Below are 72,089 nucleotides of genomic sequence, written 5' to 3'. Positions count from 1 at the left end.
TTTTGGTGTAAACTAGTGCTATTAATTTTTGAATTTCACTTTTTCCACATTTACTGTAGAATTATAAAGCAACACTCGGCTGAGTATTGGACTAAACCAATTTTTTTAAGGATTGAGTCATAAGTAAAAAAGTAATTTTTCCGATTTTCGAAGTTAGCCTCCGAAATCGAAATATGGGCCTTCGAAGTTCCAAAAAGGGGCTTTAGTAAAAAAAATTTTAAATTATTGTGTACAAATAAATTAAAAAAAGAAAAATATCGTCATGAGCCGCTTGTTCCATCTACTTAAATAGCATATAATTTTCTCATAAAATTTCATTACAGGTGCTATTAGGTGCCAAAGATCAGATCTTCGAAAATTTCAAAACCTTATATTTTAATAAATTGTGAGAGAATTCTTTCATGAATTGGAAGATCTCAGTACTGTTGAAATCAGGGATTTTCTAAAATTTTTAAAAACTATTCACTGGTTTTAAGATAGATAAGGACAAGCTCCCCACGAGGCATTACAATGGGATATGAACCTGAATGTGTCCCGCAGAACAACCGCTTCAACCTAACCTAACGCAATTATTAATTTTTATTTTTTGTATTGTTATTGTGTGAGCTCAAGGCATAAAATAAACTAAAAAAATATGACATCTAAATGCTTGGCGGCTATGGAAACAGTTTAAATCATTTATTTTTGTTATAATATGTAATTAACAATAATAATTAACTTTTCAAATAAAAATGTGAAAAATAAAAATTATCTTGATTTCTTTTTTTCTTGTCCGGAAAAAAACTTAAGAGAAGCAGAAAACCGTGAACAAGTTAGGCTAGGTTAGGTTGAGTGGCAGTCATCCGACACACTTAGGCCTGAATAGTCCCATTGTGTTACCACCGGAGCTCGTCTCTCACACTGCTGAGTCTTCTCTGAACCAGCCTGTGGTTAATTTGTTATTTTGCATAATAATTTTGTTAATTTCGGTAACCCTATTTGTGAGACTTCTTCAATGCTACCAAGAAAGGTGAACCCGAGCGTTTAAAGTATTTTTCTGTATAGAGCAATGCATGTACACAGGAGGTGTTCCACGGTTTCCTCTTCTTTAATATTGACAGCTTCGACAGAAGTCATTAAGTGGTACCCCCAGTCTATTTGAACGCTTTCCAATTAGCCAATGCCCTGTTAGTACCCATGTTGTGTTTCTCATATCCTGTCTCCTAAGATTCAGTAGCGATTTTGTGCGGCCGTGGTTCCATTCTAGCCAAGCTTATTTGGCAAAAGGTGATTGCCTCCAATGGGCATTAGCAACACTGATATTAATAATTTGCGCGTAGCTAAGGGAATTCGGTAATAGTAAATTATCTGGGTGAATATATATTGTTGTATCATTCCTTGCAATTACATTCTTTATTTCTATGTCCTGGCACTCAAATCAGGTTTATTTGAAAATATTGCGATACTTCGCATAATAATTTGAGGCATTCAACTACTGTTTTTGACGAGTGTTTTACTGACTCTGGCGATTTTACACTACTACACCTGGCCTGGCGTTGTCGTGGAGGAATATGGTTTGACCATGTTGATCAGGTATTTTCAGTCGAATAGCTTCACTCACGCGGTGTAGCTGGGCAATGTAAAGCTCCTTGTTGATTGTGGCATTCCTTTCGAGCAATTCCCAGCACACCATGCCCTCCCACCAAACACATATCATGACTTTCTTTGGATGAAGATCCGGCTTGGCTCTCGGCTTTAGCGTATCTCCTGGAGCCACCTACTCCTTTCTTTACTTCATTGACATGTGTAGGCACCATTCTCATCTCCCTTGACGATTCGGTACAAAAATCGCTGTTTATGACCGCGTGTTCTCGATGGCGGGCTAGATGCTGAGAACCAATTTGAAAGCGACTTTCTTTGTTTTTTTGCATTGAGCTCGTGAGACAACCACGCTCCCAATTTTTCGGTAAATCACATTGAATGAAGGTGATTGAGAACCGTTTTATGAACGCAGTTAATTTTTTCCGGCAATTCACGACTAGTTTGGCGACCGTTCGCCTTCAAAAGTGATTTGAGACGTTCTTGATCAAAGCCAAAGTCGCCAAATTTAAGTCAAAGTCGGCATTTTTGAACTTTGCCAACCATTTTCGTGCTGCAGAATCGCCTATGGCACCTTCTCCGTACACGCCGCAAATGTCCCGGGCTGTTTCGGTAGCTTTTTGACCTCGATGAAAAGCAAAGAAAAGCAGGTGTTGAAAATGTTGATTTTTTCCTCTCGGGTACTCCATTTCTAAGCCTCAAAAGTAGTAAAAATTTAAATAACTAAAAAATGCAACTAACATAGGTTTGCAGAGCAGAAAGAGTTCTATCGAATGAATACTTACTCTTTGCCAAACAACAAAGAACTCGTTGTAAAATAAAAGAAAATATAAAAACGCTATGAACTTATTCCCCATCCTAATATATTTTCACTGATTCTCACTTGAGAAATAATAGAAAATGTGAGTTCAGGTGCAAACATTTTTATACCGCCACTGTAAGCGAATAAAACTCTTAAGGGGTTACATGGGTTTCGTCGGGTAAAAATAGGCCTATTTTCAATATTTTTTTTTTCTATGTAAAAAATTACTTTTTTAATTCAAACTTTTTTCTGTCTTATAGGTACATACATATTTAAAGAAAAATTTTTGAAATTTTCAAAAAAAAAAAATTAAAACTCCTCCATTGTGACGTCATTTTCGGTGACCCCTCGAAAAAAAGGTGCGTCCGCGTTATCAGCATAACTCCTGACAGGCTCATCAAAAATGAAATAACAAAAATAAGTGTTTTAGGTAAGACCATAAACTCGTGCTTGAACGAAGGAAAGAAAAAAAAGTAAAGATTGGAATTTTGGCAGACATTTTTCCAAAAAAATGAAAATTTCGGTCAAATTTGCTTGACATTTTGTTGTTTTTAAATAATATAGTTGTAATTGAAAAAAAAAAAACCTGTGCAAAATTTCATCAAGATCGGTTTAGTAGTTTTCGAGAACATTTGACAACCGACTTTGAAAACACGGTTCCGAGAAAAACGTGTTTAAAGTTTTGAGTAACAATAAAAGTGGCTTGGAGCGCACACATTCCAAAGGCTGTATCTCCGAATTTATTATTCGGATCGACTTGAAAATTTAGGATAATATTCCTGAGATGTTGTAGAAATTAATAGCAAAAAAAAAATAAATCGATTTTTTGAACCAACGAAACCCATGTAACCCCTTAAGCTGTTGTTGGTACGTCGATTTTACAGTAAATGCTCATCGAAGGAATTAGAATTTCCAAGCAGAAAAAAATACAAAATTTCGTCAATTTTTCTATAATATTTTCTTTTATTTATTGTATTTTAATGATTTCAATGGTTTGAGTTTTTCCTTGTTTTTAAATTTGATTTATCAGTATGTAGAATGTGTTTTGAAGAACTTACGAGCTAGTAAATGTTATATTTTATTATTTAATATTAACATATATATGTACCTATTTTTCATGTTATTTACTTTTTCAAAATTTAACGTAAGTAGTGTGAAGAATGAGCGTCGACACTGCTATGAGCATTTTTCGTATTAACCAAAAAGAAAGAGATGCCACTATTGCATACATTTTTTTGTTTTTGTTTTTGTTTTTCATTTGCTAATTTAACATTCCTGTAAAAAGTATTTAAAGTAATAAGTGTTTGCTTCCTTTTTATTTGAAATATTTTCTATTTTTTCATCTTATTTCATTTAATTATTGTTTTTTGTTTTTGAAAGTAGACGTTTTTCGGTTTTTATAAATTTGTATTCCTATACCTTTATATATATGTATGTGTATATGTGCGCAATGCACTCTTAAAATGCAATGCCATCAAGTTCTAGGATGGAAAATATTTGATGTTGAAATTATTCTAAACCAGAATTCATGGAAAATATGAAGTTAAAAAAAAAAAAAAAATAACATGACTTATAAAATCAATTAAAGTCAGTTTTTAAATTTTTATGAATTTGAGCGCACAATTTCATTGTTTTTCGTTTATTTATTTATTTTTTTCATGTTCCCATATTTTTTTCTTTTGATGCATAATTTTACAAATATAGGGCAATGTTTTTTTGTAAAGTAAGTACATTTTTTACTGGCACATGCATCAATGTGTTATTTGACATCAGAAAATAAAGGGAATTCACTTGACAAATGAAACTATCTCAAATTTTTTAATTAAACATTTTTGTTTCAAAATTTTTTAACTTTACACTTGGCTAATTTACTAATTACGACTAATTTAGAGAATTTCGCGAAGACGAATCATTGAAAAACTGTGGTGGAATAATTCATAATTGATTTCAGTTGTAAGCCATGGAGAGCTATGAGCAACGAGTTCGTGGGGTTCATCCTTTAAATCTGCGCCTTGAAACCTTGGCTCAGCGAAGTTTGATTGTGTCACAACAAATATAATATACATATGTATATGTACATGTAATATAGTACAACAATACATACAATATAAAAAATAAGAAGCTGGAGTCGGGAATAGGAAGTTCCTTCCATCACATAAAAAATTAATTGGTTCTAAAATAAATTTAGGTTAAATTTAATCAGTTTCACGTAGGTTTCGTTCAAGGATGTTAGATTTCAAAGTTTGCTCTTTAACTATGGTGGAAAAGAAAATTGTGAGGGACTGTCACGTCACTTGGGAATGCGGCAACTTAATTCTGCACGATCATTTCACATGTGTTCACACACTCTTTCAATCAGTCGTTGCTCACATGGCAACGCAGTGTCATTGGATGATTTTGTTTTCGTATATCACCAACACAATCTCAGTTTTTTTGTTAACACACCCCAAGTGACGTCAAATTCGCTCAGAACTGAATAACGGTCTGTTAAAGAGCTCACCTTTTTGAGAGCTCACCTTCACCATGGGCTCTGTTTTCGAGTACTAGTTTAACTGTGGTGAATTTGTGAACTTAATTTACCCTGCAAAAGTTAGAGTTTGAACATAATTTAGCTGAGTCCTTAGCATTTTGCATAACCAAGTTTTGTTAGAGCATAACCAAGTTTTGTTAGAGGAAAGAACTGGAATTACTTTTCCTTGCATTTACACGTATGTACTCGGCTGGAAAGTAGAATAAACTTTGTATTGAAAGTCTCATCTATGTTTGGGTACGAATACATATTGAATTCATATATGATTGGAGTGCAAACATTTTGTTAGGTTTCTGACCGAGCGTTTTCTACAATTTGTGGGGTGCGGGATTTGATGTTGTTGCACAAATGGAGGACCTAACATAATGTTCAATCTAACGAAGAATATCTCTTACCAACAAGTGCTACACTTTGGACTAAGTAGGTAGTCCTCTCCTCTCTCTGCGAACAAAACTAACGCTCTACAAGGCTCACATCATGCCCGTCCTAACGCGATGAGCCGTCGCTTGGAGTGCTTCAAAGAAAGATTCTGCGGAAGACTTTTGAACCTTTGCACTTTAGTGACGGTGAGTATCGTAGGCGATGGAACAATGAGCTGTATGAGCTAGACAAAGCGCAGCGAATAAAGATCCAACAGCTTCATTGGCTAGGTCATGTGGTCTAAATGGAAACAAACGCTCTAAAAGTATTCGATGGGGTACCAGCTGGTGGTACCAGAGGAAGAGGAAGGCTTCCTCTGTGCTAGAAAGATCAGATGGAGAAAGACTTGGCCTAACTTGGTGTGACCAACTGCCACCGGTAAGAAATTACTGGGGCACCAAAATCGCATAAACGTTTATAGCGCCAATCAAGAAGAAGAAGAAGGTAATGTCTGACTTCTAGCTATGAATTTCGGCATTTACTGATTGTGAGCTTGAAATTTTGTAACCACAGCCAAGGGAAAAAACTTTGACAAATTCGGAGTAGGATTTTTTTGTCGATATTCTATTATTGTTTAATGTTAGCATGCAAATTCTAATTTGGTACAACAACCCTCAAATAACAACTCTATTTTTCTAAGCATTGTAAAATTAAATGCTGTGTGTACTCTCTCCTAACGGACACCACTCCTAAGTGGGCACCTCCCATGAGCGGATACTTTTTTCAGTACATACCGCAAACCCTTACGATTTTTTAAAAGTTTTTTCTCTAGAGCGGACAACCCTCCCATAACATATTTTTAACTTTTTTTACACTTTTTTCATAAGCGGGCATATTCTTAAGGCGCTTAGGTGTCCGTTTAAGAGAGAGTACACTGTACTACCTTTTTGATGGATTACTTTGAGGTTTTCCAACGATTAACGATTGTATTGGATGGTATTGATCTGGACAACGTTTATTTTCGACAAGACGGCGCTACGTGCCACACAAGCAACGAAACCATTGATCTTTTACGGGGAAAGTTCCCGGATCGTGTTATCCCTCGAAGAGGTGATCACAACTGGCCACAGAGATCTTGTGATTTAACACCTTGTGACTTTTTTCTTTGGGGCCACGTGAAAGAGAAGGCCTACGCCAAAAGCCCCGGTCGATTGAAGACCTGAAATATGGAATTCATGAGGCTATCGAAGACATAGGGCAGCCACTTTGCAATTCGGTTATGGAAAATTTCATGAAAAGAATATTGTCCTGTAAGCGTGGTCGTGGTGGTCATTTGCCAGATATTATTTTCCTCTATTAACGGCATACCTTCCTCTTTATAATGAAATAAAAATCCGACCATTTATATTAAAAAATAGCATTTTTCTTTGAATATCAAAATAACACCTCTTATTGGAAAACCTAAAGGGCTCTGCTGACATAAAGTACTAATTTTTATATTCATTTTTTTTTAAATGTATCTTTCTTAAATCTCCATTAATTCTCCATTACTGATAATCAAAGCCAAGCAGCTAATAGCTTAAAGCCAACCCGGCCAGATTAACCACAATTAAACTTGCACTGAAAAACTGGCTTTTGTTCGTCACATTTCCCCACAGCCTCAACCACATAACGGCTCTGAACTTAGCTATGGTGAATTTAAGAGTTCTATCAATTGATTTCATTTTATTTCAGCATTCCACTTTACGTGAAATCCACGTGCCACGCATTTTTATGTGGGTTTTCATATTTTAAATTAAGCCACAGTTTGAACAGTTCAACGCTGCATATGCGAAGGTTCTAGTCGTTTTAAAAAATATCTCAAAAAGGTATAATACTTTGACAGCATATTCTGATACATTTAGAGTGCGCAATATTATTTTTATTTAAAGTTTTAAAGGCCTTATTACATAATTGGTAAAAAATTTCGAGTATTCTATTTATTGACTTGTTTTTTTTTTTGTATAAAGTAATCAATGTTTTCAAAGAGATTCCTCAATTAAATTGGCTAAATTTTCATCCGCGAAAATTCTTGAATACATAAATATTACACGCCTGAAAATTCTTCACAATTATTGTATGTAATTATAATTAAGATTTTATAGATCTGTGAAAAGACTTGTTCAATTTTCATTCCCTCTTTTATGAGTGCATTTTCATTTCGTGCTTTGGACGATGTAAAAATGGCGAAGCGCATTTCTGGATGCTACATCAATTCATTCCTTTTCACAAAATCTTATTTTAAACAAATCACCGTCCTTCATTAGAGTTTAGTTCAAAGATCGATTTATGGATTTCGTACACAATGCATTTTTCCCAAAACAACACCATTTCTATATTTGGAATTCTATTTGCTGTTTTTTATATTTTTAGTCATCGACTGTAATTATTCTTTTAACTACTGGACTTATTTTCTGCTGGTGCAATTCCTTATCACAAACCAAAACGGAAATAGTTGAGCAAGTTTGGGATAGTTTTTGGCGTAAAATTGGTTCAATTTACACAAAGAAAATTTAATATATATTTTTTGCTGATAACCATCGCCTTTAAAAGTGATTTTTATATTTAATAAAAAAAAACTCCATTTTCTATTTCTAAATGCGCGTCATTGGAGTCAATTTAGCAGCAATTGGTTTTTGTGGGGCAAAATGTGCAATGCGAATTTTGTTAGACGGGAACGGCGTCTGCTTATTTTTATACGTTCCTTGACTTTCGTATCAAATAGACCTGTATGGTGAACTCGACAGAAATTATCTCAATAAATAGTGAAGACGCCTTAGATGTGCGAATTACAATGCCATCTCAGGAAGGTCAGCCACAAATTCGGATAAGGAATAACGTTGTTGTTTTTGAATTTGTTCAGTATTTCTACTGAAATAGCTCTTATTAGCAACGAGCGCCATTTTATTACCACTGTTCTCGTGTGATCTCCTCTTTTTTTATAGATTTCTTTTTTTTGAGTCAGATACATTTCTTGAGATCCAGGTTTAGCAGCAAACTTTTTATCTCTATGTCTGAGATTTCACTAATTTGCTGTGGGAAAGGTTTACTGAAAGAGGGAAGTCTTGCTCTAGCTAGACCTGGACATTCGCATAAATGTGGAAAAGACTTTCTTTCACCCCTCCGCCTGACAGCTTCTGCAGATGGGATTGAAAGGAAGGTTAAGTCTGGCTGCATTATCCCCTATCTTCCAATGACCTGTAAGGGGTGCAGTGATACGTGAGATGTTTGGGCGAAAGCCTCCTAACAGGTAATTCGTCCTCTGGTTGTTGTACGATGGCCATGTTTTTCTTGTTGTAGTACGTGTAGTGAATTGTTTCTAACTTCTTTAGGTTAAATCATGGTAGTGTGAAGCACTGGATGTTTTTATTGTGTTCAATGGGTTAGCAACTGCCACTACCACTGTTGTATGTCTAGTGGCGAATTTTTTTTTGCCAGCTCATCTGCTATTTCATTACAATCTATATACATACCTATGCCCGGGAAATTAGTTTTAATGAAATGGAGTCTACCAGGAGTCTTGAATTGCCTCGCATGCGCGTAGAATGACAGGATATATGAGTACTTAACTATGAATGTATGTGTTTCACAAAAAGTACTAGTCATAAGGGAATACTTGATTTTGGGCGTCAGCTTGGATAGCTTGTTTTTCTTTCGGGATCCTCAAGTCACCAACATCAAACAAATGAGCGGTCAAGTCATAGTAAATTACGCAAACCCATCACCAGAGTCTAATGCTGAGCAATGTAGTAAAGTAAACATGCACTTACAGTCTGTCTAATAAAAACGTGTTCTCCATAACTTGGAAACTATTTGAACAAATCGATTTTAATAAATTGCATTGTATGGGCTTATAAGATTTATAATACGCAATATATGTATTCAATAGTAGCTATAGCCACCACCATTAGCTATAATGACTGCACATCTTCGAGTCATACTTTGCGTTAATTTCTGCGCACATTGTGCAGGTAATCGGCTCCAAATCAGCCTAATTTGCCTTGACAACTGTTTGAGCGTCCTTATTTGCTTTCCCTCGAGTTTTTGCTTATCTCTTACCCAAATATTTTCAATAGGGTTGGCATCAGGCAACTGTGAAGGCCAATCCAACATTTCAATCCCATTTTGCTGTTTCCACTTTACACACCTTCGGCCTTGACGCTTGGAATCGTTGTGCTTTTGTAAAATGCAAGCTTGGCTAGTTGTTCCAAATATCTTCGCAGCTGATGGCAATGATGTTATTTATCAAAACGGCATTCAAATTGGCGGTGAATACAAATAAACGGCCAAATCATTTTTCAGAGAAGCAGCGCCAAAAATAAGCCTTAACTGGATACTTAACAGTTCGTTGAAGTTGTCGGTTATCATCAGAACATTGGGACCGACTTATGCAACTATTCGCCCAAAAATAAAGATTCAACCGTTTGCTCAATTCCGTTCTGAACCTCCCTTAGCTCACGTAAGTGCTTTTTCAATGTCTAATAATGAGAGCAGTGGTTTTTTCAATGTGCTCTGGAATTTGAGGTCTTCTGCACGTAAACGTCTTAGAATTGTGTCCTTGGCGACGTTAACACCACTTTTCGATAAAACTGCTTCAGCTTCACTCAACGATGAGTCCGGTTTTGTTACAAACCAATCAATGATCTTCTGACCTTGCTTTGGAGAGGTATTTTGGAGGTTCAGGGAGGTCGGCAACGTTTTTAACTTCGATATACCGTTGAATCCATTTATTTATGAACGTTTTCGACTTCTTCAAATATTTTGCTGCATATTCACCTGCCATGTTTTGACCTTTAGGGTATGTACATAGGAGCACTACTTCAAATCGTTTCTCATATGCGGAACTCATTTTGTAAAAACCTCGTACGCTTTTCAAATTTCTCACAAAATTAACAAATTGTGCACAACGCGTATTGCGGAAAAGATGCATCTATTAACACGTTGAGTGCCACCATACAACAAAAAAGATGGGGTTCGTCCGGCCACGATTTTTTTTTTACATAATACAATAGAATATTGTTCAACAAAATGTAGGCCATATGATGCCACATTGGTCTCATACCCATAGGCCAAGCAGCATAAACAATGCAATGGCTCTAGTATGGCGTGAATACACTACTACTAATAGCCTCTATGAAGCAGCTGCATCAGCACAAACCGAAATCTCACACATTATACCGTGAGACCAAGTGTCACCACGAGGCCTGAAAGTCTCTTCGCACTGTGAGACCAACCTGGACTCACATGGCACTCAACGTGTTAAGTAACATTTAAATTTTTTTATAACGGAACCCTAAGTTTTAATTTTGTCGGTCAGGTTTTTGTTAGGCAGGCCGTACACCCTAAAGCAGCCCTAGGGATTTTTCTAATGTAAGTAGATATAAGGACCACACCCGCAAGCAGATTCTCCTTTTCAGAGAATACATTGCCGAACAGAGAGTTTTTGTTAGGTAAATACCTCGAAGGCCAGTCAAATGGACACTTTTTGGTGTGCTAAAAGATGTCAGTGGAGATTTTTCTAGTAGATTTGAAATTATATGAGATAATCACTGAATAAATTCTCGTTTAGGTAGAACTTCAGTGACAACTAATGGACTAATATTTGCTTGCCGTACTTGGAGAATGATGAGATTATCAGGTTATGTTCGGCCAAGTGCTTTCACTTTAGCAGTATTTGCATAGCTGATGAAAACTTCTTACTTCTCTAGAGAAACTCGCGTTATTCTCACGTAACTCTGTGCAGGCTGGCGCATTGGTTTCAACGCCTACTTATCCAGAGTTGATCCTGTCATATTGAATGTACGAGTACGTGCGAGGTGTGCAAAGTACACGTTAGCCCTCACCCACTTCGCATGTTAAGTGGCATATCACAGAGGATACCACAACCATATCGAAACAATTCATTTTCTAGGCTTGTAGAAAAATGATTGTGGAGGAGATAACTTCCTTAAAGGTCAACTATAATCTCACTTCAATGCATGGAAAAGTAGTTGCCGATATCATGTATTCAATTAATGGAGTCGCAGGAGATGGCGAATTGGCTAGTGATGTGTAAATAAGAAGATATCTGAACAGGTAAATCTGGACGATATTCATTAATCGTAAAATTTTTGATTTTCCACTAATATTTCTCATAAGAAATTTATAATCAAATTATAGCACTTGCAGAATATACTAAGTCGGTGAGAATAGCTTTTTTTAAATAATTTATACAATTGTTTTTTTCCAAATCCATAATTTTTTTACCGTTTTTTTTTACCACACTATTGCTACTTTCCAAAACTGGTTGGTTGAGTTAGTGCATCTAGCTCACTTATAATTTTATTAGACCATTTTTTTTAATAGTTCTTCTTTTAGTATTTTAGTTTTGTATGTTTTTAATCTCTTTTTGTTTTTTTTTGTTTTGTTGTTTAAATATTGTGTATATTTTAGTTAATGTAAAATTAATTTAAACATTGCTCATCCGTTCATATTAAATAGGGATTTCTTATATCCTTAAACTGACTGGCGCAAGTTCTCTTACTGAAGGCAGAGTGCAGTGACATTCCAATATTCTATGGCATAAATAAATTTGAATGCATAGATGTGGGATATGTAAGAAATTTAATGGCATGCGAGTGTTTTTGGTTTGCTAAAGGAAGGTGGAAAAAATGAAATTTTTTTATTGGTGATTTTTGAAGTTTTTAAAGCATTCCGGCGCTTTTACATGAACATTAGGCCGGGTCAATTTGTGGGGAGGCAAAAAAATCGCCCATTGCTCTGTGAAAATCATATTGTAGGGATCAAAATAAGAAAATTTGCCGAAGGAACCATACCTCTAAAACGAATTCTGATGTTCCCCAATTTGGGTCGAACTTTTTAGTTTCTTTTCTCATGTAAAGGCCAAAAATGGTGATATTTTGAAATGATTGTATGGGGAACCCCCCAAGGGAGTTCCGGGGGGTGTGCCACTGGCATGGGTGGATCGGCCGTCCAAAGTTAGTGGGGGTCGGTCATACATTTGGACTCGATTGGAGCACTCTAAATGGGTCAAAGTGGGATTTTTCGTTCGACCCAAATTGGGGGACATCAGAATTCGTTTTAGAGGTATGGTTCCTTCGGCATAGTTTCTTATTTTGATCCCAAGAATACGATTTTCACAGAGCAATGAGCGATTTTTAATTCGACCCGCCCTAATGAACATAGCTGTGTACTTTTGAGTGCAAGACAATAAATCTTAATTTTTCACTGCAAATTTTCAAATGCATTCAAAATTTAGTGCAATCGATTCTTAAGCTCTGGTTTGTTTGACTATTTGGTTTTTTATTATTTTTCTGTTTTTTTTCTTGAATCAAACCTGCACTCCGCCAATGTAAAATATTGCATTTCATTGACTAATCACATTCTTAAGTTTATTTTTACACTACCAAACACTTTTACTTACGATTCTACAATTATTTTCTCATTATTTTGCTCTCAAAGTGTATATGTAGTAAAATTTTTGCTAACAACTCTTCTTTTCATAACTAAATTCACTTCCAGAATTTTCTGTTTTCTGTTTTCTGTTTTCGGTTTTATATTTATTATTTACTATTTTTTACTTTGCTATTTTTCTCCTTTTTTCGCTATGATGGCAACTTCAAAACGAGTGCGGGTTTCAGTACTTACTAACACTTTAGATTTATTTTTAATTTTTTTTTATTTTTTTTTATTTTTTGGGAAATTCCCCTATTATTCTGTATTTTGGTTTTGTTTGAGACATTTTTGTATATTTGATTTAAAATTTAAAAGGTGTACACTTTCAAGTAACAAAAACAGGGCTTTAATAATAATAAGTTTATTTTCAAAATATTATATAATTTATTTAATCAATAATAACAACAATCATTTTATGTCATTTTGCTTAAATAACTTCTTTGTGTGGATTTCTTGTGCTACAATTACTTTTGTAATTAATATTAATATAGTTACAATATAAAAAATATTTTATCGTAGACATTAAACTTAATTAAAAATGCTTACAATTTATACATATTTTTTAACATTATGTTGTATGTATGAATGTTTGTGAGTTGATGCGCGTTCGTTCGTTAGTTGAGTTAATACATGAAAATTTCGAAAAAAAAAATTTATTTTTATTTTACAAAATTAATACAAAAATTTATTAATAAAATAAAAAAAATTAAATAAAAGTTAATTTAAACCTAGGTTAGGTTAGGTCATACTGGCTGGCCGAAGCCACGCAGAGGCGATTTTGGTCCATAGCGATACCAGATCAGACCAAATTTAAATGTACGCATGTATAAAAAAATTCAAAACAAATTTAAAAATTAATTACAATAATTTGTGAGGTGAGAATAGGTACTTAAAATTTGCAAATTTAATAAAAAATAAAATAAAAGGAAACTGCAATTAAATTAAGTACAACTCAATTCAATTAAAACTATTAATTTATAAATTAAATTTTAAAATAATAATATAAAAGCATCAAACATAATTCCATTAAAGCAAAAAAAAAAACTAATAATAATAAAATAAAATACCAGTTAAAACTAACAAATCTAACATTTTCTTAAAACAAAAAAAAAAAAAAAAATTAAACAAAACAGTAAAAAATAAAATAAAAGGATTGATTACATTTCCGTGCAAATAAAATGAAACTAAAAAGTGAAATTAAATAAGGTAAAACTCAATTCAATTGAAATTAGTAACTTATAAATAAAAAAAAAATAATAATAATACAAAAGCATAAAATATAATTTAATTTAAGTAAAGAGAAAAAAATTAGGAAAATAAAATAATAGCAAAAAACAACAAATCTAAAATTCTCTTAAAAACAATAAAAAATGTCTTTAATTGTAATTTAAAAAAGGTTAAATATTTATTCTAAAAAATTAAGAAAAAAATAAAATAAAATAAATGAATAAAAATGAAATCAAAAAAAATAAATGAAATAAAATTGCATATAATAAATGAAGAAAATAGATAAATATAAAATGCATAAATTATTAATAATTTATTGTAACAAAATTATAATAATTTGTGAGGCGTGAATAGGTACTTAAAATTTGCATGTTTAATAAAAAATAAAATAAAATAAAATAAAATAAAATAAAATAAATAATAAAAATACCTGGCCCGGAAAGCTCACAATATACAACCGAAATAAAAATTCGAAATGGCATCTTTCAAGGTGACTCGTTGAGTCCGCTCTGGTTTGTTCTCAGCATGAACCCCTTAAGTCACATCCTGAATGAGACGGGACATGGGTTTGTATTAAAACACGGACAGTCTGGAAGATTCCGACTGAGCCATCTTTTTTACGTAGATGATTTGAAACTCTACGCCAGCAATTCCAAACATCTAGATAAGCTTTTGAGATGTGTCGAAACCTTCTCCAATGACATTAAAATGCCTATTGGACTTGATAAATGCCGAAAGATCACAATAGTTAAAGGTAAAGTGGTTTCTCGACATGTAACTGCGGAAAGTAGCGGACTCGACATAACAGAAATGGAGCCAGGGGAGGTATACAAGTATCTTGGAGTTATGCAAAGCAGCAGCATAAATACGATGCAAATGAGGAAAAATCTGATAGCAGAATTTAAAAGGCGCCTTCACGCTGTCTGTAAAACACAACTTAATGGGAAAAACCAAATTCACGCTATTAATTCATTTGTCGTCCCGGTGGTATCGTATAGCTTCGGAATTGTAAAATGGTCATCTACTGAAATAGAAAATCTACAACGAATAATACGTACAATTATGACTAAATACAAGTCACGTCACCCAAAAAGCTCTGTCGTTTGAATGATGCTACCTAGAAAAGCGGGAGGCAGAGGACAGATTGATGTTGGAGCACTGCATGACAAACTTATCTTGAACATAAGAGCATACTTCCAACATTAGTGCTCCCATTCCGAGCTGCACAAGGCTGCAAGTGCTGCGGATGATAATTACACCCCACTTCGGATGAATCAACCCTACGAAATCAGGAACGCAACCACAATAGATGAAAAAATCCAAAGATGGTCTGAAATGGCTGTCCACGGCGTATATCGAAAAGACTTGCTGAGCCCACATGTCGACCAAAAATTGTCGCACTTATGGCTTACCAACAGGTCGATATTTGCCGAAACGGAGGGTACCATTTTCGCCATACAAGATGGTGTGAATCCAACGAGAAATTACATTAAATACGTAATGCGAGATCCAAATGCCGCTGCAGACAGATGTCGAAGATGCAATAGTCGAAGTGAGACATTAGACCACGTGCTAGCGGGATGCACCACACTGGCAAACTCTATGTACCTGAAGCGACATAATGACATCGCGAAAATATATTAATCCATCTAAAACTGACGCAGATGTACAACTTCAATCCAAGCAAAATACCGTACTTCAGATACACCCCAGAACCTGTTCAAGAAGACTCCAACTACCTTCTGTATTACGACCGAACAATTTTAACAAATGCCACAAGAGACCACAATAGACCAGATATTTTCCTTATTGATAAATCTCAAGCGACTGGTTATATAGTTGATATTGCTGTTCCTCTAAACAGAAACATGCAAAAAACATATGCAGAAAAAATATCCAAATATTCTGACTTAGGCATTGATGTCAAACGCCAGTGGAAGCTAAGGAAGGTGCACATACTACCAATTATCATCTCAGCCCACGGACTAGTGCATAAAAACTTAGCAGACAACGTCAAAACTCTTCAACTCCCAGAATATTTAATTTTCGACATGCAGAAAGCAGCTTTACTCAATTCTTGTCATATAGTCCGAAACTTTTTACAGGAAACGTTTTTCTTGTTAGTAAATTTGTTAACTATTTTGTATAATATTTATATATATATTTAATTGTAATATTTTGTACCTGTTATAAATTATTGGCTTGCAGCTAAGCTGTCGCCAATTAATGTAAAACACTCCTTTTTTGGGATGCAATAAAAAAAAAAAAAAAATAAAATAAAATAAAATAATATAAAATAAAACAAAATAAAATAAAATAAAATAATGGCAATTGAAGATAGGTGACGAAGGTGCGGCATTTATGGTGAAACAATTGACCATGTAATTGCTGGATGTAACGTATTTGCCCCCCGTGAATATGTCATGAGACATAACAATATAGCAAAGATCCTCCACCAACAACTTGCGATAAAACACGGTCTCTTACAAGAAGTCTTGTATTTTAAATATTAACCAAAGGCAATATTAGAAAATGCAAATTTTAAACTGTACTGGGACAGATTTATTTCCACAGATCAAACCGCAGCTGTCAACAAACCTGACATCATCTTGTTCGACAAGATAGGTAAAACAATCGAAATAATTGATATAGCGGTGCCTCTTAATCGTAACATCCAAAGCGAGGGAAGTGAATATAATTCCAATAATTATATCGACCACTGGATTAGTGCCATAGCATCGAATCAAAAATTTGAAGAAGTATGACTGGCAACACCTTTTAGAAGACATGCAGAAGTCGACCATACTGGACACATGTGCAATAGTTCGTAGTTTTTAAATATGGTATTTAAGCAATTGCAATCGCATGGGCGTAGAACTTCGACTAGGCTCTACCAGAGCACAATCCCTTGAAAATTTTATCCGGGATGTGTAATCTCCGGCAATAGCCGAGATGGATTAAGCTAAAAAAAAAAAAATAATAATAATAAAATAGAATAAAATAAATAAAATAAAATAAAATAAAATAAAATAAAATAAAATAAAATAAAATAAAATAAAATAAAATAAAATAAAATAAAATAAAATAAAATAAAATAAAATAAAATAAAATAAAATAAAATAAAATAAAATAAAAAAATAAAATAAAAGGAAATGAAATAAAATGAAACTAAAGAGTGAAATTAAATTAAGTGAAACTCAATTCAATTAAAATTAATGATTTCTAAATTAAATAAAAAGATATTGTAGTATAAAAGAATAAAATATAAATTAATTCAAGTAAAAACAACCAAAAAAAAAAAAGCCAAATAACATAAAAAAATAATAAAATTAAAATTTTCTTAAAAAAAAAATAAACCAAGACAAAAAAAAAAAAATAGCAAAAAAAAAATAATAAATTAATTCATGAAGCAAAATTAAAATTACGGAATTTAGAATAAAAAAGTATCACTAAATTCACATACATACATATATTCGTATCTAAAATAAATTCATTCGTTAAAAGCAAGGGGTAGAAAAATAGATTTGTGTTTCTTGACATTCTCGTGGAGTTTGTGACAAACGTAGATTTTTTATGCTTGGGGTCGGTTAGGTATTTACACTTGCCATACATATGTAAGTATGTATGTACAACATTAATTAAAAATTGATTGGCATGCATTTAAATACTCGACTACATCACCGTTCATTTCACTTTTAGCCATAGAGATGGGCTCATTTGAAAAAAGTTTGAAGAATTCGAAATTAAGTTCCTTGAATATGCATTTCTTGCTTATTTAGTTTTATTTTTTGTTATATTTTTAATAATAAAAAAATTAAATATAATCAGCCTCAACCCGAATTTCATGTGAACAATCATATCCATAAATGATAAGTACATTACAGTACAAAAATAAACTTAGTACAGTGAGACCTCGATATAACGATATGATTTGCTATAGTTCGCTTATTTCGTATTTATGGAATAACGAAACATCAGTGTAACGAGACTTTTTGAAAAAATTCATTATAAATATAATTGTTAATATAGTTAATTTTATTTACTAGTAATATTTTATTATCCACTACAGAAATTTTGTCGCGTAGGGAAATCGACTTGCCCTTCAGACTTTTGCTAAGCCGTCAACATATTTAGAATACGCTGGCTTTTACCAACGAGACTTTAACTGTCAATACTTATATTCCGAAGGCTTTCATGTTTACATCAATGGATCATTTTTGTATGGAAAATTTCGCAACAGCTCGGTTTCTTCGGTGGTCCGAAAAAATGTTTTTACATTGAGTTTTTAGTTTTATCAAGGCTAGTTGCATCGAGGTTTCACTGTAGCTCGCAAATTTTGTGATTTTTATATGATTGGGGCTTACACCCGTTTCTGCGTGTTTGGCCGAGTTCCTCCTCCCACTTGTGGTGTGCGTTTTGATGGATTTTTGTTTTTGTACTGCTTCATAATTTATTGCAATTATTTGTTGACATGAAGTTGACGTTAAAAATGAAATATTACTTTTTAATATATTATAATATATGTAATAGTTTTTGTAAAAATAAAAACGTAGACAAAATTGTCTACAAAATTGCATAACTTTGAAATTCGTTTAGTTTCAGGTCAATTTATGACAAAAATTTAAATAATTTCCATTAAAAATTTTCCAATATGTAAACAACGTATGTAGGTACGCATATATATATTCGAACAACATTGTTTTTTTTTTAATAAAAAATAAAGATTTTGTATCTTTTCTATGATCTGAATTTATGCCAATTGCCAAAAAATTAAATTTATCGCTTGAATCTGGGGTATCATCAACTAATATCATTTAAAAAAGATGAAACAAATGATTCTTTACAAAATATCAATTTAAGTTTTTACTCTCTTGTTCTTCTCTGAGATTGTCTTATAAATACCGACTATAAAAAAACATCATACAATTCCACGGCAGTGGATTCTACGCGGCCAGAACGACGCAATTTGATGCCCAGTAGCTTTTTTCAACATTTTTTGGAAAGTATTTTATGCGACTACACAGCATAACTTTTATATGCATTGGCATAATTATTTGATGTGATATTTTGAAAAATCATTTATTTATACAAAACTTGGTTGATAATCGAACAGAAGAATATAATCGATTTATCGAGACGAGAGCTTTTAATTTTTACAAATAGGTTGATTTTTTGTTTGTTGCTAATTATTTTTAATAAAACCATTTTAAGAAAATTTTTGTTATTTGATTGATTGTTTTGTCTCTTGCTAATTATTTTTAATACAATCATTTTAAGAAATGTTTTTAAATAAAATTATATAAGTAAATATAAAAAACTCAGAAAATTGCTAAATTATAATTAAAATTTTTCTTGAGTCTCATTCCTTTGCCCATCTCTAATTGCTTTGTTTATGGAATGTCAATACTCCAAACCATAAAAATTACTCTAAAAAAATCTGCATAAAAAGTAGTACAAAAATAAATTTCTTAATACGTACAGTGTGAGCAAAATGGCAAAGCACTACATATTATATATATGGATATGCTTAAACAAAAAAAAAAAAAAATAAATAAATAAATAAATTTTTTGTACCTAACAACTTTTATAAGGAAAAGTCTTTTTGTAAAAAATAGATCTTTAATGGCACATTGTTGTATTTCGAGAAAATAAATATATAAAGAAGCAAATTAGGCATAAATGTAATTTGAGCTAACTTGTACTTGGACTTTGGACTTTGTTTAAACAATGAAATTTTTTGTATACAATTAAAAAATTACATTGGCCCTATTCATAGTGAGCACATGGTCAGCATTTATTGCATGTAAGTAAGTATAAAATTGGCGCTTACACCTTTGATTGGTTATTTAGCTGATCTCCTCCTCCTATTTGTAGTGTGCGTGCTGATGTTTTTCCACCAATGGAGGGATTTACAGTTCTGTGCCACCTAAGAATGACAGACAATTTTTTTATGAGGCACATTTTAATGGCCGAATTACTCTCGGAGGTTTTGCCATTGCCTACCGAGGACGACCGCTATTAGAAAAAACGTTTTCTATAATTTTGCTGAGATTCAAACCTACGCACTCACGAATGGTATTCACGCCCCAGCCTATTCGGTATGTAAGTACGTACATATGAAATAATTGGGCAAAAGAAAATTTTCATAATTTTGGATTTCAAGCCGCTCATTGAACCTAATCTGATTTTCTAATGTGAACTTCTTCACCCCACATCATGCAGCTAAAATGCCAATGCGTGTAACACAAACAACAAAGCGAATGGTAAGCGTATTTTGGAACACCCACTTTGCCACTGCCCTGCTCTTTGTAGGACTCGGCAAATGGGCTTAAGATCAAAATATTTCTCATTCTTGAAGGATAGCAAAGAGATGGCAAAGAGGTACATTAAGAATTACATAAAATAATATCTTCGACTGCAAATACAGAGCACTAGAGGAGAGGAGAAAGTGAGATTTTGTACAGAAAAGCCAGCACTACATAACCTAAAGGCAGCTCTAATTGTGTGCATGACTATTCGGTATTCCAGATGTTGCATTCTATTAGGAAATCGACCTTCAAAATGCCGCTGCAGCAAATCACCTGCTGATTTATGAGTTGAGAATGTTAAATAAAATATCTTACATAAATAATGAAAAAAAAAATATGTAAAAAAAAAAATTATATTGTAATAAAAAAACAATCAGTTTCACATCTTCATCTCACACTGTACTTTTCACTTTGAGAGATTCTCATAACATTTTTTTTTACTTTTAAATAATTAAAATTTTTGTTACATTTGCATTTGGCAAAAACTAATCATACATTTTTTTAGCGGAAGACTCAAAACGTATACAGTTTTTGTTCAGTTGAAGAAAATTATTTGTCAACATATTTACTTAATTATTTAATTTGTGCTTCGCAAAACGTAAATTTGGCATCATAAAGTGTTAAAAATAGTTACATGTTGGGATCAAAGGGATCTCCTTCAACTATTCAAAGTAGTGCAGTTGAGCATGGGAGCACTAAAATTATATTTGTTACATTTATTTGCAAATTTTCATCAAAACTATTTTGTGCTTTCCTTATTTTTTATGGTATCTATCGGGGCGAAATCATTTCAGGTGGTGGCACTAGAGCAGCTCATTTTACGATTTGATGTTTTGAATGTCAATGTGACCTGCTTCTTTGTTTACATGCTCATGGAAATTTGAAACATTCGAAACACTAAATTGCAAAAACAAAATACACGTAAATGCGGTTGTCGCTCTAGTACCGCCTTATATAAATTCGCTTTGGTATCTATGCATTTTGATTATTGTTGTATGAAGATGAAAGTTCAGTTTCCTTTATAAAGAGTGTTTTATTTATTTATTTGCTGCTTTAAAACGGTTTGGAAAATACAAAAAGTTTTTGTGAAAAATTTTACTAGAATGTTTCTAGATATCTTTATGCTATGTTTGTTTGTTTTTTAACGTTTTCTGTCTGCAAAGTCCTGTTATTTTTCATAATATTACTATTTTCCTTTAAGCGCTTAAATCATTTTTCTTACCTTTTTGCACTACTTGCATGCCACTTTTCGAATTTACTTCCTACTTACATTTCACAATTTCTTTGCGCTCTACTACTTCGCTTCAGTAGCTTAGCACAATACTTTCAAAATTGTTAAATTATTTAACACTGCACTTACTTTTAAATAATTTTCTCTATTTTTCCTCAACTTCACCATAGCTGAGTTTGCTTCCTACAAGTTTTGTTTGTTCACATTTTTTTCGATTTAATATGCTTTTGCCCTCATTCTCTTCGGTTTGGTTTGTTAGTACTTTTCGTCGTCATTTATTTCCCGTTGGGAATTCAGTAATTCTCAGGCTTTGTAGTGTTGATTGCGTACCGCACAGCAAAGGCTCAATGAGAAGGTCAGCGCCAACAGTTCCAATAGAATCACACCCGCGGTGATGCCGAATAGCAGTACCCAATTCTCGTAGATGAGCTCAATTAATTTGTCAACGCAACCCTACTCCAGTCGCATGTGTGTATGCAGATGAATTGGGTATGAAAAAGAAGAAAAAAGTAAATAGTTTAATTAATTTATTTGTACGAAAATAAGAGGACTATAAATAAGAAATCTTAAAATGTTAAATAGTTGAATTATTGATATGTGCGTTATTATAAATTTGCGCTAACAGACGACAGGCTATCTAAAGGGTGTCGCGGCACAATGGACTAGAAGGGCATAATAAGGTCTGTCATGGGTCAACGTGCCACATATCTACCCCTCTTTCAACTCCTTTAGAACTGAGCTAGATATTTCAATGATACAACAACAATAAGGTGAAGGTCTTGTGGTATCGATAAGGTGGCACAAAATTTGACACTTGTGAACTATACAGCTGCAGTATAAAAAACAGATACGCAATGGAGCGCGTAAAGGTCATCATCATATACTTTCATCACTCCAAATCATTTTTTTGATTTCGTAAAACAGTTATTCAAAAACATTATTGGATGATTAATTTCGTGCCACCTTGTATTAACATTTTACAGTACTCTCATAAATGTGCTTTGCCAAATATTTTTAAATATTCCCAAGGGCAGATTGTGGACTAGGAGTAGCGATGCTAACGGGGCACTGCCTTTCACCATTTCCGCCGACAAAACTAGGACGGGTGCACAGTGCACCTATCACAGTTTGTAATCTTGGAATATCTTAGAGCAAAAAAAAAACACTGTCCAGCACTTAGCCTGTTCGCACGACAGCCGAGTCTACGTTACTGGATTTATGTCCCTCCAATGACTGTCACACCAGCAGCATTCCTCAAGTTATTATGGGGAAGTTTATGCTTTGCGGTGCTCGTTCTGCGTTCTTCCCCTCATTGAGAAATATTGCGGGCTAGATGATGGCTTTTCCGCTTTAAGCAGGGAACCGCAAGCTACTATACCAACAACAACGAACTACAGGTCAATCAATTTACTAAATCTTCCAAGACATTGGATTACGAGTAGGGTCTAAAGTTTTTACCTATATGTATACAATCTCTTGGCAGTATTAACCACCAGTTAAGATCTATGGGACATCATTGTTGACCAGAACATTTTACCTAAGCCCGTTTAACACTTGTATATATGTTGAAACGACGCAGACTATGACCATTAATGCCCATCGACCTGGCGCATTCATAGTGAAAAAGTAAACAAGTTCGTCTACTTAGGTAGCCAAATCACCCTTGACGGCGGCGCTAATATTGACAATGAGTACAGAATAATGAAAGCCAGATCATCATTCGGTATGCTTAAAAGCATACGGTACCCTAAGCAGCTAACCGCCAGAACAAAGATAAGGATTTTCAATTCGAATGTGAAGTAGGTACTGCTGTATGGGTGTCAACCTGGTCCGCGGTTTCAACAACAAAAATACTCCAAATTTTTATAAACCGCTGTTTATTGCACATATGGTGGTCAGATAACTGGATTTCTACTGGCGAGCTTCTTACTCGAAGCGAACAAAGGCCGGTTGAGATTGAAATACTCGAACGAAAGTGGAAATGGATAGGCTACACAAGCCGTAAACCTGCGACTGACATCATCAGAATGTCCCTGGACTGAAATCCGCAAGACTCTCGCCGAAGAGGAAGGACGGCCGAAAAGGCATATGGAGATGAAGCCTGTATGTTGACTTCACAACGTCTGATGGCTCGTTCACTTGGCTGTAGATAAAGTCAAGAGCTGCAAATCGACCTCAATAGAATTAATTTTTATCGGCACATTGCGCCCCAGTCGGCACGATCGCAAATATTAATAATAATACTTGTTGGGGTCGGGACTTGTTTTGAGGAAATAGCGTATGTAATTTAGTCTACCCTACCTATTGTTTCTTTCTATCTTTGGGAGTGGATTTCTTCTCCTTCTTCGGGGCAGTAATAGAACAAGCGGTTTTTTACTCAAAAACAAACAAAAGGTAGTACTGTAGGGAAGCAAGAGAAATAACGAGAGATACCGCTGGCAGTCACTGAAACTAATTTTATTTCACTACAAAACATCGAACTAGCAAATCGAATGATCGAACCCAAACGTCCCCATGACTGTTGGATATACGCTATGAAATTTAGTTATATCCTGTGAAAATTGACATAGGTGGCATTCTCCAAAAAATTTTAGCGAGGATTTAATGTTGTTGCAACAACAACAACAATTTAAGCGATTAAAGTATTGGGCCCAATGATACTACAAATCTGTATTTTTTTTCAAACTAACGAAGCTCTAAGGTGCCTTTGGTCTTACTATTACACGTCGAATCATAGGAATGGGTTAGGAATGGAATAGGTCAGGTTAGATGATTGGAAAAGTAGTGGCTGCTTAGAACCATTTATGACGCTAATTGTACAAAATTCATCCGAATATCTTTTGGAAACATAAATAGGCTATTTGAATATACGAATTAAAATGTTGTAGAGATGTTTATCTTCGAATCTACTTCATGTATCTCTATCTATCAATCATCAGCAATCATTCAGTTTTGTTTTTGAATAACTTTTTTATTAAATTTGATGGAATTCTTTATTTTGATCTTTACGCGTTCCATGGCTTGACTGTTTGTACGCTGAAACTCTTTAATTCACAAGTGTCAAATATGATGGACGTCCGACGCTATTTGCAGAAATAATAAATCTTCCTATAGGGTGATTTATTTTGCGTCGCCTTGTACATACGTTATGTGAGACAGCCAATCCGTCCGGTGGGTCACAAAAATGCATCGAAACTGATGGATTTTGGCCTCACTGTCGCAAACGCTCTATGCGCTAAGAATACAATCTTATTGGGAGACTACCAGCGTATGACGGCGACGAACAAATGGTGCGTAACGATTTTACCTAGGACTTATACACACTAGATTATTTAATCTCCCATCGAAGGATGTTTTACTGCTACTTCTTGGCTTAGAGGGGAGGGGACCTATGAACTCTCACTACGTATTAAAGAGCCTATATCCAGTCTATGCGGTTTAAGAACCTTATTAGGTTGTTGACGTCTAAGCCAGACAGTTGTTCGGGACTCTCGAACAGTGGTTTGCCAAGGGTTGACATTCTCGCCTTCCAAAGGGCAGGACATTCACAGAGGAAATGTAAGATTGTTTCCTTTTTCTCCGGTTGTTTACAACTGTGACAGTGTATGTTGTGAGGAATGCCTATTTTGGCTGCTTGTTCTCCAATAGACCGGAAGCCACTGCAGTGAGTTTATAGGCATCCCTTCGTTTCACATTTGTCAGCATTGACGTTTGAAATGTGGTGCATAAACATTTTTTTTTATTAGATTTCTACTTCAAATGAAATATGCAACATTTTCGCAGGGCGTGCGACGAAATTCTCGAAAAGTAAATTTGAGAAAAGAAAACACTATATGTACGAGGGTCGTTTGAAAAGTCGGTACAAAGTCAGAGACATGGCAATGCTGGCGCGTATCGTAAGTATGTTTAGTTAGTAGCATCTCTTGGAGGAACACACACCAAGTTTCGGCCAGATCGCTATATTTCTTTGTATTTGGCATTCGAATATTGATTTTTTTTTCCATCACGACAACGCACCAGCTCAGGCCTCAGCAGTTGTGGGCGCAAAATTAATATGGAAATAGAGTTCACACTTGTTTCACATCTTCCCTATTTTCCAGACTTGGCTCTCTCGGATACCACGGACTACTAGTTGCTCCTCAATTGGCAAAAATGGCTGGCGGGAAAAATATTTTATTCATTTGATTTCTGATTTTTATTATTTGTCAGACTTGGATAAATTCTATTATTCGAATGGGATCAACAAACTAGAACAGCGTTAAACGAATTGTATAAGTCTAAAAGGAAACTATCATATGTATGTCGAAAAATGAAAAAAGGTTTGCGCCAAACAATTAAGTGGTTCTTATTTTTACACAAACTTTTCAAACAACCCTCGTATGTCAATAAGTATAGTTTCCAACGAACCTGTTGATATATTGCCTGATTAAGTGAACCACCAAATTTCAATTTTCTCGACATCTCGCACACGTTTTCCTTCAGCTCATCTTTGCAACACGACTCGGGTATATTGTAGAATACATTCATCGATGAAATGGCAATATCAACGATATTTGTGCGATCGACATTATTGAAACGGCTCGTTGCCCAATCGGCCGGTCCATCAGCGCCGCAACATTGCAACTGTAACGAAGTAAAAATAGCAGAAAAAAAGAGAAGAAATTTGAGTATCAACTTGTTTGTGTTTACATTTGTAGGCGTGAAAATCTGTGCATATGAAAATAAATAAACATTGCACATTCCACTCGTATCTATGGCATGTACATACATTCTTCTGTATGGTATCAAATGTGACGGTGCGCGAACTCATGCTCAATTGCCCATACTCCTCCTGCACGGAATACTTCACCGAAGCGCGTACAATGTCATCGAGTTTGTCTTTATTGTGGAATGCCCATGCGCCGGCGGCAATCTGGGCCACCATCACAACCAAAATTACGCAGAAGAACTACAAAATAAACACTGAAGTCATAAATCATGTTCGTAATCATAAAAACAGAATAAAAATACACATCACTCTTTTGCTGCAAGAGTGTCACAATCCAAAAAAAAAAAAAAGATTTATTTTGAGAAAAACGGCTTCAAAGTTTTCACTTTACTTTGTTTCCCTAAGTAAAAGTAAGGGCAGGCCTCCAGCTAATAAGATACTGTTAATTGAAATGGCCACATATTTTTACGCATCATACAATAAGAGCTTGAGTTAATTTTTGCAGTTATCTAATTTATGATACTTATTTTTTTTGATTTTGACACTCTTGCAGCAAATGAGCGATATGCAAGTACATATGCATAAAAAAATGTATGCAACACGCCGCCAAAAGTTTGCAGCTGCTAAGAATTTTCGCGAGTCGCCTACGAACATACCCATGGCGCCTACGGCACTACGAATGGCAGCACGCTTACATACATATTTAGTACAGCGCGCAGTGGGTGGCTAAATGCGTACAGCGCCTCATCGCCGGCTGGAGAGTGCAGCCGTTCAAGGCGTGGGCGATAGCGTCCACTTCAATTGATTTTTATGAGCGATAATTGGAATTCACAGCCACAAATTTTTGAGGTTGTCGCATGACATATAAAATTAAATGTATCATACCATAAATATATGGTATGCATATGTGTATGTTTATATGTAAAACTCACCGATACAAGCAGACATTGCGACTCTTTCACAACGCCACAACAGCCAAAGAAAGCGCCCAGCGTGATCAGCACACCAATGCCAAGGAAGACATAGAGCGCTATGTAGTAGTGATTATACGATTGCGTCATCGACAGCACGAATGTGGGATCGGTGAGCATCCATACCGAGGCGACCACAATGACCAAACCAATAATCTGCAAAGAAACCAAAACACAAATCGCAATTAAGAAAATTTATAACATTCGAAAATTATTGGAAGTAAATTCGCAAATAAAACTTAGATGAATGTGAATTTAAGTGAGTGAAAATGGGCAGGCTAACCAAGTGGTCTGCTAATGTTTATTTATTTTCCAATATAACGCGCAAACACGCGAACGCCCAAAACAGCTCAGAAAGCTTTTTTGTATTCGAAAAATGGGCATGAAGAGGGAATGAGGATTGAATGATATTGGATTGTAAATGGTTTCTTCTTCCAATGCGAAACATCCCGGACCTTTTGTTCGAGTAGAAATGTATGTATGTATAAAGTGGCCATCACCTGCTTTGTTTGCGTGCGAAAATACAAAATTGGAAAATATCGGAGAAGTTCCGGAAGAATTAAATACACAAATATTTGCAAATTTGAATCACTGTACCTTAAAGAACTACATATGTATGTATGCGCATGAACATATACATACACAGATGGACAAAAGTCACCGTCATTTAGTATCTAGATGATTATAATATCTCCCGTGCCCAGAATATAATGAAAACATGAAAAGTAGCATATTTAACAAAAACTATGATTTATTTAATTTCTATTTCAGTTTAAATACCTTTCTCTTACTAGCCCATTTTTGGAAAAATGAAAAATAAAATATTTTTGTCACCTTTTTGAGGACAAAATTCACCGTCACGTCAGCTCGGCTTGCCTTTTAAAACAATTTTAACAAAAATTTAAGCCAATCTGGCTCCTTTTTTCAGTGAGTTCGTTTAGTATGGTAGCTTTAAGACTGATCTGTATACATTCTATAACGGTACTTAATTAAAAAATTTTACTGACGCCGCGTGATTGTTAAAAATGAATCAAAAAAGGAGAAAAACCACAATTGAAGAGAGAAAAATTATTTTAAATGCGTACAATCAAAGCAAGACCATTCGGGAGATATGCTCATTAGTAAATCGTCCACGCACCACTATTACTGGAATAATAAAAAGATTTAAAGATGAACCAAAGTGCAAATATTTGGCAAGGAGTGGACGATCGCCGGCACTACCTGAACGAGAAAAGCTTGAAATAATAAAAATAGTTAAAAAAGAGCCAAAAACTCCGTCAACAGAAATTGCTGCATCGATAAAGGAAAGCACTGGTACAGTTGTGCACCCACGTACTGTGCGCAGGGCGCTGAATTCCGCTGGTTATAACGCCAGAGTATGCAGAAAAAAACCACAGATCAGCAAGGCCAACCAAACGAAGCGTCTTTCCTTCCCAAAAGAGCATTTAAGCAAGGGAATAGATTTCTGGGAAAAAGTTATCTTCTCTGATGAAAGTAAATTTTGCATATTTAAATCAGACGGACGTGTTTTAACGTGGAGAAAGCAGGGCGATGATTTAGCAGAGAAGCATATACAAACAACTGTGAAACACGGTGGTGCTGGAGTCATGGTATGGGGATGCATGTCGGCGGCTGGTGTCGGAGAGCTCGTCTTTATCGATGAAATAATGGACAAAGGACTTTATTTGAATATCCTTAAAGAAAATCTCCAAAAAAGTGCTCAAAAGCTTGGCATTGAATCAGACTTATTTCCAACATGACAATGACCCCAAGCACACCGCAGAAATAGTTCGTTTGCGGGTCTTGTACAACACTCCCCATACCTGAAAACTCCGCCACAGTCACCAATAGAACATTTATGGGACAATTTGGAGCGGCGCATTCGGGAGCATCACGTTACCTCAAAAAATATGCTTAAGCAAACGCTGGTACAGGAATGGCAGAAAATAAGCCCAGATGTTACCAAAAAACTGGATCAATCGATACAGAAACGATTGCAAGCTGTCATCAAAAATAACGGCAAACACACATCATACTAAAATAATATTAGCACTTAAATTGATTAAGTACTTTATTAAATGACGGTGACTTTTGTCCACCAGAAATGCACACAGCAACCATTATATGCCATTTTTTTTATAAATCCTTCTTGAATTAGCCTTATGTTTAAACTGAAACAGAATTTAAATAAATCATAGTTTTCGTTAAATATACTACTTTTTATGTTTCCATTATCTTCTGGGCGCAGGAGATGTTATAATCTTCTAGATACTAAATGACGGTGACTTTTGACCATCAGTGTATGTGCATACAGTTTGTCAAGAATATCTTTGCATAGTGAAGAAAAATTTAAAATTTTAGGTTTGATCGAGAATTCCAACAACTAATAAAAAAGCAAACAAAAAATTTATACACTCATTCCATTACTGTACTTGTCTACGACTATTAGGCACCAACAGTTATTAAATAAACACACACATTACAAAAACAACACAAAAAAAAGATGTTTACTCTATTTACAAAGATTTTTTTGACACTTTTTAAATAGAGTAAACATCTTGTTTTGTTGTTGTTTTGTAATGTGTGTGTTTATTTAATAACTGTTGGCGCCTAATAGTCGTAGAAAAGTACAGTAATGGAATGTGTGTATACCTACATACATTTTTGTTTGCTTTTTTATTTGTTTTTGGAATTCTCGATCAAAGCTAAAATTTTAAATTTTTCTTCACTGTGCAAAGATATTCTTGACAAACTGTATGTATTTACCATTTTCTCTTACACATACAGTGAAGGAAATAAGTCTACATACAGCATAATATTTTCTTATTGCCCAGAGGGTATACAATCTCGACGAACAAAACTAACACTCTACAAGACTCTCATCATGCCCGTCCTAACGTATGGCGCAGAAGCTTGGACGATGACAACATCCGATGAAGCGACGCTTGGAGTGTTCGAGAGAAAGATTCTGCGTAAGATTTTTGGACCTTTGCATGTTGGCAACGGCGAATATCGCAGACGATGGAACGATGAGCTGTATGAGCTTTACGACGACATAGACATAGCGCAGCGAATAAAGATCCAGCGGTTTCGTTGGCTGGGTCATGTCGTCCGAATGGATACAAACGCTCCGGCTTTGAAAGTATTCGATGCGGTACCAGCTGGTGGTAGCAGAGGAAGAGGAAGGCCTCCTCTGCGTTGGAAAGATCAGGTGGAGAAGGACTTGGCTTCACTTGGTGTGTCCAATTGGCGCCGGTTAGCACGAGAAAGAAACGACTGGCGCGCTTTGTTAATCTCGGCCAAAATCGCGTAAGCGGTTATCGCGCCAATTAAGAAGAAGAAGTATACAATATTTGAAAAAAACTCTTGATGCAGCTTTTTTTGGCACTCATATTTATTCATGAATATATAAAACTTTAATTATTTCCCTTTACAACAAAACAATTAACAAAACAACAACAACAAAAATCGGTATGGCTGAAGTTTCTCTACAGTTCAATTACCTTAAAAAAACAAAACAAATTTATTCATTTTAAACCTAACTTTGCTGAATACTTTTAGTATTTAGTAGGCTGTTTGAAGGCGTCGTGACATTGATCTAACCAGTTGGACAAGCTCTACCCGCATTTATTGCTTCCATGCCTCCATCAACTATTTTTTAACGTACATAAAATATATAGTAAATGTATATACATATATATATATTATATTGGCGCGTAACCCCTTTTTGGGTGTTTGGCCGAGCTCCTCCTCCTATTTGTGGTGTGCGTCTTGATGTTGGTCCGCAAATGGAGGGACCTACAATTTCAAGCCGACTCCGAAGGGCAGATATTTTTATGAGGAGCTTTTTCATGGCAGAAATACACTCGGAGGTTTGCCATGGCTTGCCGAGGGGCGACTGCTATTAGAATTTTTTTTCTTAATTTTGGTGTTACTATACTTTGTCGAATTTTTCGCTCTAAAAGCTCCCAAACATGCTCTATCATTTAGTGCAGTATGCTTAGGGTCACTGTTTTGTTGGAAAACCCAACCCTGCTCAACACCGAAACATTCTACTGATGACCTCAAATCTTGTTCCAATATGTTTTTTATATTTAAATCTGTCCGTAGAATCTTCTAACATCAAATAGCTCCTCAAACCCTTACGCTACCTCCGCCGTGGTTGACAGTAGGTATCAAAGTTTTCATTCCATATCCGCATTCCTACTTTTCTCTGTTTTCACACGGTTCTCACTTCCAAATATATTGAATTTTGATTGATCGTAAAAAAAACTTTAGACCAGAAATCCATTGCCTTGTCAAACTCAAGCCAACGGCGACGGTTTTTTCTGAAATCAAAGGCTTTTTACGTGATGCCCTGTTGAAATATCAGCTAATATTAAGATATTTTTTAATAGTTCTTGGATGAACACTTTTTCCGGATGTCTCGACATATATTGGACCAGTTTCGGAGCACACTGTCGCGGATTTTTGTCGACTTCACTTAAAATGGAGCTGACATCTCTTCTGGACAGCTTCTTTGGGTGGACGGTTCGCTTTTTATTTTCAAACGAATTAGTCTCTTCGTAGTTTGTAACAATCATTTTTACCGTTGTTCGTCTCAAATTTGGTATTTTTGCAATTTCGCCGTAAGATTTACATATGTATGTATATTCTTTTCTGTGCTTAACACCAATTTTCTTAAATCAGAAAAAGTTTCTTTTTTCGGGCTCACTATTTTACCCACATGACAGGACTAGCGACAAACCAAGAAATAAAAAATCGCATGTTTGTAATAGAAACGACGATTTATCAACTGAAATTTTCGGAGAACGATACTTTACAGCTACTTTTCCAATGCTTGCTTTGCTTGAGTGAACCAAATCAAATGGATGTATGCGTACTTTTGTCATACCGCTTTTTTATTGAATGGTTTATTTTCTTGTTATGAAGCAAGTGAAATAATTTCTATTTTGTATATTTTGAATGTGAATTCTGAAAAAAACTACATCAAGAGTTTTTTCAGTTATTGTATACCTTCTGGGAAATATGAAATTATGCTGCTGTATGTAGACTTGACTCCTTCACTCCTTAGCCAGTGCTCGGCTAACGTTGCAGCGACTAATTTGGCTATCAGAGAAGTTTTTTTGCTTGTATGTATGTATGAAAAAATTTTTCTTTGAAATTTGTTGAATGATAGTTTTTAGGCCAACAAAAGCAATTCTACGTATCATGCCACTATTATGAAGCATATGAGTCCAACGATTGATTCTGAGCAACAAGACGGAAAGCGCCTTAAGAATAATTTATTGTTAATGTTAAAATATTCAGCTCAGTCTGTAGGATGGCTGAATCAGTAAGCTAGATATACACGAGGCAACCGTTGAAGCAACGGGTTGCAGCAACGTGTTGCCTTTGCTTAAGAAACACGTTGCGACCGTTGCTTCAATCTCAGTATTGTGTATAACTGTGGTGCAGGAAAGGTACAAGCGGAAGATAGTAAAATTAAATTTTTTAAATGATCGACGAAATACGTAAAATTACTTCTCTTATTATAATTGACGAGCTTTTGTACGAAAATGAGGAAGAAGAGATGCAACAAAAGAAGAGAAAGAAAATTTGGTCCAAAAATTGGCTTTTAAAAAAAATCGAATTTTCGAACGAGAGGCTGCTGAAAGAACTAAAGGAAAATGAGCCAGCGGACTATAAAAATGACATGAGGATGGACGAAGCCCTGTTTAGAAAATTGTTGGACTTCGTAAAGGCTAAAATAACGAAACAAGATACTATAATGAGAGAGGCAATATCAGCAGAAATTAGACTGGCAATAACTTTGCGGTATCTTGCAATAGGAACCTCTTTTGCGGACTTGAAATTTTTATCAATTTTATTGTATTCATTTTTTAATTGTTCGTATGCTTTTTTTCTAAAATTTTTATTTTTATATTTTTCACTACTTATATCACACAACTCTCTGAAATTTTTATATTCGTTAATAAAATTAACATAATTTTCATTATTTTCAATTGCCATTTTTTCCTTTTTCACTTTATTTTACTCCGCACAAACCTTCTTCTTAGCTTGTTTTCAACGAACTGAACGAGTAAAAGCAGTAAACAATGATACACACGAAGCAACGGTTGCAGCAACCTATCCCAAAAATCAAATTTATTTGATATTTCAGGCAACGGTTGCAGCAACACGAAAATCATTTGGCAACACAGCTACACACGAGGCAACGGTTGCTTCAACATGGCCGAGTTGCTGCAACGGTTGCCTGGTGTGTATTTAGCTTTAGAATTTCTTATTTCACCATAAACTTTTAGATCATCAGCATAGGGAAGAAAATTAGCAAGGAAGAAACACGAACAGATATCATTAATAAACAAAACAAATAACAAAGGTCCTAAGCATACTACGCTGAGGTGCACCAGATGTATCAATAAACTGCCTCGAAACCCCATCAATAACTATTGTGCTGCACCTCTTTATTAAATAGGATCGAATCCCATCAAGGAGAGTCGAATGAAAACCGAGAAATGTCAATTTAGTTACTAAAATCGTATGGGAGATTTTATCGAAGCCTTTAGAGAAATCCGTTTATATTGCGTCAATTTGGTGTCCATCCGCTCTGGAAATCATTTTAAACCGTTTGCGCAAAATTAATGAATTTCTTTTTCCCCAAACTATTATTATGGCAATTGGCGATATGCAAAGCATTTAACTCCGTATAAGCGTGGGATTAGCCAGAAGATGCTTAAGAAACCTGCCAACTCATGAAAAAGTGGTTACTAAGCGTATTCCATGCCGATCATTATTTTATTCGTCTGGCAGAAACATTTGCAATTCTTAAAATGCTTCATAATTTATTGCCATAGTAGTACTTTGGTGAAAACAACCTCCCAACAATCGATGAACGGCAACAAAATACATCCAACTCTGTTTTTACACTGAAGAAAAAAGAAATACATGCGACATATACATAGAAAATTTGGGAGATTAGTATATCCTTCAAAAAATCGTGTAAAATGAAAAACCTCTAAATATTTTCTCAAAAAACCGTGCAGAAGAAGTACTAATGAAATCCATATTACATAAATATTTATAGAACAAAAACAATTGATTTTTATTACAAAAAACAAAAAAGTTAATATTTGAGTAAGAACTCAAATTGAAATTAGGAAAAAAAACAATGTTTTACGCTCTGGACGAAAAATGCTAGATATGTCAGATATGTATGTCCAGTCGGGTCGGGTTTTTTTGAAATTATTAAAGGCTTCTGTTGTTTTTTTCGTTGCAACAAAGTCTGTTATTAGCGACTATTTTTTTGGCTTCTCGAGTTGTTTAAACAACGAGTGGCGCAAAATTAATCACCCTAACGGAAAATTAATAAAATAATACAATTTTTGCAAATGACGTCATATCCGACGCTTGTGCAGTCGCTAGACAGCTGCAGTATAAAAACAGACGAGTAGTGGAGCGCTTAAAGCTCAAAATATACAGTTATGTGAAAAATAATGAGGACAGTTGTATTCACCGTTTTTTGTGTTTGCGAATTCATGTAAAATGAAAGAATTTGTGCTAAAAGAGAGTTGTATAGCAAAGCTTGTAAACGACATTGAGAAATCCCGTTACAATTTGTGTGTCTTTTTCTTTCGTTTAGATAACAAATTATTTTCTTTAAGAAGTGCGCGATTTCTGCTGTGAAAAATAATAAGGACAGTTTTTCGTTTTGGTAAAAATACAGTACTATATTAAAAATTAGAGAGACTTGTTTTTTTTAAGTAACTGCGTAAAACAAATTCACAGCTTCACATTAATTGCTAAATAAATTGCAATTTTGTAACTTTTTAGGCAAATATGGGTAGAAATATGCACTGCGGCCACGCTACTAGAAATAATATTAAAAATTTAAGTAAAAGCAGAAATTCATACAGAAAAATTGCACAAATGCTCGGTATTTCAAAAACGATGGTCGAAAATGCTATTAAATGGATTCCCAAGCATGAAACCCGTGGTAGAAAACCAAAAATTACACCTACTATAAAGAGAAGTATTATTCGATGCGTAAAAAAAGATCCATTTATAACATCTAAACGAATAAAAAATGATTTAAACATTGACGTTGACACATCAACGATTCGAAAAACACTCATCGGTGAGGAATTGAGAGCCCGTAGTGCGGGAAAAGTGCCATTGTTATCCAAAGAGAACATAAAACAAAGATTACACTTTGCTAAAGAAAAATCGGGTAGCATTCTGTAGTCCGATGAAACAAAAGTAAACTTGTTTTCTTCTGATAGTGGTGTCCACCATGTAAGAAGGCCTATCCATCAAGAATTCAATCCAAAATATACTTTAAAGACGATCAAACACGGTGGTGGTAGCATCAGGGTATGGAGGCCATTCTCTTATTATGGTGTGGGTCATCTATATCGCATCCAGAACATAATGAAATCGGCTGATTACATTGAAATTTTGAAAAATACAATGCTGCTGTATGCCAAAGAAGATATGCCACTCATATGGGTCTTCCAGCAGGATAGTGACCCAAAACATACGGCAAAGTCCACAAAGAAGTGGTTCCACCAAGTTGCGACCAGCTTTGGAATCTTATTCAGGATGCGTGGAACGCAATACCGGTACATGTTTGTCAAAATTTGGTCGACTCAATGCCTAGAAGATGTGCTGCTGTTCTGGATAACAAAGGATCCGCAACAAAGTACTAATATGGCACTAAGGCTTTATGCAACAATATTCAGTTAAAATATCTATTTAGTTTTACTTAAGTTATTTATAACTTTAAGATTTCATGAAGTGTCCTTATTTTTTTCACACGTTAAACTACATATATAAATTCATATAAAATCACAAAAAAAAAAAAAAACAAAATATATTATAGGAATAGGAAAAATTTTGTTATTAATCTTTTTTCTACCGTTTAAGAAAAAATAAATCGTTTAAAAAAGAAAGAATTTTCGATTTTTTATTCGATTGTAAATATAATGTAAGTTTGGGTAGGCACTGCCCCTATTATTTTTCACATAACTGTACTTATAGATGCGCATCACTCGAAATAATTGTTTTTCAGTAAAAAAAAATGATTCAAAAACTAAATGGGATGATTATTCCTATGCCACCTTGTACAATGCTTGTTATCCAGCCAGACATGGCCTATAGATGACCTGGAAATGTTAATGCCCAGTCGGACTTGGTTGGCTCTAAAATGTATATACTTATTGCTTTTACCTTACATGACAGATTTTTAGTTAATAATTGTATAATTGTAAGAATTACGTTTTGTTTTGAAGAACATTTTTTGTTTTGAGATTCGCGCAAGAACGTGTATAAAAATTTGTTAGTGAACCGTGTTATTTCAAAATCGTGTAAAAAAGTAAAGGGCTTTATGAATCCTAAAAGGTGCCGGCACCTTTTATGTACCCTTTTGTAGTTCCTCTCCTCCTTTTAATGCGTTTCCTCATTCAAATATTCACAATTATATGAGACCAAATTATAATATTTGAAGCCAATTTTTGTATAAATATGTTATATTATGAGTTCAATGTACATACATACATACATACATAAATATGTTCAATAAATACGAAGTATGTGTATTCTTATACCGATGTACATACATACATACATATGTACATATGTATATCAAGTTCTTTTTGGTGTAATTTCTTTGCCTACGTTAGCTGTGGGTTGGACGCACTCGAGTTCATAAGTTTCCATATCAATAATTCATAGCACACACTACCACAAAATTTTTTACATTTCACAAAATTTTTTTTTAATTGTTTTTATTACTTAGTGAATAAACATACGTATATAGCATGTTTGCAATTTCTGTTTGATTCAATTGAAAGTGCCCATATGGTGAATGTGTATTGCTTTTCTCGGCTATTCGATAGCGCCATCGTGCGTAAGCGGCGTGAAATGTTTGGAATACAAATAAACTTTCGTATATCCGCATATGCAAATACGTATGCACTTGTTTAGTAAATACAAATCGATGTTTTAGCCATAAATTTAGGAAATGTTTATTGCTCTTCAATACGGGAAATTTATTGAAATACTCGTGAAATAAAATAAAATATATTAATACAAAAATCAAATAAATAAAATAAAGTAAAATTAAAAAAATTAAGTAGAATAAAAGTAAACCAAAATGAAATGGAATCAAATAAAATAAAAAAAAAAAAAAATAAAATTAAAAACGATATGAATAATAATAAAATTAACAAAATAACATAAAATAAAAAAAATTAAGTAAAATAAAATTAAGCGAAGTGAAATAAAATCACATAAATAAAATAAAGTAAAATTAAAAAATGAAGTAAAATAAAATAAAGCAAAGTGAAATAAAATCAAATAAAATTAAAAAAAAAAAAAAAAAGTTAAGTAAAATAAAATAATGCAAAGTGAAATACCTAAAATCAAATAAAACTAAAAAAAGTAAAATAAAATAAAGTGAAGTGAAGTGAAATAAAATGAAATTAATAAAATAAAGTTAAAAATAAAATAAAATAAAACAAAGTAAGATTAACAAAAAATATGAGTAATAATAAAATTAAAAAAATTAAAAATAAAATAAAAAAAAACAAAGCAAAATAAAATCAAGTCAAGTAACATTAACTCAAATAAAATTTAGAGAAAAAGAAAAATTTATATAAAGTGTAATAAGATTAAACAAAATAAAATAAAATTTAAACATAAAAGTCTAATGATTTAAATTTAAAATAATAATAAAAAACAAAAATAAAATCGTATACTTAGTTTTGCCATAAATTCTTTGACAAAGTAAAATAAAATAAAGTAAAATTTAAAAAAATATGAATAATGATAAAATTAAAAAGAAAATAAAATACGATAAAAAAATTAAGTAAAATAAAATAAAGTGAAGTGAAATAAAATCAAATAAAATTAAAAAAAAAGAAAAAAAAATTAAGTAAAATAACATAATGCAAAGTGCAATACCTAAAATCAAATAAAAGTAAAATAAAATAAAGTGAAGTGAAGTGAAATAAAATGAAATAAATAAAATAGAGTTAAAAATAAAATAAAATAAAATAAAATAAAACAAAGTAAAATTAACAAAAAATATGAATAATAATAAAATTAAAAAAATTAAAAATAAAATAAAAGAAAACAAAGCAAAATAAAATCAAGTCAAGTAACATTAACTCAAATAAAATTTAGAAAAAAAGAAAAATTTATATAAAGTGTAATAAGATTAACCCTTAGCCACCTAACGTGTATTCCAGTAACACATCCACCTAACGTCGGTCATGGTGACCGCTTGGGTTTAAGTACTATTAACAAGGTTAAAAAGTCATAAATTGGCAAAAAATTAAACCACATTAAGTTCTTTAGTTGTTTTTATTTCAAATTGTTTTAATAAATTCTTAAAATTAACATTTTTTTCTTTTTATTATTATTAATCAAAGTTCACTTACAAATATTTCAACAAATTATAGGTTCTTTATTAAACTGAGAGCTAAGCAATAACAATCAATGAGATCAATATTTTTTTAATTATTTTAGTAACTTAAGTATATAACCTCTTATATAAAACTATCATTGGCACAATCAAATCACAATCATTACAAAATTACAGCCCCCTAACATTTACAATTTGTCGCGGCAGCTTATACACATTTTTTGAGAACATTCAACGCAAATTGGATTTTTGCACTGAAAACACAAATGGAATGTTTTACGTTTTTTTTTTGGGTCACACGTTGAGCAAGTTTGCGTGTTTCTAATTTATCAGAGCTGCCTGCCGAAAATGATCTTGGTTCTTCATCTATTTTGAGAACCCGGCGAATAGCATTCTGAAGATCCCTCTGCAATCCAAACTGGTTCACTCGACGTCTCAAATGAGGTTCGATAAGTTCTTTAGCCAGTTGTTTCATGAAATTCAGTCTGGGCACCTTTCTCTGAGCTTGGTTCATGTTGCTGATGATGTATGAATTTGCCGCAGATACATCCAGCATTCTGTAGAACACTGCCATTGGCCAGCGCTGTGTGCGTCGAGAAGTTGAATAAATGGCACATTTCTGATCTAATGTATCGACGCCTCCTTTGGTGCTATTATAGAAAGTGATCATTTCTGGCTTTTGTTTTTGTGGATCAATGGTTGGCATATGATGCATGCTGGAGAGAACAAGCACGGATTTGTTTTGCTTTGGTACATAAGACACCAATGTTGCATCTGACGTAAATCCAAAAATCGAAGAGCCAACGCCTCGGTGACGGCTAGGTAGAAATTGGGGAGGTACTTCCCTTTTATTTTTTTTAAGGGTCCCTAAGTGTCAGCTGTTTTTGCTTCAGGATTTTCATTAGCTCTACTGAAGTAAACCAGTTATCAGTCGTAACATTTCTGTGGGTTCCTTCAATCGATGCAATCAGTCGCAAAATTGATTGCGTGGGTTTGTTCAGTCGTTGGTATTCATCGGGCAAGCCTTGGCTATCTGAGTCTTTTCCCAAGTATATGTAGCCATCAACAAGATATCCATTTCTGGCGTCAGTCATGCACATAATTTTTAATCCATATTTGTTGGGTTTTTTCGGCATGTACATTTTGAAGCCGCATCTCCCACGGAAAGCCACCAACATCTCGTCAATACAAGCGTAACTGCCAATTGAACAAATTGCAGTTTTGTATCAGCTTACCAAACAGCTGAGATATAGGTGCAGCTTTGTCAGTGCTACGGCGTTCATCTCTGGTGCTCGCATCATCAAATCGAAGGCAATTCAGCAGTATTTCAAACCTGTTCTTGCTCATTATACAACGATAAATCTCTCTTCCTGTGCCATCTGTGCTGTACCAACATGTGTAATGTGTGTGGTTTTCTTTGAAAATTGCGGTATAGTACAACATACCGATCAAAGCTTTTAGCTCCATTACGTCGAGGTCATGAACACATGTCTGATTTTGATAGTTTGGTCTTATCTTGATAATTTTTTCGTTTGTATACTTAACAATTTCTTCTAACATATCATCAATGAAAAATAACTGCCAAATATCGGATGGTTTTGTATTTCTGTTCAAAACATCTCTGAAGTTCCTTTTCAATCCTGGAGGTTGATGAATGATGTTGTGTTGCAAAGTCCTCGATCGCGAAACTGGAGGTCGGCTCGACCAACGGAACCGATTTTTTCCGAAATAGTTTCGGTATCTTGCCAATGGAACATCGTCATCTGAAGATTGATCATCAACTGGCACATCACCATCATCATTATTTTCACATAACTCGTCAACATCAAATTCAGAGTCTGATTGACACTCACTTTCAATCACGTGGTCTAAAGGTACATCTTCTACGTCACTGCAGTCTTCATTTGGCAATTCCGGCTCGTCCCTTTGATCCTCAGCATCTGAGTCACTCTCTTCTAACCATCTACAGATATTTCGATCACGTTGAGACATGCTGAACCCAAAAGACGATAAGAAAATGTTAACACTAAAAGAAACGTAACAACCTAACGTCGGTCACCAGGACCGCATACGATATATATTTACCTGATTCTTTTCACTGCGCGCACGTGTTGCTTGGCCGAGCGCAGAGCGCAAACTGAAGAGGGAGGAGAAAAGGTACACAGAGTCACAGGCGTGGGGCCCGCGTAGTAACGGAAATATTTGAAAAAATAGATCGCTCAGAGTCACCGTGACCGACGCTAGGTGGTTAAGGGTTAAACAAAATAAAATAAAATTTAAACATAAAAGTCTAATGATTTAAATTTAAAATAATAATAAAAAACAAAAATAAAATCTTGTACTTAGTTTTGCCATAAATTCTTTGACAAAGTAAAATAAAATAAAGTAAAATTTAAAAAAATATGAATAATGATAAAATTAAAAAAAGAAAATAAAATACGATAAAAAAATTAAGTAAAATAAAATAAAGTGAAGTGAAGTGAAATAAAATGAAATAAATAAAATAAAGTTAAAAATAAAATAAAACAAAACAAAGTAAAATTAACAAAAAATATGAATAATAATAAAATTAAAAAAAAGTAAAATAAAATCAAGTCAAGTAACATAAACTCAAATAAAATTTAGGAAAAAAGAAAAATTTATATAAAGTGTAATAAGATTAAACAAAATAAAATAAGATTTAAACATAAAAGTCGAATGATTTAAATTTAAAATAATAATAAAAAACAAAAATAAAATCTTATATTTAGTTTTACCATAAATTCTTTGACAAATATTTTAATGCATATGGCGAGAAAAAATTCACAGAAAAAAGTTCGGTTATTTTTGCTTTTGTTCGAATGCATTTTCTACTCAGTTTCGTGGCAAATTTCCTTGTTAACAATGGAGTGGGGAGCTAAGGAAAATAGCATTGCAGTGACTGCATTACAAAAGTGTGGTAAAAGTGCAAGTGAGATTTACGAATTGCTGAAAAAACTTAATATATCGAGAATGTTTGTTTACCGCACGATCAAACTCAATTAACTTTTCCCAAACGTCTGAAGTGACAGGCAGAAAAAAAGTGGTCGTCTTCGCGCGGTTAGAACCAGTGCAGCCATAAAAGCCGTTCGAGAAAGAATTCGCATAAATCCCCTTAGGAAGCATAAAATCATATCCTGGGAAATGAATGTATCGACCAGATTCATGTCAAGACTAATTAGAGGTGCTCTTCACATGAAAGCCTTCCGCCGCTCAACTGGTCATCTTTTAACAACGCACTTGAAGAAAATTAGATTCGACATGCATCAGCTTCTTCAGTGGCTCGCAGCCAACGGCCATGAAAATATTTTTTTCACAGATGAGACAATTTTCACTGTTGAAGAAGTTTTTAATAAGCAAAACGACAAAAGCTATGTTAAAACTTCTAAAGACGCAAAAAATGTTGTTCCACTGGTTCAGCGTAGCCTCCGTAATGGTTTGGTGGAGAGTGTCTTGCAAAGGTGTTACATTTCTTCATTTCTGCAAAAAAAGGGTTAAAATTGGGCCAAAATGTACGAGGAAGATGTCTAAAACGGCGTGGTGAAGCAGTTGAGCAGTACCCTCATCAATGGAGAGCGTTGACTCTTCCAACAAGATTCCGCTATAGCCCATAAGGCAAAAACCACCCAACAGTGGTTAAAAAACAACATTCCTGATATTCCTGGGCTTATAGCCGCAGAAGATTGGCCGTGTGGAAGTCCAGATCTGAATCCATTGGACTACAATTGTGATCAGAATTGAAGAGGATGGCCTTACAGAAATTTGGAGAGTCTCAAAAAATCTTTGGTTCGAGCAGCGACGTCAATATCCATTTAAACCGTGCGTGCTGCAGTAGCTGAATGGCCTAATCGTTTGAAGGTACGCAAATGGAATATAAGAAAATGGTGACCATTTCGAATGAAAAGTAAATTTTTTGTTTAATATTTATGATTAAGTAAAACTAATTTCGTTAAAAAAAGTATTATAATTTCATATCTATAACGGACTTGACTTGTAACAGAACTTATGGCAGGACTAAGTATATAAAAATATCAACAAAATAAAAACAAAAATAGTAAAAAAATAATAGGACTATGAATAAGTTCCTTGCGGTTTTACAACAGATGGCGTAACTTGATTATTATTCCATCGATCCACATTTCCAAAGATTCATTGGAGAGCTACTGTCGTAAGGCACAAACGTCAGTATAAGTTTTTTATTTGAAGCGTAAACAACAATATTTTTACCACACTTGAAAATGTCGAATTTCGTGCCAAATAATGTGTTTTTGCGGGGAATTTTTTAATATGAAGAAAAAAGCAGCCGAAAGTCATCGTATCTTGGTGGAAGTTTATGGTGAGCATGCTCTAGCTGAGCGAACGTGCCAGAAGTGGTTTGCACGCTTTAAAAGTGGTGATTTTGGCTTGGAAGACGACGAACGCGAGGGTGCGCCGCCAAAGTTCATGGATACCGAATTGGAGGAATTGCTCGATCAAGATCCGGCTCAAACGCAAGAAGAGGTTGCAAAAACTTTGGGAGTTGATCAATCAACCATTTCCAAACGTTTAAAAGCCATGGGAATGATCCGAAAGGTAGGCCATTGGGTGCCGTATGAATTGAAGCCAAGAGACGTTGAACGCCGTTTTATGGCATGCGAACAACTGCTTCAACGGCACAAAAGAAAGGGTTTTTTGCATCGAATTGTGACTGGCGATGAAAAGTGGGTCCATTACGACAATCCAAAACGTCGGGCAACGTATGGATACCCTGGCCATGCTTCAACATCGACGTCGGCGCAGAATATTCATGGCCTGAAGGTTATGCTGTGTATCTGGTGGGACCAGCTGGGTGTTGTGTATTATGAGCTACTGAAACCGAATGAAACGATTACGGGGGATGTCTACCGATGACAATTGATGCGTTTGAGCCGAGCACTGCGAGAAAAACGGCCGCAATACGCCGATAGACACGACAAAGTTATTTTGCAACATGACAATGCTCGGCCACATGTTGCACAAGTGGTCAAAACATACTTAGAAACGCTCAAATGGGATGTCCTACCCCACCCGCCGTATAGTCCAGACCTTGCGCCATCCGATTACTATCTCTTCCGATCGATGCAACATGGCCTGGCTGACCAGCACTTCCGTAATTACGATGAAGTCAAAAAATGGATCGATTCGTGGATTGCGGCAAAACCGACCGAATTTTTCACAAAGGGAATCCGTGAATTGCCAGAAAGATGGGAAAAAGTAGTAGCAAGCGATGGACAATACTTTGAATATTAAATTTGTAACCATTTTACGTCAATAAAGTTTCAAATTTCGAAAAAAAACCGCACGAACTTAACCATAGTCCTATTAAGATAATATAAAAAAGTAAAACAGAGTAAAGTAAAAGATAATCAGATAAAAAAACATAAAAGGAAATGCAATAAAACAGAACAAAATAAAATAAAATGTGAATCAAATGATTTTTTATTTGTGTTTACCGCCAATTCGAATGCAGTTTGAATGAATAAAATTTACAATTACTGCTGTCAGGTGCGAAGATGTTTGGAAGATCGACGAGTCCAAAGCATCGCAGCCGAAGGTGTGTGGAGTGGAAACAGCAAAATGGGATTGGAATGTGGGATTGGTGACCTTCACAGTTGCCTGATGCCAAGCCTCTTGAAAATACATACATATGCGGGCAATAGGAAAACAAATATGAAGGCATTATAGCCAATGGTGAATATATTGCGTATAATAAATATTAGGCCTCTTATTTTCGCCAAGTGTTAGGAAGTGGCGAATAGATGAAACAACTGGTATAAATCTTGGCAATGCGGGAATACAGCTGCCTTAAGGGGTTACATACGTCCAGAATTTTCAAAAAATCGATTTTTTTCGTTATTTCAAAAGTATAGTATCTTAAGAATATACTGTGAAATTTTCATGTGGAAATTTCCAGTATTATAGCTTCTACAGCCCATTAACTAAGTAGAGAGCGGTCCGCGCGAATTATATACATATTTAAAGTGAAACAGTGAGTAGTTTGCAGAAAACATGACTTTAATCTTCAACGTCAACTTAAGACTAATCTGGACATTCTAAAATAAATTGCTTATTACCTAAAACAAAGCTGCATTTTATGAACAGTTAAACAAAAAGCATCACGCCACCTAAAAGCTCAGTTGCAATTGTATTTTTCCATCCAACATTCATGTTTACCATTTGTTGTTACTAAAACTATTAAATTTAGGTTCCCTAACATTGTTTTTCCATTAACAGCTCTTAACATTTAACTTCTTAATATTCAACATCGTTTATATTGTTTAACATTTGTTTAACATCACTATTGTGTTATTGTCATGTTAATAACATTAGCTCTGTTATTAACAGAGGCTTATACATAACTCGCGCTCCTCTACCTCACACTTTTTTTCGAAACTACTTTTTCCGGCATGGTCTGCATGATAACTCATAGTTTTTAATATTTTTTGATGCGGTTTTTTTTTAATATTCAAAAGTGTTTTCTCTATAGATTTGATTTTTGATATTTTTATTAAAAAATTTTATAAACATAGTTAAAGTATGACATTTATGACGTAAAACGCATACTTTTTTTTAAATGCGTAAGTTGCAAAATTTTTCGAAAATCAAAAATCCGGCTCGACTATAATTACAACTTTATTTTGCTATAATAGATCCGTCAACATTTCGAGAAGAAATGATGCAGACCGTGAAGCAACTTTTTTTCAATGTACTTTGGGTCACGTGATTTTTTATATACTAATATTTGTTGGCGGCCGCCGTAGCCGAATGGTTGGTGCGTGACTACCATTCGGAATTCACAGAGAGAATGTAGGTTCGAATCTCGGTGAAAGATCAAAAAGAAGAAAACGTTTTTTCTCATAGCGGTCAACCTCCACAGGCAATGGCAAAACTCCGAGTGTATTTCTGCCATGAATAAAAGCTCCTCATAAAAAAAATATCTGCCGTTCGAAGTCGGCTTGAAACTGTAAGTCCCGTAGGAGGAGGAGCTTGGCCAAACACCCAAAAAGGGTGTACGCGCCAATTATATATGTACATATATAATATAATTTTTGTAAAGAAAAATTAAAATAATTTTTTTTATTAAGTTTAAGTACTAATAAATAATGTATATTTTTTTATATTTATTTCTATTGTTATCCCTTCTAAAAAAGTTTTTTGTTTTACCGCATTTTTGGCCCTGCTGGACGTATGTATGTAACCCCTTAAATTACATTTGCTTGTAAAATAGTGAGTTATACCACTTTAATGAGGTATAACCATCCTCGCTAGTGGGGAATCTTACTCGATAACTTTGTTGTTGCTTGCACATGCAAATGTTTCGTCAAGTTAATCGAGCATAGAGAGAGCGATCAGAGAAATAGTGAATAGAAGGCGCCTATCATAAGCACACAGAATGCAGTTTGTTAAAATCGAATTGGTTAAGTAGTTTCATATAGAGCACACACTTCGCCGTATGGTACGACGAAAGTCAAACGAAGAGCTGCGAATCGAAAACCTTACATCGTTTGTTAAGCACGGCGGATGACTAACGTAGTGGCCATCCACATCGCATCGACATCGAAAACTGATGAAAAATTCAATAAAGTGAAAGAAAAGTTGATCAATAAGCGCAAAATAACCATCAGATAGCTGACAGAGGACTTGAACATTACTTATGGATCCTTATAGGACATTGTAGTTGATGAGTTGAGTTTATGCAGTGTTGCTGCAAAATTGGTCCCAGCATTTGGTTGCATCTGAATTACATGCAAAAAAAGGATCGCTTGATATCGCCAAAGACATGATTTTTAAGGCGGAATCGGACCTAACATTCATCAGACGCATGATTACTGGAGACGAGACGTAGGTTTATGAGCACGATACGCAATCCAGACATCAGGCGAGTAGGCGGAGAGCTCCTGATGAACCAATGCCAAACAAATCACGTTGTTTTTAGCCTAAAAATAAAGGGATACTTACGGTTTTTATGGATTACAACGTTATTGTGCCCCACGAATTTTTGCCAGAAGGTCAGACAATTAATAAACACTATTACATGCAGAAAAAGAAATTATTTGTGGGAAAACAACGCGTGGATTTTGCACCATAATTAAGCCCAATCGAAGTGGCATTATTATCTGTGAATTTCCGACCATGAAACGAATACCCTCCAACAGCGATCGAATTCACCTGATATGGCTCCCTGCGATATCTTTTCTCTTTGATCGAGTCAAAAAACCACTACAGGGAGCGCGTTTTAATCGAAAATCGAAGACGGCTCTGATGGCTATATACTATAAATTGAGTTCCAGAAACATTTCGAGAGCTGAATCAAACGCTTACATAAGTGCGTTGCAGTTGATGGGGAGTACTTTGAAGGAGATAATATCACTTTTGAGGAAGAAACTTGAATTCTGAATTATTATGAATATATTTTCGTTTTTGATGAAGGTGGTAGTCCGGACAGGCCAACTTCAGAAATACTAGTAGCTTAAGAACTTAGTTGATGGTATCTTAAAAGAGAGAACTCAAAGCTTTTAGTTGAACGGCTGATGGCGCACTGTTTCTTGGCAGTACATGTATCAAAACTGGGCTTTATAAGACACAAAAAGTGTAGAAAATGCAAACTTTAGTAGGACTAGGTGCTTTCTCAGCACTCATCAGACTTAGGCTATTCAATTTAGTATTAGACTTGTAGTAGGCCATCGACAAAGTATTGATACGACTACTAATTCGACGAGCGGACATTAATGTTTTCCGACGTGGCTGCTGGTAAAGGAAACCGGGGTTAATAAGGACACACCAGCCCATCAGACATACGCAAATAAATGGTATAAATGTTCTGCAAGGATGAGTTGGCGCTGCTTTCTGACTCCTGAAAATCAGCTCAATTAATGCAAATCAAGTTAATTGGACGTGTTGGAAACTTACATAAATATTTGTTCCCCAACTTGTTGTCATATTTCTATCTACTTTTTAAATTTATATCTACAATCGAATTTCACACCCATGTTTTCTCTTTGTATAAAACTTAATTTACTTGACTGAATCCTCCAATGTGGAATATCTTGCCAGCAAGATTCTTTTTAAGTGGCACATCAAAATCAGATTGAAAGTTTGCAAACAAAAAATTAACACCAAAACCAAAAACAAACAAAAGTAACAAAGGAAATTTCACATGTATGCATGCACGTGTGCGAACAAAAACATGTGACATACTTTCAGGCGCATGGCCTAGCAAAATAACCACAAATCGACTTTTGATGTTTTTATGGAGCACGAGACGTGGCGGCTCCGCGCGGGAAGCGATGGAAACAGTGCATTTCACGCGATAAAACCAAAAGTACGACTGCAACGCTCCAGTGAGGCGGAATAGGCGGATAGGCTGATGCAGACATACTAGGGTTATTGCGTATTTTACAGTTTCTAAAAATGTGCTTTCGCATGCAAATATGAAAAACTCAGACAATCCAGTAGTCGTTAACTTTTGATAGCTTCGGTAGGTTAAGACAACATTTTAAGCAATTTACTGTTGTTCAAAGCGGCAGGCTAATCTCCTACCCTGTCAGAAATCAAAATAGATTAGCGAAACCAGCGCAAGACTGAGTCTTGTCGAGGCCCTGTGCTCCGAGAGGAGTGAACAAGGAAAAAAAAACTGCTGTTCATACCATTAATTGAATCGAATAAAAAGGGTGCATCTTGGTTGGCAGTTACAATTCCACGACCTTTCGGGCAGCATCATACAGCAAATAAAGCGTATCATCATCATCATAGTTCTTCGAGCTCCGTTACGAAGCATAGGGCAAAAGTAAAATTTTTCCACTCCGTTCTGTTCCCTCGCTTTGCTTTTACTTGCTACCACGCGGGATTTTGTTCCCAGCTTTTATTTCATTTGCGATACAATGGTGCCATGAGCCCCTAGGACTGCCTCGGTTCCGCTGACCCTGGGGATTCCAGTGGAATTAAAGCGAATGACTTTTTAGGATTACAAACATATTCAGGGATTTGTTTAAGGGTGGGTACATGGAGTATCCGATTTCTTACAAGGAAAGGCTCTTCAGCCGGCTTGTTAATCTTCTCGACTGCTACCGCCATCATCCAGGAGAGGAGTCCAGTTGCCTTGTAAAGGAGCGGGAATACAGTTTTGGATCCATGGTGGGAGAGATTTCGCCGACTACGGTATTCCATCTTGTGGGAAGGGAACGATGGCACAACTCAAATTTCATTAATTGAGCTCTGGAAGCGAGTTTATCAAAATCATGTTTAGATGGTCAAGAAGCGGGTAATGGATTCCATTGTCAAATATTTTGCTTTCATGAATAAAATGTCGCACGACTTCTTTGAGTCAAAAAAGGTAGGTTATATGTAATAGTAGGTTAGGTAGGCAAAGTAAAGGTAGGTTGTATAAGCAGAGATCCTAACTACGGTTTAGCTTATTGTCTTGTTAAAGCTCAAATTCATAAATAGCCCAATATATAATAGCCGCTAACTGCATAATCCTGCTGCATGAGAGCTACATAATCGGCCTTCGATTGTATCTTGTTGTCAGAGAACCTGAGAAAATGATTTGTATGACAAAGAAATCGGTTGCTTTTAAAACGATCGACTGGAGTAACCCGAGTTACTTGTAGGTAGTAGAAATTCAATAAAAAATTTTTGATAAAACGGAAAGGCGTAAGTTTGCGCGGCCTCACTTCCGATGCTCGAAGGCATTTCTTAGACTGTCTTCTCCTGCAGCATGGCCAGCTCGCTGTTCTAATGGAGACGCACACGTGTGGATGAGAATTCTGGCAATCAAGTTTTCCCATAGGGGTCGTGGAGATGGGAAAATCGATTATATTATTATTTTTTCCACTGCAACGTTCTAGTTACGGCATAGATTTAGATTTATTGGAGGTTTGCACCTCGACCTCATGGTCTTTTGTGCCTTCTACTCATCACAGTACCTCATCCAAACCCAGTTCCTGAATTGACGGCTAATTACATCAATACTCATCATGTACTCGTTTGCTTTATTAAAGAGATAAACTGGTTATATTTCTTGGAAAGCGGAACAAGGGTGAACGACGGTATTACAAAGGGCTCTGCGCTATCGAATATATCCTTCCTTGATATGGGCTAAGACAGCCACTCAACCTAACCTAACCTAACTCACTTATTCATACGGCTTGGTATGCGCTTACTAACGGGAATTTGTTTATGTTCTGTGCGATCCACAATAAGGGTAGCCATGCAATATTCAAAAAGGGTGGCCATGGAACATTCAAAATGTTTGTACAGAATCGGTTTAGAAACTGGACTGAGCGCCCTAGTGAGTACATGCGCATGTATGAAATACACGTACTCCTGTGATTGTTCACATATACACATACATACGTACATGCGGATATACGAGTACATACATATTTATAGTATTGTAGAAAATTGGTATGTTAAGAAGTAGAACGGTAGCATACGGCTGAGTGTGCCATATGAGCACAGGCGCAGGGCGAGGATGTCGGCTACATATAAACAAGTGTCATTGCGCCAAATTGTCTGGGTATTCGTCGATTGGTGGCACACTGCCTTCAGAGGATAACAGAACCTACAATGGGTCAAAACGCCCACCACTTTTCTACTATCCTTCCTTTTTGCTGCAAAAACAAAAACAAAACACAAAAAATGGAAAAAGAGAGCTTCGTATAGTATAGAGAAATATTGGTAGTAACTACGTAAGTACGAGTGCCTGAGAGTAACAATTCATGCGAGAGTGCAAGTGAGAGCGTACAAAGCCCTTTTGGCCGCAATGACCTAGTTCCGTTCAAAATTGTTAATGGTAGTTAGAGGATTGCAAAAAGTATACCTATATACATACAAATATGTATGTGTGTTTGTATGAAAACAAAATGCAAAAAAAAACGAAAAAATAAATAAAATGTTCAAAATGGATGTGAGTAAAGAAGATGGTTTGGAAGGATGAATTTATTTGCGGACTGACGTACAATACATATATATGTATGTATGTGTTTATTCAGTTAATTAGACAGCAAATATTATTAGCATAAAATTCAACAGGGACTTGCGAGTCACGCCCTTTTGAAGGTTCATAGAATAGTTTTAATTAAACAAACAAGCGCAGAATATCACATTTTTTACTCTCTTTCGCATCAGCTCGTTTTATTTTTATTTATTTTGTGTTTAGTTGTGAGCAAGAAATATTTTTATTATAATAAAGGGTGATCAATTTAGAGGTATCGGATTTTAAATTGAAATTAAACAACAAAAATTCATATAAATTGGGCAATCTTTATTTCTGTATCTTCATTATTTTTGTGTAGAACCATTCATGGCATTTATTTTTAACACACTTTTATTAGGTCGGGTTGTATGTATGTATGTATGTATGTATGTATGTATGTAACGGAATCTTTGAGCATAATTTTCACTGGCTTCTAAAAATCTGATCGACTTGGAATTTCGCACACCTATCAAGGACCGATGACAATGCAATAATTTGATAAAAGTTTTCCATTATCCTTATTAGGATTGCCAGGATTAATATTTTCTTTTTTTACTTGTGGGCAAAAAGTAAGGTGAATTTGGTTGTAAAATGAAAAATCTTTTTTTATTCTTGTAAATCAATTTCATCCCCTTGAAAATAATCCCCTCTCGATGAAATACACTTATGCCAACGATTTTTCCAATCCCCGAAACATGCCAAATAGTCCATTTCCGGTATAACCATCAGCACCTTCTTCGATTCAGCTTTTATCTCCTCAATCGACTCGAAACGCGTTCCCCGGAGTGGTCTCTTGAGTTTTGTTAATAGCCAGAAGTCACACGGAGCCAAATCAGGCGAATACGGTGGTTGTGGAACGATATGCGTGGAATTTTTGGCGAAATGGTCACGAAGAACGAGTGCAGTGTGAGACGGTGCATTATCGTGATGCAAAAACCAAGAGTTGTTGGCCTATAATTCTGGTCTTTTCAGACGAATTCCTTCACGTAAACGACGCATAACGCTCAAATAATATTCCTTATTAACAGTTTGGCCAGGTGGAAGGAATTCATAGTGCACCACACCACGAAAATCGAAAAAAAACTGGCTAATCGAGTGGGGTAGCCGTTTCTCAGGCTCCCTCCACGAAATAAGTTCTTCATCCCGATTACTTCTTTATCACGGCCGATAACTGCATAGCTTTAGACTCACAGTCGATAAGAAAGGAATTAAATATAACACGAATATATCGAATCATTAATTCACTGACTGCAATGATAACAATAATTTTCATTCATAATAATAGTTTAAAAAAAAAACTAAAAAACACGCTTTTTTGCTAATCGAACTAAAAAGTAGAAAATAAAAAATAGTTTAAAAAAACTAAAAAACACCCTTTTATTGCCAATCGAACGAAAAAGTATAAAATAAATTTTAATGACAAAGAGACCTATAATGAAGTAATAGCAAATCGAACGATCAGTCATAGTCAACTACCTCAGAACAGAATTATAACAAAAATTAAGATACAAATAGAATAATTCAAATTAGAGTTAAAAGATAATCCCTTTCAAATATTGTCCGCAACTGCGCCGTAATTCGGCCATACGTAAACACCAAAGGATTCCTGATGACTTCCCAAACCCAGCTGAACAGAAATTTCACAGTTTGCCATTCTCGGCAATAGCTATCGATGATATCGATAATTCTCATGCAGATAGAAAACACCCTATTACATTCTAAAGCTTCGAATCTTATATAAATTTATAAGACCACTAAAGTTGTACGTAAATATTCTATATACAGTGGTGGCCATATCATATGCAACAAACACAGTATTTACGAAAAATTGTTTGTACTTTACCACTAAACTTTACAGAATGTTGATTGAAAGTTAATTTATTTTAGTTTGGTATGTACACTTTTAATTTATATTTTTAAATTAAACAAAATTAATTCAGATATAAAAAAAAAATGTTACCTTTATAACACAACTTAAAAAGTACGTGGACAAAACAAATGCAACTTTTTGAAAGCTATCGTGAAAAATAGAGAAACTAGTATTTTGTTGCAAACCCATTGCATTTTATGACTTCGGCGCATCGTTTCGGCATTGGCGCAATTAAATTATCAATGGTTTTCATCGGGATCGATTTCCAGGCTTCTTGGAGTTTATTAAAAAGTTCATAGCCATTTCTAATGCTAGTCCTGTCTATCCGCCTGTTAACCAGTTCCCACAAGTTCTCAATCGGGTTGAGATCCGGGGACTGTGGTGGCCATTCCATAACATCAACTTTATTTTCGGTAAACCAAGGCTTTACATATTTTGCCGTGTGCTTCGGATCATTATCCTGTGGGAAGACTCAACGCGCCGGTATTTCCCACTCAGCATATGGCAGCATTACGTCTTCCAAAATATTTTTGTAGCCATAGCGGTCCATAATTCCATTAACTTTATGTAATGGTCCAACTCCATTTGCAGAAAAGCAGCCCCACACCATTATATTGTCTCCACCATGCTTAACCGTTTTCTTGCAATAACGAGGATCATACCGTTTATTCACTGGTCTTCTCACATAAGACATTCCATCACTACCTATCAAGTTAAATTTTGACTCATCGATTAAAGGACTGTTTTCCATTTGCTGATCGGCCCATTTAGATGCTCCTTGGCAAATTTCAAACGCTTTGCCTTGTTCTTCATTGAAATCATAGGTTTGTGTGCAGGACGGCAACCTCGCAGTGAAGCTTTCAAAAGGCGTCTACGCACACTTCTCGTGGATATTTGCAAATTTAAGTCTTTTATTATTTCTCTTGGAACAATTTCAGGATTCTTTTTTGCCAGTTGTACTATCAGGTTGTCTGTCCTTTGGCTGGTTTTGAGTGTGCGCCCTCCTCGGTGAATAACAGCAACCTCTTTTCTTGTAACAAACCTTTTAATTATTCGCGAAATCGTACTTTTGTGTATGCTGTATTTTGCAGATATGCCTTTCTGTGTCATTCCTGTCTGAAAATCTGCAATAATTCTCTTCCGAAGTTCAATTCCAAATTTGTCTCTTGCCATTATCAAAACCGCGAAACTTTATTTAAATAAACACACTAATTTATTTGCAGGAACGGTTGATATTATATTATATGCAGTATACAAGCTATTTTGAGTGACAGATAAACCAAAGACAACGAATAAAGTACCGTTACAATAGTGTTACTTAAACTATTTTGAAGAGTTGCATTTGTTTTGTCCATGTTCTTTTAGGATTGATGTAAAAATGGGAGTCTATCTTCTTTAAGGGAACAAATATTTTTCGTTTGAAAACGTAAAATAAAAATATACATTCGAAACTAATATAATTTCCCACTAAATCAACATTCTGTAAATTTTAATGATAAAATATGTACACATCTTTGCAAATAGGATGATAGTTGCATATGATATGGCCACCACTGTATACCTATTATTCAAGTAAGTAACACATTTAAAAAAAAAACGTATGTAAACCTAAATTATTTTTTATATTCTCATTTTTTGCACTTTAATACATTTTTTTGTAAGTTCTGCCACTCTCTAATGTCAGTTTTCTAAATGTGTTTGTCTCTATAAGTTTTCACATAACTGTATGTTGACATTGCAGATTTATGGTACATATGTACCACCCCAGAGAATGAAAAAACAACAATAAAAATAAAAACATGATTATTAATTTATTTCTGACTTTCCAACAGCTGGTCGCTTATGTGGAAGAATGTACATATATTTAATTATTTTTAGCACTTGTTGTCATTGTTATTTTATAAATTGTATATGTACATAAGAATATGTATGGATATACATACATTCATATATTATACACGTAAATTATTTCATTTTCTATTAAGTTTAGTTGGCATCGATGTTTGGTCGCTTTTTAAAATTCTGATTGCGTGAGAAAATTTCAAAAATAATTACGAAGAAGAGTCACACAACAGAAGTGTAGGAGAATTATGAAATGTATATGTATGTATGCATATATTAAAACTATGATGCATTGTGAATGCGCAACAATGCAATAATAACAAATACGTCCACAAGTACATACATACATGAAATGAGCGCCCAAGCAAGAAACAACAAGGCATCGATATTGTATTGATATTTTAAAATAGATCTTGACTAATAAATACATGTATGTATGTACATTTCCGATGAGATTAATAGGAATGGGAGGAACTTTCGAAGCACGACAATTGGAATGAAATAAGAAAATAATATTGGAAAACATGCACATCATAGTATGAGAGTATGTACAAGCATACCATACTTTTTGAGAGGAAGCTCACACACTCACGCATACACTCGTTCACTTCGGCAAACTGCAATGCTGCTGTGTACGTATGGCAATGTGTGAAATAGGGCGCGTCACACCACGGGGGAAAATGTATGCATGATCAGCGGCGCATAGTAGTAAAATAACAAAGCAAAATAAAAAAAAAAATAAGAAATGGAAAATTAATATGCACATATATTGTAGGTATGATAGCCAAAGGCGTTGAAAAATTGTCATCACCACCGACTCTTTTGAAATGGCTACCGCGACAGTAACAAATGACCGCCTAGTCGCTGCAGAGGAAACGACTTGGCGAACCAATGAAATGTTGGAAATTACGAAATGTGCGTATTCCATTACCATATTAATACAATTATTTTTGGATTTGTAAGTTTTGGACATATTACGTTTGTAATGTCTGCGGCGCGCCGCAGTGATGGTGACGCCACCCACCCATGTAGCTGCCCAACGGCAAGAGCATTTTTTGTGTTTGTTGCTCACAGATGCTATCAGCAGAATACTCACACACAAACAAGCCTGCATCGGGTTGTTGAGAGATGCGCTGGAGTTGATGGCCAGTGTGGAAACTTATTGGTTTTGATGCGATAGAATATTATTTATGCTAAACACAATACACATACACTGTGTTCACATGTATTTGTAAGCACATATAATAAATATTTTCTATAGAAAACGATTTTTCATTGATTAGAAAGCGTTTAAGATTTATTTGATGAAACTTATGTTCCATGCACAACTTTATGCTTCTGCGCTAAAATATTTAAGTCATCGGGGGTTCATATAAATTATTTCCCATATATGTATATATTTTTTCAGGAACTATCTATATACCATACACTGTACTAAGATTGCTTATGGACTCAGGTTTTAACCAATTTTTTCGGTTCTTATGATTTATATAACAGCCGCACTGCCATTAAGTAAAACAGCCACCAGCTAGATATGAAGTTGCTGCAAAACATGGTTTTGTAGCATCTTATTTTGAACAAAAGTTGCCAGATAAAACGAAACAAGTTTTGCATCCGAAAATGCGGTAGATTTCAAGCTTTGTACTGTAGATGTGTAGATCCTCAAATTAAAAAACAAAAAATGCTATAGATCTACCGCTTATTCGGTAGTAATGTGCACACTGTTGATTGCTGCATTTGCGCAAGAAACCGTTATATACAAGTTATACACATACATGCATATGTATGTACACACACATGTATGCACAGTCAAGTCAGTATATGTAGTTTTTATGCTTACGAAATGTGTGCTCCTTATTATTAAACTGAAAATAATTACGAGCAAGCGGCAAATCTTTTGATTTTATGCCTTTTAATATTACAGCCAATGACCGACATTCGCTTTTCCAAATTGCGGTTGCCTGCCAACGAAATGCACGCACACACTCAACTAAATAAATGCAGTACTGTATTTTAAAATTCCCTAGGATAGACGAATTATATGTAGAGGGTGGTCCATCTGGCGTTTACAATTTCATACAGCTATAAATGAAGAATATTTTTCAATGAATTCAAATGAGTTTGTCTGGCTTTACAAAAGCTCATTTCAATCTAATTTTTTAGAGCATTTTCGCGAATTTCGACACTAATATTTCGCAAATGGTAACTTTGATTTCATGTTTCAACTCTTAAATCGTCCCTGGACGATAGGCGTAATATTTATCCTTAACTGTGCCCAACAAAACATAGTCTGATGGAGAAAAGGGGCAGCTTCTAGGAGGACAATTGACATCACCGTTCCCACTGGTTTAACGATTTTCGATGTTCGATTTTAATATTTCCCAACTTTGTTCAAGCGAATAGACTTATATTTGCAAATATCTAACCATGAACTAAATTTCTGACACATCAAAGTAAAAAAAATTTATAATTCAAGTGTTAGACGGAAATCTCCGCGCGGGATTTGCTCAAAAAGAGGGTACTTTAAATTTCGCGATCTATGTTCATTCGATTTTCGATTTAATTTGTACATATGTAAGTCTCCAACATATGCTGACTTTATCAACCATTTTATAGCCTAGATAGACGAAGGCGTTAATCGGGATTACCGGCGCAGTTAATTCTGATTAAAATTGTAGTGTGACAGACGGTTGTTAAGCGGATTAGTAAACATCTGATTTGTTTATTGTATAGTTTTGTCAATAAAAGATGGACCGCAGGCAACAAATACTGCCCTGATACTAAGAAAAAATATTTAATAAAAATATTTTGAGTTGTAATTTTTCAAACTGCACCGAAATATCAAAACAATTAAGGAATTTTTATTTTATTTTTCATTAGCAATGGATATTAACTGCCATTTTTCGGCAAATGTTGCCATTAAGAATTAAGTTGCACTTAATTCCTGAGATAATTGCGAATTAAGTCGTTAATCACGAAATTCCTTTTTGATAGATACAGTTAGACGTGATTTGGTATGCTTCGTTTTCGTTTTCGTTGTCAGGATTTTGCACTATGACAATGTATCAGTTTACACATCATTGCTGTTCGTGATTTTTTGGCCAAAAATAAAATCATAATCCAGAATTAGCCACCACATTCACTGGATCTTGTGATCTTTCCTGTTTCCAAAACTAGAAAGACCGATGAAAATACAAAAATTTGATACAATTGAGAAGATTAAGACCACATCGCTGGAAAAGTTCGAAAACATTTTAAGAAATAGGCAGAAGCGTATTTTTTTCCGAGGGTGGCTAGAGTGGTAGGGGGTTGGTCAGATCAACAAAAGTTTGTGTATGATCGTTGATAGAGATCTCTACAGCTGAAATTATATTCTATGATAGGTTAGGTTAGATTATACTGGTTGGCCAAAATGAAGCAGAGACCATTTTAGTCAAGAGGATAAGATTTCTATTTTTAGCGAAAATATGCATCGCTCAAGATGCGCGCACTGTTCGCAAAGTTTAGGAGTCGCTCAAGCTCCAGTTCAGGGATACATTCTAGTTTTTCAAAACTATTTTTCGAGAGAGCCAAACAGCAACACAGGAGATGCCCCAGGGTTTCTATGATACCCGGCTCATTACATTTCTTGGAAGCATCGTTAAGTGTTAGATTTAGCTTGTAGACATGCGCTGCAACTAGGCAGCCAACTAAAGTTCTACAGTTTCTTCTACCGAACGATATAACCGATTCAATATATCTACAATCGTATGCACGTTACACATTTTCCTAGCCACTTCGTAGTTGGTTAAACTAACCCATCTGCCTTTCGCCTTTTTCATCATGTGCTGTTCTACTTCTTTTTGAATTGTGCGCAGGAGTTTAAGTACCTTCTCCTCTGATATCAGATGATAATAATTACTTGATCTCTATCAATTCGTACTAACTGAAATCTCAGTAAACGCCTCGGAGGAGTCCTTTCAAATTCAGGTTAACGTTTTTTTACGAAGCCGTTTAAATTTTGTGGCGATTCCAAATCCATCTGTGCGGCATAAAGCAATTTTCCTTCACTTGACTTCCTTTTCACTATCGACAACAGCTTTGAAATCGGAAAATTCAAGTGCTTGTCGATGCTTTTTATGATTATTTTTCTAGGACTTGGCGTAATGTATGTATGTAAGGAATACCTGGTAGATTTTCCACGCCTAACCTAATACAGAGTTTATCAACGCCGGGAAGGTTAACCCTGAGGTAGTTGGCATAGACTGGAATACAACCGTCTGGACGTTCGGCTAGAACGCAATTGAATTCTGGTCAGCACTCACACTTAAATTTCAGTATTGTTATATTTTGCCCAGGACTTAGGGATATTCAAAAAACATGGATGATTTGGATCTATTCGATGTCGGTTGGTTTTCGGTAGTAATACGACAATAAATTCGACTTCTTTTTTGATTGACTAAAACAGTGCTGATAACTAGAAAGTTGCTAAGTCCACTTTTTCGAGAAACATGTATTTTAATGTAAGAAGCAAGAAAAATAAACAAACATCATCATCCTAAAATATGATGATGTTTGTTTATTTTATATCCCTATGTAAGGGATAAAAATCGATTTTTTTTTTTTTTGCATGTTACTGTAGTAAAACATTTCAAAAATACCGTGTTAAAATTTTAAGTCAATCCGAGCAAAACTTTTTAAGTTATAGAGCATAAAGCCGAGCCGCCTCAAACATCTGCCGAGACGCAGCAGTTGCGCGCGTAGTCCGTTACAAACTTTAAACGCGGTTTTCTCGAACCTTTTTTTTTAAAGTGCGTTGTCATTGGCATTTGAAAACTACTCAACCGATCCTTTTGAAATTTTGCACACATATTTTACATATAAAAAACCTCCCCCCAACGTTTTTTTTCGCCATTTTTTTTATATTAAGTTGGTTTTACACCTACAAAATGGCGGCATTTTTTCGTCAAAAATCACTTTTTACTTCAAATGACTACCAAATGGCTGAAAATGAAAATAAATCGTCAAAATAAACGTTGGGGGAAAGTTTAACTCATACTTTAACTAAATTATTCGATTTTTTTGATTTCAGATGATTCTACGCTGAGATATGCTGACTACTGCAAAATGTATTTTTGAAAAGACGTCTACGTAAATGTGCTCTCATTCGCTCATTTTGCAATATTTTTACATGAAAATTTTATCAAATATTCTTGAAATGTTACTTTATAATATGCAACAACTTTTAATAAACTGACTTGAACCGTTTCGCTACAATAAATTCATGAAAAAAGTGTTTTGTTTTTAGCGTTTATCCCTTACCCCCCCTTAAAAAAGTAGGTTATTTTAAAAAAACCTAACCTAACCTACTTCGGTCTTTTAAAATGATCGGTTCCGTTTCAATGCAGCTTCGGCTGAAGACGGCCGAAGTTCGATTCGGTCTTAAAAATCCATGTTCGCTTGTTCTCTATGTACAGATGTATATTCCTTTTTAGCTGTTTGGCCGAATTTATCCTCCAATTTTAAGTGCGTGACCTACAAATAGAGGTATCCTGAGTTATATGTCGCTCCCGAACGAAAACTTGGAATATCGTTATTGCCCGTGCAAGAACAACGGCTATTAGAATCATTAAATGATTCATGCCCACAGTGCACGAATCCGGAATAAACTGCATGGCTCACAAGGCCCTCTACTACGATTACAGAAATATTGCCTTTGATTCTCACATTTTCGCACGCACCACAAATACACACAGTGTACGCACCCACCGCCTGTTCAATCCAACCTACATTGCATACAATAGCAATAAATGACAATAGGGACGCAAACTATCTAGCAAAGGCATGCCACTACTTCCTATAGCCATTTTTCTTTGCTTCCTCTTAACTTTCCTCATCTAGTTCTCCTTATGGCACAATTGAATGGTTGTTTCTGTGCGCCCTATACTGCCTTGACTTGGCGATCTGCACATTGGGTTGTGTTGACTGTCAAACAGACAGATAAGCCAAAAGACAGGCAGCTTAGACGTTCGAAAACTTGATTGGGAAAGGTTGTGCGGAGCAACTGCATGCCCGAGCGCAAAAAGTAACAAGATAAGAAATTTTGTATAAAAGAAATAACAAAGAAACAATAATTTGTAGGCAGACAAACACAGTTCGCCTAAAACTAAAAAAAGCAAAGCATACAATTTACCGCATAAACACACACTACGCTAATTGCGGCTGGTGTGGCAACAACAGCTACCGCAATGGCAACTTCGGCTGCAGCGCGGGGGAGCACTCACTCATTTATAGTACTATCAAGAAACAAGTATACAGGGGTATACGAATGAAAACAACAATAGCTACGCATAGCTATATGTACATAGCCTGGCACAATATAGGGTCATACATTGGACGTAGATACCATATGTGTGCGCATATTTATATGCGTATGTACGAAGTTATGTATGTATGTAGTCAAGTGACAACGTAACGGAAGCAATGACACTTTGTGCAGGCATGCATTGTACATATGTCGTCACTGTATATACACACACGTGTGTAGGCTAGCGCCAATGCAGGCTGCGTGCATTGTATACTAGTTAATTTACTGCAAACTCCAACATAGGGCGTTTAAATACCTGCGGACTGGGGAAAGCGGCAACAATAATAGCAGTAAAGATGATGGCAGAGGGGCCAATGGTTTTGGAACAAAAACAAAGAAAACATCCGTATGTTTTAAAGCAATTCTTTTAATCCTGCAAAACATACACACACATTTCCGGCAGTGATCGCTCTTGGCACTCACAACTCCCACCAATTCAATGAATTTGCAAACGAATGACTTACGCGAGGAGGCAGCTAACAGCTTAACCCAAAGTAAGAGGCTTACATGAAGTAATAATCGAAAAAGGACAATGGCATTTGAAGAGATTTTTGATAGTTAGATAGAAGATTTTATGAATTTGTACATAATTTTTCATTCCTTATTTAACTTGTGTACAATTTTTCCACTATAAATATCTGTTTAGCGCATTTTAAATACTTTGGAGAGCATCACACGAATCCGACACACATATACACACACAAATATAAATTGGTTCATTCTCATGTTAGAAGACAATCGTAAATCGACTGAATTCCCACCACCCAACAACACATCCCACCCATTCAGATGCTATTCACCTGCTGTCTTCCAACAATTGCCTCCACGTAGTACATACCCAAAATAAGATGTTTATGAGCACCATCAAGTATTTTACACACGAACAGCAGCCGTTCAAGCCCATTTTACCGCTTTGTATTTTGCTTTTCTGCTTCTTCTTTGACCTTTTTTATAGTAGGTATTTTTCAATTTGATAATCACTACACAACTATGGTATATTCCACACAATTTCATACACTGTCGCACTATGCAAGGCTTTGCATCTTTTTATTTGTTGTCGCACTTATTTTCGAGTTTTCCACCGATTTATCACTATTTAATTCAACTTTTGGAGAAATTTTGCAAATTTCTACTGCACTAATCTTTACTACTTGAAATTTTAAGCTGCTTCCGCTGCGTTTTCTATCGGTTGTACAATGGTTGCTTCTCTATCCGCTTCTGTTTCTGTTTTTCTACGAAATTCACTCATTTGTTCATTGCTCATTTGATTTCTGAATGGCGTTTTTTGAGTGCGTGTGGAACATGCAGGCGCTCTGGCCGTAGACAGGGCTGCCAATGTACGATGGTGACCTTTAAAAAACTATTGGTATTTAAATTCTAAATTTGAATTGATATGAAAATTAACTAACAAAACTTAATTAACTAAATCAATAATTACATGGAGCGGTAGCTAGTAATAGTAAAGCAAAACAAAAAGTGTCAAAATCTATGAACAATTTTAAAATTTACAGACCAAATAAATATAAATAAATCAAGTCAGCGTCTCTGCTGTTACTATCTGTTCAATGTTCCTTGCGTGGAACTAAAAAAACAATGTATGCCTTATTATTTAAAAAACTACGCTATGCTACGCACTCATATAGATTTTTGCAGGCGAACATATATCTCCTGTCAAGTACTGTCATTAAGTAGCAACAACAATATGTAGTAAATGTGTCCCAAATGCTTTTTAACTTTGATATTTTTACTCTTTTTTAACTGTAGCACCAAATCCAATAAAATTTAACCTTAATCCATCCGTTGACTTTAGTCTCCCATTGGGGTGGTAAACATTGATCTTCCGAATGTCTGTATCCGCCTATTAGTGAATTAGGCCAGTTTCAGCTTATGCGGGCGTACACAGAGCGTTAGAATATACTGAGCCTATAAAATTATTAGCTTTAATTTCAGATTGAACAACTATTTGTTTTCCAATTTAATGGAGATGGAAATATTGTAACATGGAATCTCTATCGAAGGAGGATGTAATTCCGTGTTGCCAGATTTGATGTTGCATACCTATTAGATGAATTCTTGTGGAACGTTATGTGTTTATGTGTGTCAACTCAACCTTGAAACACATGATTCCTTTATTTTTTTCGTAATAAAAATGTGTAGATAATTATTTTAAAATACCAATTATTGGTTTTTGTAAGTATCTATCTTCTGATTGCAGGCAATATTTTCCATTTCGAAATTAGAATATGTTCCAACTTGCACATCGATAACTGGCAATCGATATTCTTTCGTATCGATGCGCTATGAACGCAGCCAATTGACATTTCAAAGTTGTGCCAGAGGCATGAAAAATTCCAATTTGCGATCAACAGCTCTATTTTTCTATTGTATGTCCGTCCAATTGTCGAATTGTCGTTTACTTGTGAAAAAGTGGAAAATATAGCTATCATTGAAGTGGCTAATTGAAATTTAACAGCCGAGACAAACAACAAAAGTGTAGGCAAAGCAAAGTAAAGTGCAAATTATTTTTAACCCCAACGCCAATTAAAAGAGCACGCGAATTCCAATGGCAAAGTGCTGTGATTTCTATTGTTGCTAAAGGAGGCAGAGAAGCAGGCTGTTGCTGCTGTGCACTGCTCTGTACATTCGGCAGCCACACACTGTGTTAGCTTGTTGTGTGGCGTGCCAATCTGTGTTAGCAGTAACGGCAACTACGAAGGGACTGCGGCGCCTGTTTACCAAACCTTCAAGGTAAAGAGATAGTGAAAGTACTACTTGGTTGCATTGAGTAAATGGTAGTTTCAGGTGGGCGTTTTGTGGGTTATACGTAGGTGATGATTTAAATAAAAATAAAGGAAAAACCGAGCGATTAAATATTAAGTTAATCACGATGGATGTTGCTGTTGTGATTGATACTCAGATAACTGAATATCTGGAGGATCGTAAGTGCGCATTGGAGGAAATGAAGCAGGCTATACAAGCGGTCGGCGCTAATTTTCAACGCGTGCAGGTGAATACAAATACCTTAGCAGATTATCCGACAGTTGAACGAAATCTTCCACACGAAATGCCTATTTTCTAATCTATTTTTCATGTTTAGTTTGATAAACTTGATTTTGGTGAAACGAATATGTTGGAAACATTCTACAATGCGGATGTGGCAATCATTGATTTAAGTATATTGGTCCAACAGCGTTCACTTTCCTATCATCTGGGTGTGCGCGAGAGTTTCGGTATGAAAGGGAATATCATCGTCTATAATGATGTGCAATCCAAGCAGACATTGTGTCTCAAGGTAAGTAGCCGCCTATCGAAGGAGAAGGATTATATTTATTTAATTGGTTCAATTAGCATAAATTTGAGCATGAAGTGTGTTGGCCTGAATGTACAGATTTACAAACATTTAATGCATAATTTTTTGAATAGTAGTGAATAAGTAGTGGTGTGGCGCTTGAAATTTCCAGTTGGTGATAAGATAAATATTTTGCCATATTGGCGTTTCACGTCTCTACTGCAGGCACAGCCACCATTGTCAGCTAACAGCTTGCTGCATCTCTCTAATTGAACCACATATCAATGCATTCAATTAAAATTTTCCACATTCTATGTGTATGTCAACATCAATCAAAATTCGAATTTTATTTCTCTATTTTTCATTAAATTGGAAGCGGCAGTAAAAAGTGAAATAAATTTAATTTAATAAAATTTGTGCTGCATTATTCTCACTATCGCATGATTGCTTCGGATTCCAGTGTGCGTGTTCGCATTGGTGGGCCTGTAAAAAATTAGACTAGCATTTATTTTTCCAAACTTACGCCTCTGCTAGTATTAATTATTTATGGTAATTTATTGCTTTATAAAATTTCCCACTGTATTCAACTTCCGGTACGGCGCTGTAATGAAAAGCGCGCGCATTCCTCGCTGTTAATTATTATGCAATAATAATGCGTCGATTTCCCCACTAGCATACCACAACACCCACATATTCAGCTTAACTAGACTGTTAAATAAACAATAGCAATAAAAATTGAAAACACAAAGAAGCGGGTATTATATTTAGTGAAGGCACATCGTATCTTGATCTTATTGTTGTTACTTTAATTGTTGCATTTAATCAAAGTTGTTTTTATTATTTGTTATTGTTGGACCCAAAAACCCCCCACGCAAAAACGCTTGATCCACACTCGCCGACTTGCCAATCTATATTTGCTTTTGCTGAGTTTGTTGTTGCTCACGCTCTTATTTGTTGTTGGCATATAGCACTAAACGCAAAAATGATAGAACATATTCTCTACATCGTGCATTAAACGGAGCCAGACAACTTTGCTGCCGCAGATTGTTTGTTATTGCAATGCGGTTTGAGCTGTTGTTGTTCGCATATGTTTGTGTGAGTGAGTTCATATAGGTAACTCGTGTTTGTTTTGCTTGCATTTTTGTTTTGTTACTTCCTCCGCGTTTGTTTACCTTACAAGTTTATATTTGTTTACCGCTTTTTGATTTTTTTTCTGCATTGCTTTACCCGGTTACTTGGTTTGCTTGCACAGCTTTATTGTTCGGGGGTTTTATATTGTTGTTAAGTTGCTAAAATTTATATTTATACTACAAAAAGTTCCTGCGTTATGCAGTTTTCATAATTATCATTCGATAGTAAAATGTCCCTTAAGCTTTGTAGTTATCGATTTCCATTGGGCATTTCGTTTAATAGTCGATAAATTTGTGGGTTTCTTTAGTCCAATGGAGTACAACTTTGGCCAATTTTTCACCAATTTGTTTATTACAGTGAATTTATTGTAAAGAGTTAGGTTAGGTTGTTGGGGCAGCCGGTTTAGAATATCCAACTCTGCTTTGTGGTACCACTGTGTAACACGGGAACCCAGTGTTTATTCGCTCTTATGAAGGGTAGGATAGGTTTTATCACAATACCGGGTAGTTCCGTAAGAAAGTGAAAAGAGTATTTTTCTAACAACCTTGCTCTACTCCTAGCTAAGGCTGGACAATTACAGAGGAAGTGTTCTACTGTTTCTTCCTCTTTCTCGTCTCTACAACTTGTGCAGTATTCATGAGGAAATACTTCTAGCTTAGAAGAGAGCCTACCTAACAGCCAATGACCGGTGACGCAAGCCACGACCTTCGAGATGTTCTCTCTTGAAAGGTTGAGCTATTCTCTGACCTTTCTTTAGCCAAATTAGGTTGGTTGTAACACAAGTATTTTCTTCTTTCCATGACCTATTGGCCGCATGGAGAATATCATTTTTTACCCTTAATTTGTAAGTTGCCATAGTAACTCAAATTTTGCCTCTATTTTCAAGCAGTGGTAAATTAGCAGCCTTCCTAAAGTTAAAGGGGGTTTTGGTTTGTTTTTTAGAGGTGGAGAAGCTTAAATAGAAATAGAACACAGCAAAGCGTTGTAATATTCATACAATTGGCTTTTTTGATAGATAATTTTGTGTCATTAATGTTTGAACACGATTTGTCGTATGGTCGTTACAACTGGCGTGTACATCCGATTGGTGGAAACTAAACAAAAATTTTGTTTAATAGCTGGATATACATATCACCTTGGAGTGAGTATAAGCATTTAAAAAAATTTTTAGTTTAGTCCTTTGAAACTTTACGGTCCCTAAAAAATTAAATGTATGAGAAAATAAAAATCTTAGTTTGCCGTATTACATATATAAAATACATAGTTTCACCTGCATATCGAATTTTTCCTGAATAACAAAAAAAGTTAATTTTTGCTTAGCGTAGGCGTGCGACTTCACATATCCCCCAAGGAAGTTAATCTAAAGGTGTTAAATCGCACTAACGAAGTGCTGGTGATCCCACTAATAAAGCGCACTAAACAGTGACTTTTCATGAGTGCAGTGGTGTTTCTCAGAGCAATCGAGAGCTGACAAATCGGCTGTCATAGAAACAGGTCTCTCAAAAACAGTTTATATGTAAATTATACGGAATAAATAAATTTCTGCAAAGCATTATTCCAGCACCTTTATCTCTACTACTCGCACGCATGCATATGTGTGCACAACTCTTTTTTGTTATTTAATATTCCTGCCTTTTTTATACTTACATTTTTCCACAAAATTGCAGCTTTCATGTGCCAATTACCAATTTCTGTCCTACAAACGCAACGAAGAGACTTCCATCTGCTATCTTACCAATTTCAATAAGGAACTGCCGGCCGATACGAAAATGCCCACTTTGCTGTCGCGCCTAAAGCGCCTGTTGCAGGATGTCGAAATTCAGTCCAAGTAGGTGCCAAAATAACAGTTAATTCCGATTTCATTCACTTTTAATTTTTACTGCAGGGCGCACATGCGTGAAAAATTTCTGGCAGATCTGCGTGCAGCGCGTGAAACTTACGGTGCCAATGCATCGAAATTGCAAAAAATTCTACATGAGATGCGAAGGCGGCTGGACGATGTCCATGTACTATCCGGAGAAGTGGTGCACAGTTTTATGTGCTCATTGCGCGATGTGCAAGATTACGATTCCATGGTGCGTTTGGTGAGCGATCTCCGAAATATTCCCAATACACGGAAATATGTTGAGACGGGCAATATGAGTTTTTTGTATGCCTTCGCTTTGAATCGTCGCAATCGCAAGGGGGATCGTGAAAAGGCGCTGGCTTCATCGCTGAAGGCTTTGGAGAAGAAGGAAAATGAGTTTCCCGATATGTTGTGCCTGTGCGGCCGCATTTATAAGGATATATTTGTGGAATCTGATTATGAAGACAAAGATAGTTTGAAGAATGCCATAAAATGGTACCGTCAAAGCTTTGAAGTGCAGCCAAATGAGTATGCGGGTATTAATTTAGCTACGTTGCTCGTAATTGATGGCAAGGAATTTAGTAATACGGAAGAATTGCAAAATATTGGAATTACATTGAATAATCTGATTGGTAAAAAGGGCAGCTTGTCGTCGCTAACTGAGTACTGGGATGTGGCGACGTTCTTTGAAATTTCGGTACTTGCGGAGGATTATGCGAAGGCGATACAGGCAGCAGAGTGTATGTTCAAGTTGAAGCCACCAAATTGGTATCTGAAATCCACGATTGGTAATATTATGTTGATACATCGTTTCCGCAAAAAACCCGAGGATCATATTTATTCTGTGGAAGAGCAAATATTTCAATTCTGGATGGACTTTTTCATGGTAGCGACTAATACAGAGGAGATCACCAGTGTACGCATGCCGATACTAGTAAGTTGGATGTGGAATATGATTTGATAATAATATTTTAAACATCGTTTTTGCTTAGATTTTAGAACCACAAAAAATTTACATGCCCAGCTATGTTAATATTAACATGGATGCTGATGAAAAATCTATACAAATCATTAACATTTGTTTGGCACATTCAAAGAATGCGTGCAAGAAAGTGCATGATTTTGTGTTCACTGCTTCGCAAATAAAGTCTGTGAGTTTGTACAAGCGAGATGACCGTTGCGCCTATCTTTATGTGCATCACAATTCAGACGATTTTCAAATTTATTTTCCTTCTACGGAATGTCGGGGAAAATTCTATGAGCTGATACTGGAAATGGCTTCGGGGCAAGATGTGTTTGTGAATTTAGACGTTGATGAGATGCGACAAATTGAGGTGAATCATTTGAACTGTTTTGCATAGCTTTTTATTTGTTTTTAATATTCGCAGCAATTAATGTAGGCAACATTTTCTGTTTATTTATTTTTAATTTTAATTTAATTTTTTTTATATTTTTACTAAAGTACGAATATGACTATGACGATCAAAATCGCAAAATTATACTCGGCAAAGGCACCTACGGTACCGTCTTTGCGGCGCGCGACAAACAGACTCAAGTTCGTATTGCTATAAAAGAAGTGCCAGAGCGGAATTCGCAGGACGTACAGCCGTTGCACGAAGAAATCAAATTACACTCACAACTGCGCCATCGTAACATTGTACAGGTAATTGATTGCTGTGCTTTCACTAAATACATTTAGATGTTCACCTAATATATGCGCACTGATGCTTGCAGTATTTGGGCTCTGTTTCGGAGGATGGATTTTTCAAGATTTTCATGGAACAAGTGCCTGGTGGTTCACTTTCTGATCTGCTTGAAAAGAAGTGGGGCCCACTCAAGGACAACGAATCCACCATGGCTTTTTACTCGAAACAAATACTCGAAGGCCTCAAGTATTTGCATGAGCAGAAAATTGTGCATCGTGACATCAAGGGTGACAATGTATTGGTGAATACCTACAGTGGCGTAGTGAAAATATCCGACTTTGGTACATCAAAACGTTTAGCCGGCATTAATCCCATGACAGAGACATTTACCGGCACGTTGCAATACATGGCGCCTGAAGTGATCGATCAGGGATTTCGTGGTTATGGGCCTGCTGCAGATATATGGTCATTCGGTTGTACGAATGTTGAAATGGCAACGGGCAAACCTCCGTTCATTGAATTGGGTTGTGCGCAGGCAGCGATGTTCAAGGTGGGTTACTACAAAAAACATCCAAATATACCGGAGGAATTATCGCCTATGGCGAGAAACTTCATTTTACGCTGTTTTGCCATAAGCGTCACGGATCGACCCACGGCGGCGCAGTTACTGGACGATCCCTTCTTAAATGAGTGAGTTGGCCGTGATGATTTATGAAACTTCGCTCTCGCCAGTATTTTGTGTGAAACTAACGTCATTGCTTTCCTTGATTTAGCAAACACCGTAAGCTACGTTTGAATCCACCATCTACCTCGGAATTTGGGCGCAGCATATCTGTGCCTGCCGATCGTTTAGTCAATAAGTCTACCTTACCTGCCCTTATAAGTTCAATCAGTGCTGGCACTTGCAATACTCCTACAACGCCTGAGCTGGAGTAAGTTTACTTATTTCTATTTATTGGCAACCTAAATGCAAGTTTTATTTTCCAATGCAGAATCACACACTCGTCTTCCGTCGATATCGATGAGCTGCATAGCACACAGTTCGCGCTGGAGCGTCGCAACTCATCCGGTTTCTTGCTGTCTCCCGAAATTGAGGCTTCCACACCGTCATTACGCACCAACGCAAGTGAAACCAGTGAAACTGATGGTTTCTATCGTTTGAAAAAGGACTCACAACGTCGCACTACCTTATCAAAGGTGTTGAAAATGGACGAGGACAAGATATGCAATTTGTGGATGGATCGCATACAAACGGACCACAAAATAAGTGTGCTCATAACGAAGGCAGAGTTGCAAACTTTAATACGTGGACTGCGCGAGTACATTGTTAACGAGAAGGAGAAGAATTTAGAGGCTACTATATTAGGACTGAAGCAAACGTTGAACGACGATGTTGCCGTCGATCATCTGCACTTGGCATTGTACGCCTTTCAGGATGCAGTGGTTACAGTATTGCGTTCACATTTCATCAAACCACATTGGATGTTTGCGTTGGATAATTTAGTAAAAAGCGCTGTACAGGCAGCGGTGACCATTTTGTCACCAGGTATGTTTTGAACGATGCTTTGAGTTAATTGAAGATCTATACACACATTTGACTGCGCATTTCAGAGCTTGGCGCCAACTTAGCCGGAAAGGAATTATCATGCAATGATGACGAGAGCGTGCACAATCCGCAACACACCTCAACTGACAGTCAGGAAAAGATAATCGTCGAACACACTGTAGTGCCCGCATTAGTGGAAGAGGATGACGGCAGCTTTTCACCGAGCGAATGTGTGCGCATATTGCGCGACATGAAGGATAATGACAAACAATTTCAGCGTCAGCATTTGGAGCAACAAAAGCAACAGCTAAAGGCCTTGCAGAACATCAGCAAAGAATTGGCGCACATCTACTCGGGACGGCGAAGAGCGAGGTGGGTTTGTAATAAAATTGCCTGCTTAAGGCACAAAGGAGATACTCTAATTTATTTAGTAGGATTTGAAACTAATTCATATATTTTATACTTTTGTTGGTAGCAAAAGGTATATCAACTTTTTAAATTTTAAATTCTTGTAGACGTCCATTTGTTGCCCTCCATCGGCGTCCCAACCGCTTTGCTACACACAAACATCACAATTTCAATCGTTCATTAAATAAACGTACTTATGGCATCAGCGAGATCGATGAGCAGTTGGCGCAATGGCTCACCAACCATGACATTGACGAGTTTTCACAGACTATAATCCTTAATGAAGGTTTTACTTATGAAGATTTTGTGTTCAATATGGAGAAACTAGATCTAATGCGTTTAGAGTTGAGGTGCTTAAAATGTATTCATTTATAAGCTGTGTGCCAATATCACTAAATTCTAACTACTTTCAGATTGGGCGTGGAAGTGCGTCTATGGAAATTGATCACGCAAACTCGCGCCAGTATGGATGTGGTGGATGCTGAGAGTTCGTTTAGTCAGCAAGTAAATACGCAGAGTACTGATAATTCAAGTGCCTTAAAACGTACTAAAACTACTGATCATAATTATAGAAGTAGCCTGGGCAGCAGCGAGAATAGTAGTAAAAGAATTTCAAATGTAAATAGGATTAACAACAATACCAGCGACAATGACGACGCCAATGCTAATACGAGGCAAACTGAAAGCGAATACGACTCTTGCAGTGAATAAAATGAGAATCAAAGGCCCAGTACAGCTGTGTTATGGGAATGCATATGTAAATGGGTTGTACACAGTTGTTGTCCTTAAGCGGCATAAATTCTGCCATTGTTGTTCGTTCTTACGTATGTTCAGTTACAAATTAATCGCGCATTCATAGAAAAGAAAAAAAACAAAAACAAAAAAAAAAACACGAAAAAACAAAACTACCAAACTTTGGTACATCACATAAAACATCTAAGCAAAAACAAAAAATTACAAAAAAAAAAAAATATTTTCTAATGTTATAAAGTTAAAAGCTTGAATTAAGCAGAAAGTTATAAATAATAAAAACAAGCATGATTGTGTTAACAACTATTGAAAAAAGCGCTTCTTAAAAAATAGTGGATGAAACAAATTTGCGGGAACTGAAATACATTTTTTGCGCATATTTCTATGCATTTTTTTTAATATTAATTGCAGAAAGGAGTAAGTATTTTGAAATGTTTCACCTATTAACATGGCTTCCTGGGCCAAGATGTGTGCAGTAAGCGTATCATCATAATGACAATTAGATTGCTTTAGTGGCCACACCACTCGACGGAGTAGACGACGGCCGGTTCTACGTTACCGAAACGACCCGGATTTATATCCGGTCAAGGACTGTCACTGCAGCAGCATTCCCCGTATGTAAGTATTAACTATGGGGAATGTTTATGCTGCTACAACAACAACAACAACAACGGTCGATGCAAGGGCAAAGGCCTTTTGAACCCTACCTCATCCACAAAATAAACAAAAAAAAAAAAATTGCTCGCGGAGAGCCAATGCTTCTCCGTC

At 35.4% G+C, this 72,089-nt stretch overlaps 2 protein-coding genes across 3 annotated transcripts; one reads left to right on the top strand and one right to left on the bottom strand.

Annotated features, from left to right (window-relative positions):
* Window positions 1-21,156: 21,156 nt before the first annotated feature.
* LOC129253449 (CD81 protein) lies at window positions 21,157-61,926 on the bottom strand. Of its 2 annotated transcripts, none has more exons than XM_054891823.1 (5): window positions 61,544-61,926; window positions 27,171-27,365; window positions 26,299-26,478; window positions 25,938-26,153; window positions 21,157-21,983 (listed from the first exon to the last, which is right to left on the bottom strand). In XM_054891823.1, exons 1-5 carry the CDS (start codon window positions 61,607-61,609, stop codon window positions 21,834-21,836), a joined length of 807 nt encoding a protein of 268 aa, XP_054747798.1. In that variant the 5' UTR covers window positions 61,610-61,926; the 3' UTR covers window positions 21,157-21,833. The 2 variants fall into 2 exon arrangements, with proteins under 2 accessions (XP_054747798.1, XP_054747796.1); XM_054891821.1 differs by lacking the exon at window positions 61,544-61,926 and adding an exon at window positions 31,709-32,020.
* Window positions 61,927-63,040: 1,114 nt separating this feature from the next.
* On the top strand, window positions 63,041-71,678 carry LOC129247412 (mitogen-activated protein kinase kinase kinase 15). Its single transcript, XM_054886534.1, has 12 exons — window positions 63,041-63,712; window positions 63,803-63,997; window positions 66,793-66,953; window positions 67,011-67,905; window positions 67,964-68,305; window positions 68,434-68,634; window positions 68,706-69,307; window positions 69,391-69,549; window positions 69,610-70,163; window positions 70,229-70,535; window positions 70,679-70,921; window positions 70,985-71,678. Exons 1-12 carry the CDS (start codon window positions 63,593-63,595, stop codon window positions 71,280-71,282), a joined length of 4,077 nt encoding a protein of 1,358 aa, XP_054742509.1. The 5' UTR covers window positions 63,041-63,592; the 3' UTR covers window positions 71,283-71,678.
* The last annotated feature ends 411 nt before the right edge of the window (window positions 71,679-72,089 follow it).

This window comes from Anastrepha obliqua, chromosome 1 (genome assembly GCF_027943255.1).
Source record: "Anastrepha obliqua isolate idAnaObli1 chromosome 1, idAnaObli1_1.0, whole genome shotgun sequence".
NCBI lineage: Eukaryota > Metazoa > Arthropoda > Insecta > Diptera > Tephritidae > Anastrepha > Anastrepha obliqua.
Note: the sequence above shows the minus strand (reverse complement) of the source record. Positions and strands in the feature narration are given on the sequence as shown.

What these genes read in the sequence shown, in the direction of transcription:
- LOC129247412 (XM_054886534.1), top strand. Translation starts at nt 63,593, where the DNA reads ATGGATGTTGCTGTTGTGATTGATACTCAGATAACTGAATATCTGGAG. An exon ending in GCCATCGTAACATTGTACAG is followed by an intron (nt 68,635 to 68,705) that starts GTAATTGATTGC and finishes TGATGCTTGCAG; the next exon opens with TATTTGGGCTCTGTTTCGGA. An exon ending in GACGATCCCTTCTTAAATGA is followed by an intron (nt 69,308 to 69,390) that starts GTGAGTTGGCCG and finishes TCCTTGATTTAG; the next exon opens with CAAACACCGTAAGCTACGTT.
- LOC129253449 (XM_054891821.1), bottom strand. Translation starts at nt 31,792, where the DNA reads ATGATTGTTACAAACTACGAAGAGACTAATTCGTTTGAAAATAAAAAG. An exon ending in CGCAATGTCTGCTTGTATCG is followed by an intron (nt 26,479 to 27,170) that starts GTGAGTTTTACA and finishes TTTATTTTGTAG; the next exon opens with TTCTTCTGCGTAATTTTGGT. An exon ending in TTGATACCATACAGAAGAAT is followed by an intron (nt 26,154 to 26,298) that starts GTATGTACATGC and finishes ACTTCGTTACAG; the next exon opens with TTGCAATGTTGCGGCGCTGA.